Source organism: Adiantum capillus-veneris, chromosome 22 (genome assembly GCF_014529385.1).
Source record: "Adiantum capillus-veneris isolate H3 chromosome 22, ASM1452938v2, whole genome shotgun sequence".
NCBI lineage: Eukaryota > Viridiplantae > Streptophyta > Polypodiopsida > Polypodiales > Pteridaceae > Adiantum > Adiantum capillus-veneris.
In genome coordinates this window covers 52,286,719-52,358,807 of record NC_140952.1, presented here as the reverse complement: position 1 = coordinate 52,358,807, position 72,089 = coordinate 52,286,719, and the positions used below count along the sequence as shown (strand labels likewise).

At 41.1% G+C, this 72,089-nt stretch overlaps 1 protein-coding gene and 1 pseudogene across 1 annotated transcript; one reads left to right on the top strand and one right to left on the bottom strand.

The window, feature by feature from the left end:
• Positions 1–22,577: 22,577 nt before the first annotated feature.
• On the top strand, positions 22,578–46,161 carry LOC147429356 (uncharacterized). Its single transcript, XM_086495503.1, has 8 exons — positions 22,578–23,205; positions 42,470–42,525; positions 42,622–42,683; positions 43,603–43,662; positions 44,708–44,773; positions 44,995–45,113; positions 45,224–45,339; positions 45,419–46,161. Exons 1-8 carry the CDS (start codon positions 22,697–22,699, stop codon positions 45,574–45,576), a joined length of 1,146 nt encoding a protein of 381 aa, XP_086351629.1. The 5' UTR covers positions 22,578–22,696; the 3' UTR covers positions 45,577–46,161.
• On the bottom strand, positions 23,243–24,792 carry LOC147429357 (uncharacterized; annotated as a pseudogene).
• Positions 46,162–72,089: the final 25,928 nt, after the last annotated feature.

Genomic DNA, 72,089 nt, shown 5'->3' with positions numbered 1-72,089 from the left:
TGGACTTGGATTGGGTTAATTGTTTTGATACACGAGTGTCTACAAGTGGTTTTTGGGTAGTTCATGTATCTCATGGTTGAGGAAGAAGAAACCTAATGTGGCCACTTCTAGTTGTGAGGCTCACTATAGAGCAATCTTCATAGCTACGATTGAGTGTGTATAGCTCAAACGCCTTATGGTTGATTTGGGTGTTGGACATGAAACTACCAGCACATCTAATTAATAGTCAGAGTGCATTGACAGTTGCGACGAACCCAGTTTTTCATGCTCGCACAGAGCACATTGAGGTGCATTACCACTATGTCAAGGAGAGGCTCTCAACAAGAGAGATCAACTTGGCTTATGTGCCAACACAAGACAACCTTGCAAACCTTTTCACAAAGGCATTGTCTCATGAGAAGCTCGAAGATTTCCACAAAGCTTTGGGCTTACTCCCCTTTGTGGACTGATCATGTCCTCAAGGCATGGCACTTTCCTATACTCTATGTGCCAGCTCTCATTCATCGCATCACTCCCAAGGGGGATTTGTTACCATATGCATATGGTAGTGATATGTGTAAAACACTTAGGACTGTCGAGGCATTTTTTCCCTCACTAGGAGGTTTTTTCTGTTGTGCATTGTATATACGCGCATCACTCTAGGGCTATCTATCTTTCAAAGCACACTAAGTAATATACTCTCTGTTGTGTGCCTTGAGCTTCCTTCATCTTCTCCAAAAGCTGTATGTGTTTTCCACAACCCAATTCCAACAACAGGTAGCTATATACTTTGTTTCTTCAATTATGCCGTAGTTCTCTGATTATATTACTTCTTTCCACTTTGGATCAACCATGGCCTCTTTGACTCAGGCTGGCTTCTTTATGGATCCCACAATTTTAGTCATTAGAGCCATGTTGATGATGTATTCAAAGGCTCATTTTTGTTTCTCTATTATCTTTGACGTTTCTAAACCATTTCCTTCTTCTCGTGATAGTTGTGAACATGAGGATTTCGATCATCAAAGAGCTATTGAGCTCACTGTGGTGGTGTCTTCTCCTGTGATACTACAGGTTGGTTGGTTGTGTTTGAGTCGTCATCATCAGAACTCCTTCTCAATTTTTACCTGTATTTGATTTGGCATAAGTTGGGTTATTTCTTCAATTGATGAGAAGGTGGACAAACCTGTTTTCTCCATCAAAATATGGTCCTTCTTCAAATACCACATTGCAAATAGTCAGTATCTCCTTGCCTCTAGATCATAGAGTCTATATGCCTTAGACTCTTCACTATATCCTAAAAATTATATAGTTCTTGCTTTTGGATTTTAACTTTTTTCTTTTGGAATCAAGAACACACACACACACATAGAAAACAAAAATACCTAAAAGTTCTGAAATTCAAAGCCAAAGGTTTCTTACCGAAATACGCTTCTTGAGGTGTTTTTCCTTTGAAACCCTTTGTGTAGCTTTGATTGGGGATATAAACTGTTGTATTTACTGATTTGACCCAAAAGAAGTCTGACATATCTTTAACTTTGAACATGCATTGTGCCATGTTTGATTGCAATGTTCCACAAATTCATTGTATTGTGGTGTGTAAACAGTAGTAAGGTGATGCTTGATGCATGCTCATTGCAATAGTTGTTGAATTCATTTGAAATGAATTCTCCTAGTCTACCTGTTCAAAGTTTCTTGACCTTCTTTCTTGTATCAACTTCTATAAGCTTGTGCCACACTTTAAGCTTTCCAAAAGCTTCAGACTTCTCACAAATGAAATACACCCACATATTTCTACTAGTGTCATTGACCAATGGAAAAAATATAAAGATTCACCCAAATAAGAAATAGACATTTTATCATAGAGATTTGCATGTACCAACTCTAGAGGAGATTATGCTCGATTATTAGTCTCTTGTGAAAATTTCTTCCTTTTTTACTTGCCCATCATGCAAGCCTCGCATACTTCATTCATATCTGATATTTGAGGCATGTGTGCAACCATCCCAGATGTCTACATATCCTTTAGCATGACAATAATTAGGGGACCAAATCTCTCATCCCATAACTGAGTTGTACCTTTTTTTTGTTATTACCATAGGTGCAAAAATCTCATAAATATTATTACACCTTACTCCCTTTCCCACTATATTGCCTTGAGAATCCAAGATTTTTGCTCTAGTTTTCTTGAAATGAACTTCAAGACCACAATCAATGATTGCAACAATCAAGAGCATATTTTTCTTGATTTGTGGCACGTACAACACATCCGAGAGTTGCTTAGTTTCACTTGTAGTTGCTGCTAAAAAGAAAATTGTTTGAGAGCCTACTGTCAAACATTTTGCATTATTGCCAACAATTACATTGATAGGTTCTTATTGAGGCTTCGAGGAACTATACCAATCTTTCTTACTGGTCATGTGTTAGGATGCTCCACTATCTAGAATCCAAGAACCATCTACAAACGGAGTTTGTGCTAATGATCATATCTCTTCTATGGTAGCCCAGAGTTCAAGCTCTACCTTAGCATTGTTGACGGATTCTCTTTCCTTCCAAGAAGCTTTCGTGGTGTCTTTCTTCTCATCGTATTTCTTCTTTTTGTAGTCTTTAATAGCATGACCTTTCTTGACATATTAATAAAAGATACCTATAAATTTCTTCTCCTTGGGCTTCATCTTAGAGGAATTTGATGTGGTCCCCTTGTCTTTCATGCTAGCTGCAAAAGCAACATCACCCCCACCATCCTCAGAGTTGTGGCTCCTCTTCAAGCAACTTTGCACTAAGGGGAGTTAGACAAACCTAACTATTGAGTGTCATAACAAGACCATCATGCCTGGCTAGAAGTATGCTAATACAACAACTTGCTAAATCTTTCGGAGAAATAGCCACATCAACAACAACGAATTGATCTTGGAGATTCTTAATTTACAAGATAAAGGCCTCCACCTTCTTTATGTCAACGAGCTTCTAAGTAGCTAGCTAATTTTCAAGATTTTGAATTCTGATGTGATTGTGTGGCTCATGTTGGCAAGCCAATGTGCTCCAAGATTCATGTGTTTTAGTGATATGTTGAATTAAATTGATAACAAAATCACATACACACATGATAATGGTGCTCAACACATATGCATTCATTCTCTTCCATACACGTAGAAGAGTAGCATTTAGAGGAATTAGAAGACTTAGATTTTTGGATTAGTTGTTTCCAAGAGGCTTTGGTCATCACCGATTTGGCCGAACACTATATCTCGTAATTCATACAAATCTAAAATTGCAAAAAGTTTGAATTTCTAGAGATTGTAGTTGGTACCATCAAGCTTGTCTTTTGTGAATGCTAGTGGATAAATGTGTAGTGGAGTAGCACTGACAGCAACATTTGAAGACGACCACATAATAAGGAATTGATTTTACAAGGTAAGACAATTAGTTCTTTGTACAATCATAGCTACAAGCACTTAAAGCTCTAATACCATGTAAGAAATTTAGAACAAATAGGATCTTCTAGCAAGCAGTAGAGAGAGATACGATGCAAAATAGATTAGTGGAAAATCAAAATTTATATTAGCACTATTACAAAGTGATGGCATTATCCACCCATGTACTCTCAAAATACAGTTTAGATGGCAATATAAAGAACTACATCTAGTAAGCAAAAATACAAGGGGCTAGCTATCCTTCAACATAGGATGCCATAATTCATGGAGATTTCTTCCTTATATAGTGCTATGAGTTGGTGGTAGATAGGTGTGTGTGTGATATTGACTATTCCCATCCACCATCCATGCCCACAAGCCACTGATCACTGGCCATAATACTAATGTCATGTATATATGGTCTAATACCACAAGGAATATTCCTTCAAATTTTTCTCATGGCTACTCACGACGCCTTGAACCTCAAGGTGGGGCTCCCGAATCAGCTCAGTACCGTCCACTATCGAATAAAGACGTCATCAATTGGTTTTGCATTTTGAACTCCAAAGCTTTCTAGTACCTTCTTGATTTAATCCTCTTGAGAAAGTGTTAATGTCTTATTCAACCTAAACCATACAAGCTCTTTCTCAACCTGCATACCGTTTTCTCCTTACCCTTTTCTTCATACCAATTTGGTTGACGCATGTAACTCTCCTCCTCCAAGTTTCCATGAGGGAATGTTGCGTTTACATCCATTTACTCAAAATTCAAGTCTTGAGCAACCAGAAGGCCTAAAACAAGTCTAATGGAATTCATTTTTACAACGAGAGAAAATATTTCATTAAAATCAACATTTTTATTTTGAGAAAATCCCTTTACCATAAGCCTAAACTTGTATCTCTTTTTCCTGCTTTCTTTTTTTTACGACCAGTTATTCATAGTGTCCATTTACCATTAGGCAAATCAACAAATTCCTAGGTTTGAGCTTGATGCAATGAGTCCATCTTTGCTTGCATGCTCTTCGTCCACTCCTCTTAGGATTTATGTTACATGGCTTTTCCATATAACTCTTGCTCTCTAGAATGTGCAGCCAAGAGATGGTTGAAGGAAGAAATAAATCTCTTTGAAGGTCAACCAACTAAATTTGGAGGTGTACTAACTCTTGTAGATCTTTGAGGTATAGGGTGAGGTTCCTCATCTTGTTGGCATTGTTGCAAGCTATCTCACCACTTGCACTCATTGAGTCTTCATTGTCCTCAAGTGCCAAGTACTCATCACTTGCATTCTTTGTTTCTTTCCTTTCCAAATAATCTTTGTACATATTATGTTTGCTGAAAATAACATCTCTACTCCTAAAGATTTTACCATCTTCAAAATCCCATAGGCGATACCCAAAATCCATGTCTCCATAACCAATGAGAAAATGTTTCTTGGACTTTGCATCTACATGAGACTTTAGACTTCTATCTATGTGCATGAAGGCCTCACATCCAAATACTTTGAGAAATACATAGTTCACCTTTGTACTTGTCCATGCCTCTTCTAGAATTCCTCCATCGTCGGATGTAAGGCATTTTAGATTAATACCTGCTTTATTGTCCACAAAGGCTTTCCACCTTTGAAATATAGAAAATACATTGAATTTATTTTTCATCGGATAAACCCATGCCTTCCTAGTTGCATCATCTATAAATGTCACATAATACAATACGCAACCAATGGATGGTGTAGTAGCAAGGCCCCATACATCAAAATAAAAAATTTGATCTTTATGATTTTCCTTTCATTTCCTACTTTAAGAAGTTTTACCCTCCTTTGCTTACCAAAAACACACTCCTCACAGATCTCCAAGTCTACTTCCTTCAAAACTAGTAGAAGTTTCTTTGATTGAAGGATTTGCATTCCTTTGGCACTCATGTGTCCAAGCTGATAGTGCCATACTACATTATTAACTTCTATAGATGTTGCATAATGGAAGATTGTATGCTAATCATACACAAGTAGAGTGTACCCACCTTGTCTCCCTTTACAACCATCAAAGATCCTTTTGAGACCTTCCATCATTTGTTTCCGAAATCAGTGCTAGCATTCATCATCAAATTGACTTGTAGAAATTAAGTTTCTATGAAGAGAGGGAACATGCTAACATCTTTAATCTTCTGTTCATTTTCATTTTTAGTTTTAACAAAAACTACACCTTTGCCAACAATTGCACAAGCTTCATCATCTCCCAACTATACATACCCAAAATTATTGGAAATACTTCTTATGGAATGTTTCATGGAATGACATCCCAGAGCCTACAATTAGACACATTTTCCAACAAAAAATTAGAGCATGTTGCTCTACTTTACCTACCACATTGGCCTCCAATGTTGCCTTGCTTTGTTGAGACTCTGACTCTTTCTTGGGCTAACAATCCTTTTTAATGTGGCCCTTCTTTTTGCAATTCCAGAACTCTAGAGCTCACTTTTTTCATGACTTGCTATACCTTGAGCAATCACAAAACCTTTCTTTCTTGAATCTCTCCTTTGGTCTTCCTCTTCTTTCTATTGACAATGCAACACTTGATTTTTCTCTTATGCTCTTCCTTCGCATTTCCTCACTTAAGACAATGTCAACAACATCATCAAAATTGAGAGTATTTGTACTAGAAATTAAATTACTTTTACGACAATTATAAGATTGTCTCAACTATTTGTTGGTAAATGGGATATTATTAGAAGAGCTTGCACTACATCATCAAAGTTGACTTTCATCAATCAAAGCTGACTTATGTTGGTGTTGAAGTCATTCAAATGTTTTTGCAACCAAACCATTTCTTGCCATTTTTAAGTACTCGCTTCGTGAAAAAGACATTGTTTGATACAAATGGTTTCTCATAAAGGTCATCAAGGGAACTTATCAGATCCTCCATGGTCTTTGTCCTCGAAACATTGAATGCCATCAATGACGCCAAGAAAAGCTAGATTTTTTCCAACAACTTTTGATCAAGAACGTTTGAAGCTTCGTCTGCCATTGTTGCGAGCTTCTCTGCAAGACTTTCCAATGGAAAAAGAGATCTTTGCTAGAGATAATCTTCGATCTACATTTTCCAATGTTGGTAGTTCTTGCCATTGAATTTCTCAATCTTGAACTTGCCACTTTCTACCATCACTTCCACTCAATTTAAGGAGTAACTTTTTAAACATGTATTAGTTATTAGTAAACCTCGCTCTAATACCAATTGTTAAGATTGATGAGTTACAAAGTAACGACTAGAGTGGTGTACTCAATGAAGAGCGATAAAACATACATGAGAGAGAGAGAGAGAGAGAGAGAGAGAGAGAGAGAGAGAGAGAGCACAAGATATACATGGTGCACTCAAGTGCGGGCTATGTCCATGGGAAAGCAACTACTCAATGGATTTTGTCATAAAATCTAATATCTAACCAACCCAAATCATTTTCTCATATTAAACTGATAATTTGATGTGGGAGAATAAATGGGAACAAGGGTTAGAATATAGACATGTGCTTATGGATCTATCTCAACACGAGGCCAAGGTTAAAAGGGGTCCAAATGAGAGATGGTATGTTAAAGAGAAATGCTACCGAATGGAGCTTAAAGACCGTAGGGTTAGCTTCATTGAAAACCTCCAAAAGTTAGTGTTCAAAAGTTGACCTTAGGGGTCCAAATGAGAGATGGTATGTTAAAGAGAAATGCTACCGAATGGAACTTAAAGACCGTAGGGTTAGCTTCATTAAAAACCTCCAAAAGTTAGTGTTCAAAAGTTGACCTTAGGCGACCTTGAGGTGGTAATCTTACCCAAGCATGAAGTGCTTGTTGGCTTACTAAGTGTTAGTGGGAAACTTACCCAAAAGCTTGAGGTGTTCTCACATGCTTAAATGAATAACGTTCTTGAAATATTCAATTCAAAGATAACTCTCAAAAGGCATCAATGTTTCCATGCTTGATTGACTAAGTCCTTGAAGTATTCAATTCAACCAAACGACTTAATAAGCATAAAAGACACATGTTCAAATGATCCTCCACATGTGGCTCTCATGTTGTGCTTGAATGCTATTGGATAGGTTTTAAAGAGCTCCAATGAGAATCTAGATACATAAAAATAAATAATTAAATCTTTCTCTCAAAGAGGAAAAAGAGGACACATGTCCAAATTAAATAATAAAATAATACGAGAGAGTGAGCAAGAGAGAGAGAGAGGTGTGGTTGGTACCAAGCATGAGAGGGGGGGTATACTCTCCCACACACACACACACACACACACACACACACACACACACACACACACACACACATTCTCTCATTGTGTGGAGTGCAAAGTGCAAGAGCTCCATCTCCTTCTCCAAGCTTGTTGAGAAGTGGAGAGCCTACACCAACACTCATGGCTATGGAATGCAAATCCAACCAAGAGCCATGCCTCAATGCTTAAGCTTGCCATCTTCTTCATCTTCATTACTATGCTATCATGCTATGCTAAGCAATAAGAGTGATGATAAGTGAGGAACTATATCTTTCTCCTATGGATGATTCTTCTTCCTCTTCCCTACCCTCATTCCCTGCTAGCTCTCTCCACCTTCGAAGGTGTTTGAGGCCTTGGGACTGAGGCTTGGGATAGTTAATGCTTTTTGCAAAAGTTTATGTTAAGCTCGTGATGCATGAAGCTTTCCATCTTCATAGCATCACCAAGGTCACAAGGAACACAAAGATTGTATTGTAACAAGTCTCTCTTGATGGGAGAATCTATAATACAAACTCCTTTTGGAGGGGGGATCGGCTCCAAGTAAATCCGGTCCTCAACTATTGTCATGTTCTCTAGTACTCTCTCTCTCTTGCAAAGGTATTGTTCATGCCAAATTAATTAAGTACTATGTTCATGTTGCTACCATCGATTAAGCTCACCAGCTATATTCTCAAAGTAATCTCACAAAATTGCTCACTCTAATTCTCTTAATTCCGGTATTCTCAAAGTTCATAGGCCATTTTCATTACATTGGTATCAGAGAATTTGGTTTCTCTTTTCTTAATTAAGAAGAGAGATCTTTAAGTAGCCTATTAATGGTTGATTTTGTTAATTATATTAGTGTAAGTGGGTCTGAGATCTATTATCAGTTTTGTTGAGCTCACTATGTGGGATATGGTGCACACCTCAGGAGCTTTGGTCTTAATAATGGGGTCTTTTTAGACTTGCCTACGGCTTTACCATTATTGAACCATAAGAAGTCCAAAAGGAGCTATCCCTCGGCAATTCTGCTATGTTAGACCCAGCCCACTACTCTCTATAATTAACCAATTCGAGCCGTGGGTGTAGATACTTAAGTGCTTATTTTCAAAGGCTAAGAGGAGTAGCAACTAAGGTTTTGAGTTGCCAAAGAATACGCTAAGTAAACACATAAGTATAATTAGCATGGCTGACAATAACCAAGAGAGTAAACATTGGTAACTTTGATTTTGCACATAGAGGTGCTAATGATGATGCCCCCATGTTTATCAATTATCTTGTTACTAGGTTGCATCAAGCTATGGGAAACCCTACTTTGCAAGGTGAAGTTACTCAACAACTTCGTACTTAATGGATTTTCCTTCCTCTCCAAGAAGAGAGAGAGAGCTTAGGAGGCCTCTTGATGAGACCCCCAAAACAAGACTCTCTCCCGTACAAGAGGAGGAATCCAAAGAATAAGAAAGTAATGAATCCCTAAGTTCCTCTGAAGATGTGGCTCCACGAAGACGGCGGTTTAGACAATCGCCAACTCCTCCCATGAGGAAACGGTCAACACATAATCCTTCTCCTCGTCACTCCAAAAGGGAAGAGAGGAAACACAGGAAGAAAAGGTCAAGAAAGAGGTCACCCTCTTCTCCTTCTTCTTCCCCTTCCTCCTCTCCCGACAAAATGTATGGCTATTCTCCTAGAGAATACAAGAGGGGAGGACATCGCAAATCATACCTGCATGGCGAAGATCATAAAAGCTCAAGAAGTTCAAAGAAGGAGGAAAGAGTATCTCTTTTCTCACCTATGATGCCACCTTTTGTGCCACCGACAAAGTATTTTCCTTCATCCAACAATTTAATATGGCCTTTGGAGACGAGGGCTTCACTGAGTCCTCCAAGCTACACCATGTAGCTATGCACTTCCAGAAATTGGCTCGTCAATGGCGGGCTAGCCTTCATGGCAACGGTGAAGCCCCAAAGACATGGAAAACTCTACGAGCTCCATCATGAAGCAATTCCTTGCAAGCGATGCAAAGGACAAGTACTTACCGAATGGTGCAGTTTGAAGCTTCTCTCACATGAGTCTATTCACAAATATGTGGACAAGTTTTGGGATTTACATCTCAAGGCTACTGTCTTCCAAAAGATAGACTTGCCGAGAAAAATCAACAATTTTGTGCGGGATTACCTGAAGAAATAGCCGAGTATGTCCGGCCTGGTTCTATCACCGAAGTAATCCACCACACCATGGTTGCTTCCCACATCAATTTCCAACAAGGGGCTAGACGGAATGTCAAACCCATGGAAAACAAAGACAAAAATGATGCAAAGGGGAAAACCAATGCCCAAAATTATTCCCAAGGTACTTCCTACAACAACAACAATAGGTCCATGGAGAAGGGATTTTACGAAGGTAAAAACAAACTCTCTCATGAAGAGCTTGAAGCTTTTCGCAAGGACCATAAGTGTTTTAAGTGTGGGGAGCAAGGAATGGCTATCGTTCTTGCCCCAAGAAAATTTCTCGCAATGAGACTCCTAGGTCTTCCACCATTGAAGCTCCAAAACACGATGCTCATTGCAAAGGATCATCTCTCTCCTTTGCTTGGGGAAAGGTAAGGGAGCATGATGCCTTCATCTTGTTTGACCCTGGCTCTACTCACAAGTTCATATCAATGGAGTTGGCCACCAAGTTGGGCATTCAAGCTTTGGAGATGGGAGATATTGTAACGGTTGACACAGCTTTCAAGGGACAGCAAGCCTCCATTACTCCCTTGATTGTGAAGTTGAGGCGTCCAAAGCTATGTCGACAAAGAAGACTTTATCATCTCTCCTCTCCAACATGAGGATGCTATCCTAGGGGCGCCATGGTTTGATCGCATGGTTGCCAACATGAAGTTCCTTAAAAGGAGAATCCACTTCACCTACAAGGGAAAGAACATGTATATAGATGCTAATGAGTCTGGTTGTACTATATCTTTGTAAATTCACCAGCTTTTGATAAGTCAATGAAAAGCTCGATTTTTGCGTACATGATTTTTGTCAAAGAATCCACTAATGACGCTAATGGTTTATCAAATGAAAATGGTAGGAATTAAGAAGAGTTAGGCTTGTCTACTTTCTAAATGGATTCCAAGATGTTTCATTGATGGTATCCCTATGGACTTACCTCCAAAACGAGGGGATGATGACCATCAAATTGAGCTCCTACCAGGAAGCTCGCCGCCTAACAAACCTCCTCATCGACTTTCCCAAGCTCAACAAGAGGAGATCATGAGGCAAGTACAAGAATTGGTATACAAAGGGATAAGGTGAGGCCTAGCTCCTCTCCCTTTTGTTCTCTAGTCCTTTTAGTGAAAAAGAAAGATGGTACATACCGTATGTGTGTGGACTATCGAGCACTAAACCATATCACTATCAAAAACAGATTTCCTGTGCCTTGGATAAAAGATCTGTTTGATAAGCTACAACGCTCTACCTACTTTAGTAGGATTGACCTTAAAAGTGGCTATCATCAAATAAGGATAGTGGATGAAGATATCCTAAAGACCGCGTTTTATACAACGTTTGGTCTTTTTGAATATCTAGTCATGCCTTTTGGCTTGACCAATGCATCAGCCACATTCAATTGTTCGATGAAGAAAATATTTAGACCCTACCGCAAGTTCTTTGGAGTGTTCTTTGATGTCAGCATCATCTACTCCAAGTCCTTGGAGGAACACAAGCAACATCTCCAAGTGATTTTTCAAGCATTGAGGGAGAACAAGCTTTTTCTCAACCAAAAGAAAAGCGAAAGAGATTCAATACTTAGGTAATATTATCTCTCAAGATGGTATCCACATGGATCCATCGAAGTTAGAGGTAATAAAAGCATGGCCTAATCCAAGGAATCTACATGAGCTAAGAAGCTTTATTGGTATGTGTCATACTATAGACGCTTCATAGCAAAATTTTCTCAAATAGCAGGACATTACATGACTTAACAAAGAAGAACGTTAAGTATTCATGGACTGCTAAGGAGCAAAACAAGCTCGAAGCTTACCTCTCAACCATTCCTCATGCTTCTGGATCTCTCAAAGCCATTTGAGGTCCAATGTGATGCGTGTGGTGATTGCCTTGGAGCAGTCTTACTTCAAGAAGGGCATGCCATAGCATATGAGAGCCGCAGACTCAATACGGATGAATAGGTATTGGGCATTTATGAGAAAGAGCTTTTAGCTATTTCACATGCCCTAGACACATGGAAGCACTATTTATTGGGGACTCCATTCATTTTACGAACAGACCACCAAAGTCTCAAGTACTTCATGACGCAAACCAAGCTTTCCGACAAACAAATGAGGTGGGCAAATTTTCTTTCGCAATTTTATCTTCATATTGCTCACATTGCTGGTAAGCACAATCAAGTGGCCGATGCACTTTCACAATGACCAAAAGTCAATGCGGTGTCTATAGCAACTCACAACGATCTATCTTCCATGATAGATGAGTATGCTATTGACCTTGACTTCAAAGATGTAATGTCAGCCCTTGCTTTGGGAAAGAAAGAGGAACCATTTACCTTGCATGATGGTTATCTTCTCCATGGAAATAGGCTATGTGTTACCCACTCCCTTCGTGAGAAAGTCATGTATGAAACCCATGCCCCTCCCTATGTGGGGCATAGAGGCATTCAACCTACTCTTTGAGGAGTAGAGACATACTTCTATTGGCCTACCATGAAAGTGGACATACAAGAGTATGTTTCAAAATGTGTAGTATGACAAAAGAATAAGTATGATAGAGGGAAGAAACCTAGATTACTCCAGCCATTGCCAATCCCTAATTCACCATGGGAGAGTATATCCATGGATTTTATCTTTGGATTACCCAAGTCTATCCATGGGAATACGGGGATATGGACAATAGTCGACAGGTTTAGCAAGCAAGCACACTCTATTCCTATCAAAAAGACTATTAAGGCACACCAAATGGGAACTATCTTCATATCTCAGATTTTCAAACACCATGGATTACCAACATCCATCATGTCAGATAGAGATCCTAGAATGACCAGTGATTTTTGGAAAGGTCTCTTTGAAAATCTAGGTACAAGATTGAATTTCTCTTCGGCCTACCACCCACAAACGGATCGATGGCTTACGATACTCGATCTACTAAAGACTTATGTGACAGAAGTAGATCAAGGATCACAATGGGAGAAGTAGTTACCCCTTGTAGAGTATGCGTACAATAATATTGTCCATACTACTACAGGAAAAGCACCTTTTGAGATCATAGAGGAAAGACCTAAAAGTCCCTTGCTACTTAAAGTACATAGGAAGATCTTGCTGCTGATGAGTATAACCGTGACCTACAAGAATCTTTTCAAAAGGTTAAGGAGGCTATATCCATCTCCCAACAAAGGCAAAAAGCTGCTACTGACAAGCATAGAAGGGCCTTAACGTTCAAATAAAATGATTGGGTCTTACTTAAGTTTTTCAAGGCTCGATTGAGGCAAACAACGAGCAAAAATCCTATGGGCCATCAAAAGTATTATGCTAAATTAGCAAAAAGATACTATGGTTTTTTTCAAATCTTGAAGCCAATCAATGACATGGCTTATCAACTCGAGTTGCCCAACCATTGGCTCATACACAATGCTTTTCATGTGAGCCTACTTAAGCCCTACAAAGGAGAGCCACCAATAGAACCAATTATTGAAGACCCTCTAGAAATTGAAAACCAAGAAGAGGTGCTACAACCCGTAGCTATCCTTCGCCATGAAGACAAAGTACTACGGCATGGTAAGATTATCCAACGGTATCTTATTAAGTTCAAAAATTATCCATTTGAAGATGCTAGATGGATGCAAGGAATACAGCTTAAGGATAGTATAAACCTTGTCAATGCTTACAATGTTGCACTAGAGTAAGCAAATGTAAATGCTCTCTAAATAAACAATATTTTTGTCTTACAAGGCTAATCCTCTTTTGGGCACAAAATTAAATAGTATGCATGCTTCATGTTTATGATGACGACGTCACTCAAACACCAAGTAGAATTTGTCACTCTACTTTGGGAGTATGATATGGACTAAAGAGCAGACATGCTTGCGGCAGCTATGTCTCCCAAGCACCAAATGGACTAGTCAGCCATTCTAAAAAGATGTCATAGGGTGAAAAGGGATCCTCTACCCGCTAAGAAATGTAGACTAATGACTAAGACTTTATCTCTTCTACCTCATAGTCGAGGACGACTATGAATTCAAGAGAGAGGTAATGTCATAAAATCTAATATCTAACCAACCCAAATAATCTTCTCATATTAAACTGATCATTTAATGTGGGAGAATAAATGGGAACAAGGGTTAGAATATAGACATGTGCTTATGGATCTATCTCAACACGGGGCCAAGGTTAAAAGGGGTCCAAATGAGAGATGGTATGTTAAAGAGCAATGCTACCGAATGGAGCTTAAAGACCATAGGGATTACTTCATTAAAGACCTCCAAAAGTTAGTGTTCAAAAGTACTTTGACCTTAGGCAAGCTAGGGCTGACCTTTAGGTGGGAATTCTACCCAAGTATGAGGTGCTTGTTGGCTTGCTAAGTGTTAGTGGGAACCTTACCCAAAAGCTTGAGGTGTTCTCACATGCTTAAATGAATAAGGTTCTTGAAGTATTCAATTCAAAGATAACTATCAAGAGGCATCAATGTTTCCATGCTTGATTGACTAAATCCTTGAAGTATTCAATTCAACCAAATGACTTTTTAAGCATAAAAGACACATGTTCAAATGATCCTTCACATGTGGCCCTCATGATGTGCTTGAATGCTATTGGATAGGTTTTAAAGGGCTCCAATGAAAATCTAGATACATAAAAATAAGTAATTAAGTTCTTTCTCCCAAAGATGAAAAAGAGGACACATGTCCAAATGAAATAATAAAATAATACGAGAGAGAGAGAGATATGTGGACCAAGCATGAGAGGGAGGGTATACTCTCCCACACACACAGACACACACATTCTCTCATTGTGTGGAGTGCAAAGTGCAAGAGCTCCATCTCCTTCTCCAAGCTTGTTGAGAAGTGGAGAGCCTACACCAACACTCTTGGCTATGGAATGCAAATCCAACCAAGAGCCATGCCTCAATGCTTAAGCTTGCCATCTTCTTCAACTTCATTACTATGCTATCATGCTATGCTAAGCAAGAAGAGAGATGATAAGTGAGGAACTATTTCTTTCTCCTATGGATGATTCTTCTTCCTCTTCCCTACCCTCATTCCCTCCTAGCTCTCTCCACCTTCGAAGGTGTTTGAGGCCTTGGGACTGAGGCTTGGGATAGTTAATGCTTTTTGAAAAGGTTTATGTTAAGCTCGTGATGCATGAAGCTTTCCATCTTCATAGCATCACCAAGGTCACAAGGAACACAAAGATTGTATTGTAACAAATCTCTCTTGATGGGAGAATCTATAATACAAACACCGGCTCCAAATAAATCCGGTCCTCAACTATTGTCATGTTCTCTAATACTCTCTCTCTTGCAAAAGTATTGTTCATGCCAAGTTAATTAAGTACTATGTTCATGTTTCTACCATCAATTAAGTTCACCCTCTATGTTCTCAAAGTAATTCTCACAAAAATGCTCACTTTAATTCTCTTAATTCCGCTATTCTCAAAGTTCATAGGCCATTTCCATTACAGGTTTTATACTTCAAACTTGAGAGAGAGAGAGAGAGAGAGAGAGAGAGAGAGAGAGAGCACAAGATATACGTGGTTCACCCAAGTGTGGGCTACATCCATGGGAAAGCAGCTACTCAATGGCTTGACAATTCAAACTTGAAGTATTTTACAAAGGATTTAGAATTCCTTAATGTTCATCCTACGTGATTATTCTCTACCTTCTAATTCTTGCACCAATCGTTGAATGCTACACAACACCAACCATCAGTCATTGACCATTAGTCACATATCTTCCAACCACTTTTTAATGATTTTTTGGCCATCATCCGGCCAATATGTTATGGCAAAAGGGAATATTGGTTTTTTGCAAGCGATTTTCCTAACACATAATGGATTCTTCTCATAATGGGGGCCTTAGAAACGTGCTTTTCTAGAATAGAAATTACAAGTGTAAATCATGCTCCATACTTAACAACAGCTAGGATATAGCTTCCAAGACTTATCTACATGTTTTCGAATAGAGACATATGATTCCATCTTCAAGTTTCGTCATTCTGTGAGGAATTTATCTTTGGTATCACTTGCAGGGAATTGCTTCGTAATAGCAATCTTCAAGGCCTTCCATGTCTTTGGAGCTTTACCTTGGGCACATAAGCTTGCCCATGATTGGCGGGTTGACTTTTGGAAATGCATGGAGATAGTTTGTAGTTTTGAAGGTATTCAGAAATCTTCATCTCCAAAACCTGTGTCAAATTGCTCAATAAAAGCCAACAATTTATTAGTTGCTCCAAAGGTTCCATCATAGGTAAGAAAAGTCATGGTCTTTTCTCTTTCTTTGAACTTTTTAAGCTTGTGTGACCTCTTCCATGTCGCATAGCTTCTTTGTTTACCTCTTCTGTTTACCTTCTTGGGTGGTGAGGCACTTTTCTCCTTATAGGAAGATGATGACGACACTTTCAAGTATTAAGAAATATATTGAAGGATATGTCTTGTTCTCAAGTATTGCTTATAGAAACTGTCATCATCATAGTATTAATTGTAGCTTAAATATCACAATGTCCTTTAGCAAAGAGAGAGAGGCCTAAGCACAATCTTCTCTCATCATTTACACAACAAAAAACCCTCGTGCAAGAAACTAGAAAATCCATCTTGGAGCATATATGGATCTTGTAACTCCCCTTTAGTCAAGGTGCATCATATATGTCACATATAGTAGTAGCATTTGCATCTACCATGCCCATGTAGACTGTTGACTAAAATAATTTGAGTCCTTGTGTGTAATAAGAGAGCATAATTTATGTAGCTTCCTAGCTATATGAATTTTATGTGTTTCCATACAAGTGAATTGAGCACCACATCCTTTGAGGCTCCTCCTTGAATACCGTCCATGCTTTTATGTGTTTCCATGCAAGTGAATTGGATGGCACTCATATCACATATGTGGATCTAGTGCAAGTGAATTGGATGGCACTCATATCACGTATGTGGATCTAGTTTCTTGATGCCATGTCATCAATATTGCTATTAATTTACACCCAAACATGCTCTGTATTCTTAGAATGATAGGGAAGTACCATTGTAGCTTTCCAAGTGATAGCTTATTCTTGTGTGTCCTCTCTATATCTTTTTGACTCACATTTGGGAGGCTTTTCTAAATGCTCATACTTCTTGTGGAAAAGGATACAATCTCTGGGACATGCACGGCATTTAGGGAAATACATTCCCATCGAGGTCAAAAGCTTCTTGGTATCTGGTTAACATCTGATTATCTAGCTATAGAATCTACACCTTGATTAGCCTATCAATATCACGCAAACAAACTTCAATAGAAACGATTGAAAATATAGCTCAATCATACTCTAATCAGTACCAATTTTTACTAAAGTAGTTCTCACCTCAACAATTCCAAGGTGCTAGCATCAAACCATCCATAACTAACTATAGGTTGAGCATTGCCACAGATGCATGTAGAACATATATCTTCACACCATTGTATAATGGTAGATGTGCATCTATTTGCATCATGTTTCCCTCATTGTTACCATCCTTTTTGTGCAATTGTTGACAAGAAGACCGGACATCAGAGGGTTTTACACGTGTCATCTCCACCTTGGTTCTCAGTGACTAGCTCCATGTCACAAAATACATCTAACATTTTTTCCATCTCAAGTTCTTTGACTGCCTTATAATGTGTGGGTGTTTGAGGTCCATCATTTGAAGTTTGTCTACTATTCTCCTTATTTTCTATGGATGGCTGGATGTTGGAGCAAGATCAAATTGTGGAGCCTTCCACTCTTAAACTTTTAACCTTCTCATATGTATTTAATCGAATTTTGCAATTTAAATCAAATGAGGACATCTACCTCGCTCTACGTTAAATAAAGTCAACAATTAATAAGATTCTCCTCTCCCCTTTGCACCCCAATTCCCCTTCCTCCTCCTTTTGCACCCTGCCCTCTTCGCATGTGTTGCCTCCCCTCTTGCCCCCCCCACCCCTCTCCACAACATCTTCAGCCAATAGTCATGAATATTGTCAGTTGCAGCAACCCCTAACTAAGAATCGCATCGTGAATACTCTCCATCGTAATACAAGATGCTGTGAATCCCAACAACCCTTGCCTAACAATCTCACCATGAATAGCAACACATGTCATCTCCTATCTACTTTTGGAAAAAAGCGCCAAGCCAGTTGATGACGAGACAAAAAATCAAAAGAAAGAGAGAATATATTCCAAGATTCCCCCACATTTTGATTTTTCAAGTCTTGAGGGGATATACTCACTTTTGTTTCAATTTATATGCACCCCTCATGTGGCAAGCTCCCACGCTTCCATGGTGGATAGATACAAATGGGTTGCAAAGTTTGGGGACTAGGAAATAGACATTCTCACGACCAAGGGTGCTTTTTATTAGAACTAGTAGTGCACGGGTACTGCTATAGTTAGTATAATGGTGTGTAAGAGATATCAACCTTGCTAAGAAACCACAATATTCATATAGATGCCTAGATCAAAGCAGGTGTTTCAAAAAAAGGGGAGAGATCACAAAAGAGATCATTACAACTACAAGGCACTTAGGTGAGGACTATACAACAAACACTGATCTTCCTTTTGGGGGGTTTTCCCCTTGCAAACATAGCCAACAACAAACCAAATATCAATGAGTAGTTTTAAATACATTTTTAATTGAAAATATGGAGTATTAGTCACATAAGTGCATGGGAGGTGGGCACAAATGACAAAGAGTTGGAGAGATAAAGGCTTTAATGTCGGCTACTTTTGGAAAATGAGCATCAACCACTATTATTAGCAGCAATGCAATGCTCTATTTTTGTTTTGGGTGACTGTTGTGAGCTAGTAGTCGATTTTCTTTAAACGTGACTTGCAGTGTTCCACATGGATGTGTTGTAACAATCCACATAGATGGTACAGTATGGGAGTGGTAGATTTTTGCCAGCCACGATGCATTGTAGCAGATGAAGGTGTTCAAATTCATGCATGCAAGAAGAGTGTGCAAAGAGGAGACGAGACAGATGTTTGATGGAGCTTCGAAGTGATATTAACCTCACTCGCTCCTTATTGTTCTATATTATCTAGTAGAATAAAGTGAGTAGTTGGCGGGTTAGTAGGATGATGGGTGCATGGCTAGGTTACAACCATGTTGGCCCTTTACCTCAATAGTAGAGGTGTAGATGAAGGGGACACAAACTAAAATCTCAATATAAGGGGACGTTTACTTCAACTAATTGCACCCGTAACAATGAGTGCATGTAGAGAAGATGAGGTCCATAAGCATGGCAAGATAGGGTCCTGCTAGCTCATAGGTACCCTTTGTAACTATGCTACATTGTAGTAGCATGTGCACACACGCATGTGGCAAAGTCCAGGAGAGAGCATGAAGATGAGTGAGTAGAGAGTGTGAGCACATCGACTCAGAGGGCCATTTCCCTACAACCCACAATGTCAAGATGGCAAGAACCCATACTATCACCATGTGCATGGGAGTCATAAATAAAGAGAGTGAACCAAGGTAAAAGGCTTGATTGGTCTAATCTATGTGCTTCCATTGGTACATAACAATTCCATGGAGTTAAAGGGAGCTAGTTCAATGCTATTTGAAGTTGGACTTTGCTTCCTTTACACAAAAGTAACGATGTATGTGCGATGGAATTGTATAGAGAGAGAGAGAGAGAGAGAGAGAGAGAGAGAGAGAGAGAGAGAGAGAGAGAGAGAGAGAGAGAGAGAGAGAGAGAGAGAGAGAGAGAGAGAGAGAGAGAGAGAGAGAGAGAGAGAGAGATCTTAGAATGCTACCAAGTGGGTACATTTCAGAGGTAAAACAGGCCAAATGGCTCCTATGCTTCTCAACAAGAGGTTATCGCTTAGAGGGCTTCGACATGATGGGGTTTGGATTCAAGGAAGAAACTTTTTTCTCCATTCCCATGCATGAGAAAACGTAGGACAAAGTTAAGATAACCTACTTAAGAGGAGTAACTTAGAGAGCACACTCTTAGTTTTCACTAAATGTGGTTTGAAAGTATTCTCAAGTATCCAAAGTTTTGCAATTGTGGGTAAACTTGTGAAACACACCATCTCCACCTATTTTGTAGGAATCCATCTTACTTGGGAGAAGGTGAGTTTCAAAGTCCATCATGAGAAAGCCTCGTTAGGCATGCTAAAACATCAAATCCTCCAACAAGATTGCTCACTTGTAGGCAAAACAACTCTAGCAGCAACAAACCTGCTAGAGCCTGTATCCACGGAAGGCGAATGTACATGTAACATTTAATGCACTAGTAACTTGTGTGTAGCGGAAAATGATAACATAGTGAGCATTTCATTAAAAAAAAAAGTTCCTAATGAGTATATAGAGAGTACTTGGTTGGAGAAAGCAACATAACAATTACACCTAGTTAGTTTGGCATCGACAATACTTGAAAAGAGAGAGAAATAGAGTAATTGACAACAATTGAGGACCTGATTTACATGGAGCCGGTCCCCCCTCCAAAAAGGCTTTGTATTATAGCTTCTCCCATCAAGGGAGACTTTTGTACAATACAATCTTTGTGTTACTTGATAAATCTCATTGGTGCAATGAAGATGGAAGCTTCATGCACCAAATTATGCTTGAATAACACACATAGTGGACCTAGCCTCAGTCCCAAGACCTCACACATATTCAAAGATGGTGAGAGCTAGCAGGGAATGAGGAAAGATGAAGAGGAAGAAGATGTATCTTACGAGAAAGAAGTATTCTCCTCACATAATCACTCTTATAGCATAGCTTAGCTTAGTAATTAGCATGGTAGAGGAGATGAGCATGCCATTGAAGCTTGGCTCTTGGTTGGATTTGCATTCCATAGCCAAGAGTTGTTGGTGTAGGCCTCTACTTCTCAATGCTTGGAGAAGGAGACGGAGTTCTTGCTCAACACATGAGTTGTGTGTGTGTAGCAAAATTAGTTAGCCTAAAAATGCCAACTCCCTCTCTTCTTGGTTGACCCCTCTTCCCATTTGCTCTTGCTGGCTTCCCATTGGCTCTTGTACAGCTTAGCCAATATCAATTAAGAAGCATAGTTGATAGTCTGGTGACAAGTGTCCCCTTTTTCCCTTTTGTCAGAGCTTTAGGTAATTAAAATAACCTATTTAAACTCTCATTGGACCTTTTAGTCTTCTGGCCAATCGGAATCAAGCAAGCCATTGGGCTGCTGGATGCTCATTGGACCCCTTGGTAGACTGTCCAATAGTCTTCTAGGGAGCTTAATTTCTATTGGTTCTTTTATCAAGCATTTTTAAATTGATTAGATTAATTTTACTCTAGCCTAATTCTCATTTGTCCACCTCTATGGCCATCCAATAGGATTTGAGGGGAGATTGGGGGCATCTGGGGTAGGAGCCTGCCATGTGTTCCTAGGGATGTGGAAAGACTTTTTAGTCTTCCCATAACCATCCAATTTTCCCCACTTTTAGCCATTGGACTTTTCTAATTAAATTTTGGAACTTTAGCCTATGGAAGTCTTAATGGAGCCGAACCTTAGGTCTTTTAAGCTCCATTGATGCACATCGCTCTTTTGCAGACTGTTCACCTTTGGATCCCTATTTTCCCTCCTTTGGATCCCTGTTGAGGCCGGTCTGGCAGCCTTACCAATATTCTAGCTTTTACTCCCCTGGTACCTCCCCATATTAAATGATCAGTTTAACATGAGAAAATCATTTGGGAGAATTAGATATTAGTTTTTATAACAGTACATCAACGCATTGCACAAAATTCCATGACTTTAAAACTTCTCTCTCTCTCTCTCTCTCTGGCTCTCGACTATGGAGTGAAGTGGCCCCGCTCTCTCTCTCTCTAGTGTTTGCCCGTGGACAAGCTATAGACACTCTCTCTCCTCTTTCTCTTTCTCTATTTGGTTGTGGTACAAAATACAATCTCTCCCTCTCTCTCTTCCTCCATTTGGTGCTTGCCATTTAGGACATGGGCTCTATGAAGCCGTGTTAATGCCCTAGATGACCCTGTATTAGCCTAGGCTATTGTGTAAGTACTTACTAGCAAACATTCGATCGCCTTTTAAGGGAGTAGCTATCGCCAATTCATTTTAACTGAAGATGTCTTTGAAACTGAATGGCAAAAAAGGGTAAAAACCTTAGTAGGAAAATACTTTGAGGAGAGTGAGATCTCGTGTGGAAGATGAATGGACTAAAGGATGTGGAAAGTCAAGTGTGTGGTGGAGATGAAATGTGAAAATTTGTTCAAGATGGAAAGTCAAAAAGTGTAGAGGAGATGAAATGAGGAGTTTCACTTGCCTCTGAAAGAGAAATCTTAGAGGGATTATTAAATTTTTGTTTTTTCTGTCACCCTCTCTGTCCCCCCTTCTCCCTTTTCAAATAGTCACATTCCTTAGGTGTTGGGTGTGATATTTAGTCTAAAGGTAAACCATTGTGTAGAGGTTAGTAATATAATCTATTAACATAATAGGGCGGAAGAGGGAGCCCTTACACATGTCGCAATCTGCGATCTGAAGGCTAAAGTCCAAAACTAAAAGAAACCCCTTTGCACGCGATAAAGAGGGAGAGAGGGGGAGAGAGAGAGGCCGCCGACCGTACTAGTATAGTCAAATGGAACTGTGATTTTAATCTTGCTGCCATGTTAGTGTCATAATCTATTAACATAATAGGGTGGAAGAGCTCCAGAGCCCTTTACACGTGTCGCAATCTGCGATCTTTGCTGATTGTTTATGGCTGAGATTATACTCAGTTTTAAAAAAAAATCTAGTATATTTTCCCAAATTCTCTCCACGTTCTACGTGTTGCGATCTGAAGGCTAAAGTCCCTTTGCACGCGATAAAGAGGGAGGCCGCCGGCCGTACTAGTATAGTCAAATGGAACTGTGATTTTAATCTTGCTGCCATGTTAGTGTCAAAGTGCAACTCCCTGGAAAATGGCGGGTTGCAATGCCGAGATTGTAGACGCTGGAGTCAAAAAGAAGAGACGAAGAAGCCATGCTTCAGAGTTGTGCTCAAGAAAATACCCGCACGGTTACCCTCAGCTACCACAAGATGAAGCAGAGTTCGCTCCCTCTTCCCCACTTCCCAAGCTGGACTCTTTTGCTTTCACTCTAACTCGCTACATCCCAACTCCTACAGAAGAAAGACCAGAACATCCAGAAATAGAACAAGAAGATAGAGGAGGATTTGAGGGCTCGGCTACAAAGAAGCCTCCAAAGTTTCCCTCGGAGTGTGACGAGCCTCGTGGAGGGAAGCTTTCAGATGTTCACGAAAGTTTAGTGCCATCTTTGAAGCCCAGGAATGCCATTGTTTTTTGTGGTGAAGATGCTGTGCCAGATTTTGGAGAAATCATTCCCGGTGCTTGTGATGCCCTTGTCGAAATTGCTCTCAAGTTGGTGGCAGAGTTGGATGGTCTGTCTTTCAAGGCCCCTGTGAGTTGTGTGTAAGCTACTTCAAAACCTGTAGTATCTTCTGGTTTCTACAGTTTTGCATAATACAGCAAAAAAAAAAGTTCCTCTTTTTCACAAAGTAAAAAAGGAGAAAGGAATGTTGTCGAAGCCATTATGCTACATACCTTTAATCTTCATCACTTCTTAGGACGTCACATATTTAAATGATCTTTCGGGTTTTTCCCATGGCCTTATGCGTTTATATTGTCTAATAAAAAATGAGCAAGGCTTTGAGTGTAGAGGTCACCTCTAATTCTTTTTGGTCACAGCAGTTTGAATTGCCTCATCATAGGAGTAGGGGACTGACAAGAAGGGAAAGAGAATGGAATATGTATGCGTGTGTATACTCACACACACATATATATACACACATGTGCATATATACATGTATACACACGTGTATACATGCGCATGTATACAAACTTTAGGCAAGCGCAAGGTATTTATTGTATTGCTAAAGATTCAAGATGTAATACGTAAGTGTACAGTGATCCTGTAGAGCTTATATAAGGAATTTATATAAGAGACTAGGCTCGATTTAAGATAACTCGACGCACCTTGAGATGATTTACAATGAAGTGAGGCCTCGTTTATATAGAGAGGCGAGGTGGCTTAAGGGGCAAGCTAATGCCTTGGCGGGAAATGTAGTGGGTATTACAAAGCAGGTGAGTGAAAAGGGTTGGTGGGTAGAGAATCTGTGACATATCCTATAGTTAGGCTTGTACTCGGAGCTTAGGGGTCATGGCCTAGTGTGGGAGTCCCCTCTTATTTATGATAAGGGTCAAGAGGGCTAGGTATCTTTTAAAATAAGGAGTTTACCATGCAAAGGGCGGCGCCGCCTCACGGGCCCACAAGTAGAGGAACGGTGGTAGATCCGAGTATGGGCGTGCGAGTGTTTTATCGGCTTCTCGCCATAGCCAGCTCGTAGAGCTCTAGCTTGTTACACTATTTTCGTCCTCAAAAACATCATTGGAAGGAATAATCTTAAAGTTAGGGAACCTTTTTCGGAGTGCTTACTCGCTCCCATGTTGAACTCTCTTGAGCACAATCTTTCCACTTAACTAAACACTCTTTATAAAATGTATTTTTACTTTATTTTTCTCTAGTGTTTAGTATTTTTTCCGGTTCATGTGGAAGAGATTGAGTATCTATGAGTTCCACTATCTGATCATTTTGAATAAGATTGTCAGATTGACCCAACTTTCTATTAAGCCTGCTAACGTGGAATATTGGATGTATGCCACTCGTCTGGGTAATTGGAGTTTGTAAGCAAGATCTCCAACTTTCAGTATTGTGTAAGTTCCACGATACCTTGGTGATAATTTTGGACATGGTCCTGTCTTCATGGTTTCAGACTTTTCAGGCACTTTCAAATGAACTTGCTCCCCTTCCTCAAAGATAAGAGGCCTTCTATGCAAATCAGTATATGTCTTTGCTCTATCTTGAGCCTTTTTAATACTGTGTTTAACAAGTTTAAGCATTTCATTCATGTCTTTTGAAAAGTCTTTAGCTGCGTGAACCTTTTCCTTTTGCAATCCTATTGCATAAGGAGCTTTAGGCTGAAACCCATACATTAACATGAATGGACTATATCCAGTGGAAGAGTGCTTGGCACTATATGCAAACTCTACTATAGGTAAGTACTCTTCCCAATTAGTTTGCGGTTTACTTACATATGCTTGTAGCATAACTTCTTGGATTTGGTTAACCCTTTCAATTTGACTATCTGTTTGAGGATGCTCAGCTCATCCTCAGCTATGCTCATACTTGGTTTAGTTTCCAGCCTTTTAAAGAAAGCTCTCCAAAAATGGCTATGAAACTTCCTATCTCTATCAGGCACATTGTCTATTGGTAACCTATAGTCGATAGAGATTTTCTACAAATAATCTAGTCAATTCAGGAGTTTTAACATCAGATTTGGTTGGAATAAACCTAGCCATTTTGGTTAATCTATTCACTATTACCTAGACAGAGTCGTGCCTCTTCTATGTTCTAGGTAACCCCACTATAAAATCCATGGAGATACTTCCCATTTCCCCGAAGGAATATCTAATGAATAGAGTAGTCCTTCCATCTTAAGCCTTTCAACCTTATTGATGTGGCATTTATTATGTTTAACCACATATTATAGGATGTCCTTATACATTCTAAACCAATAAAACTGCCTTTTAATAAAACTACGAGTCTTGTTTACACCTGGGTGTTCCGCACTTGGACTATCACGACACTCATAGAGTATTTGGCGCCTAAAGGGGGTCAAGTTGTCAGATTTGAATCGTTTTCAGGCTACCAGGACATCCTTTGAACCCTTGAGTTTGTACAACAATTTGACGTCACCTTCTTGGGAGTTGGTTCAGGGAACACTCCAAGGTGCGAAGGGCGGCATCTTACTTGAAAGAAATTGCACAGACATGGTGGTCCACTTTATGCAAAGAAACACTTGCTATGTGGGTAAAATTCAAGAGAATTTTCATGTCAACTTGGACATCAGACGAATATGAAAGAGGTGTTATCACAACTTGGCATCATTTGAGAATGATTAAGAAAGATATGTTGGATGACTACTGCCAGAGGTTTTAGGATACTTATTTGCCAGTGTCTTCGTTTCGGAAGATCTCTTTGAGAGACGAGATTGACCGGTTTTTCCTGTGGTTTGCCAAAAGAGATTCGAGAGCATTGTCTGTACTAGAAGTTTGACTCTATTCAGAGACTTATGGGACATGCTAAACAACGATTTGGGATGCATGTTGGCTCATTGACTTATCCTATGGACAGGACAATATCCACCTCATCAGGGCAAGAGTCTTCCAATAAAGAGAATGAATCGGAGGAGCCGGATGACAGATCATCACAGGACATAGGGCGTCTCCCACGTCCGCCAATATAGATCTGATCCTCTGTTGCAACCTCCTCTGTCAATGAGAGCATCCCCTGATCCTGGGCCTCCTGGATCTCCCAACTTTGTTGCTCGATCACTCAGTATACCTCTGCTAATGATGTGCCTTGTATCCCTTCTTTCTGGCTTGTTTCGTTTCTGCTCAATCTTTGGATGGAAGAACATGGTGATGTCTCTGGGTGTGTCTCTTGGTAGGGACATGTGCCTCTATCTAGCGTTATGAGGTACCAGAATTAGAGATGCCTTGGCCTCTATCTATTGGAGATTCAGCGATATCGAGCAGGATTACAGAGAGAGAGAGGCTCACACATCGGGAGCACACCCCAGATTGGTTTGTTGGTAGGGACATGGGCTGGTCGTCTCCGCTCAATCTCTGGATGGAAGCACATGGTGATATCTCTGGGTGCGTCTCCGAGTGTGAGCCTCTCTCTCTCAATAATCCTGCTCGATATCGCTGAATCTCCAGTAGATAGAGTCTCTCTCTCTCACTTTGCTACGGCGGGTGAGTCTTCACATAGGCTTTGTGGCTTTGAATGCGGTATACTAGTTGTTACAATTTCGAGTTCTCCCCTTACTTATGAGGGGAAGGAGAGGACAATGTTTCCATGTGGACGGATCTTGGTTAGAGACGAGGTACCTTGGTTGACGTATCATTGATTGTACTCTCCGCTTAGTCCTCAAGATCAGGGGCATGGTAGCAAGCCACACAGCCCTCCCCTTCGGCTATAGATGCTTACTGGCGCAGGTGTGGCCTGTTGTTACCAGTGTTTTTCTACAGACCTCGACATTGTGTATCTTTGGTTTTTCCAGAGAGCAGACTCATTAGTGGCGCTACTCATTGGGGGCATTTTGGTGTTGGTTACACATGAGCCTTACAGGTCCAAGGCTCTGGTAAGCTGCTGCTTTGGCGGGGAATTCCACTCGTTCACCATTATCAACTATCGTTGCTCCTTATCGTGGATTTTAATGGATGATCCATTGGGATCAGGCTCTCAGCAGATACACTCAGTTCCGTTTACTGTATAGTGTCTACATTAGAGGCATGTTGATTGGTACAGATAGGGGACGCCCATTTCTAGTAGCAGAGGCAGAAGTTCCAGCAACTTTCAATGCACCTTCTCAGCAAGACCGACAGAGAGCCCTATTGTTTTCAGCCAACAAGATCAGCTTGGCGTTTTTTGTAGCAGATCAGCCCCAGCGTTTTCCTGGCGTTTTCAGTTGCAGATCAGGCCTAGCGTTTTGGAGTTCCCCGACGCCAGATCAGCCAGGACCATTGACGTTCCAGTTTTCAGCCCTAGCCATTGCAGATTTAGTCCTTAGCCTCGCAGATCTCACCTACCCGCAACAGATCCTCGTCGTACCATCAAGTCAGCCAGCATTTACAGTTTCAGCCCGCTGTTTTCAGATTTCAGTATCTGCGTTTTCAGCGCATCATCGTCGAGTCGTCATCACCGCCATCCTCGCCGACACAGTGTCAGTATTCAGCAGAAAGTCAGCGTTTGCAGATTTCAGCATTTCAGCCCTAGCATTTTTCAGTTTTCAGCCCGCCCTCGTCATCGTCGACATCATCGGCAAGTCCATCGCATTTAGACCATTGTACCCGATTTGTGCAATCTATAGCATAGACCTCTCGCGCCATAGAGAGGGGTCCCTTGGAGGAGGGTTTGAGAACCATGTGGTGTCGTGTCACGTGACATATCCAACCCTATGTGTCCGTGGACAAGCTACAGCATGATCAGGGTTTAGTTAGTCCAGTCAAGTCTAGATTAGAAGTGATCTGGCACTTTTGTGAGTCTATTCGTAGACTGTGCATGCCCAGTCACTTAGTGTAGATGCATATCCTCTGGTTGCACACAACATGATCATCAGTATTCCCTTCAGAATCCATCAGATTCAGTCAGGGGAATTTTCCAGTGCATTTAGCCTATTTTCCCTATTTTTGACATTTTTCACTTATTAATTTAAGTGACTTCCCAACAAAAGTAGGTAGGGCAATTTGGGTTAGAAAATATATAAGCAAACCAAAGTTAGCACTAAATGGTAGAAGAGGCAACAGGAGCCAAGCTCAACAGGCAACTTCTTACAAGAACCTTGGTGGACTTTCCCCTCCAAGCAGCAGATTCCCTCACCTAGCGTTTTTGCATAGCATCCCTAGCCTGGCGTTTTTGCATCAGATCTGCATCGCCAACAGTACCCAGCACCTAGCGTTTTTGCAAGGACCACAACTGCTAGCGTTTTTGATCATCAGATCCCGTGGCGTTTTTGATTTCAGCAGCAAATTAAGACCGGCAATTTTCACCTAAAGTGTAGCATATTCAACCCGATAAAGACCTTAGTTTTCAGCCCTAAACCTGCAGATTTTCAGTGTCAAGGAACCACCGAAAAAGCCCACAAATCAGCATTTTTGGATCAATCGCAGATTTCAGCCCATAGCGTTTTTGGACAGCAGTAGAAAGCTTGCAGATTTCAGCCCTTAGGTCATTATCGCCATCCCCGTCGTCGTCATCGACATAGCCTGGACTTGCATCAATCACATGCATTCCCATTGTACTAGATTGTGTAATCATAAGTAGACCATTCTCGCCGACGAGAGTGGGGCCTTCGGAGGAGGGTTTTACAACATCTCTGGTGTCGTATCTCTCTTCTCTCTCTATCTCTTAGTCTCATACACTTGCACGCACAGTGTCCATTCACTTTGTTTGTGATCATAGCATTCTCTCGTTAAGAACGGAAGGCTCTCCCTTCCATAAGAACAAAAGGAACCTTGAGCACAGTTCGGAGCACTCATCTTGAGCAAAGCGCAAACATTCATTCCGCTGCACCCAACATTGGTATTAGAGCTTTGGCAGTGTTCTAGATCACTCAAGGAAAGAACCACAAGAATCACAAGAATTTTTTTTGCTTGTTGCGGTCGCACGAACCCAAGTTCGCTTGGGCGTGTCGATTCCTATTCGTGTTCTTGAAGAGTGACAGGAATCCCAAGAAAGAAGGGCTTGTCCAGCCTCCCCTTGTGTCTCTTTTCACTGATTGAGAGCGGACCGTGCACTTAGCGGCCGGCCAATCGACGTGAGGTGGGAAAAAGCAACCTTGGTGTGAGCGCAAGGCCGCCAAGGGTTGCGCCCGCAGAAAGGAGTAAAACTCGGGTGAAGAGAAGATCCTTCTCAAACACGGTTTGCAAGCGAAAGAAAACCTCAAGAACCACAAGAACCTCAAGAACTCAAGACCCGCAAGAACCCAAGTTCCTCGTGAATTTAAGAACCCAAGACCACAAGAACCCATGACTTCAGAATGGTCGTCACTCGAAGCGAAATGGATACTTCGCTTGGAGGTGATGAGCATGAGAGAGGCGAAGAAGAATTATCCCCACCAGGAGGTTTTTCCGACCCTCCCCCTTCCCCATCTACGACAAGGATTGCACTAACTCCTATGGAGGCTTTCGACAAGAGGATGATGGACATGAAGTTAGAAAGCGAAGAAAGAATCGCAGCCATAGAGCGTGAGTACCAAGAAAGAATGGCAGTCATAGCTCGTGCGAGCGAGCCAGCCCGCTTGGAAGCCAAAGTAAGAAAAGCAGAAATAGAACGCAGACACCAAGAAAGAATTGCAGCCGCCGTCAAAGGAATGAGCGACCAACACATGAAAGAGTTCTTGCAACTCGTTTCTCAAGCTCAGGCACAGATGCAAGAGATTCGGGAAAGGAGACTCTCTCAGTCTCTTCTTCTCCCAAGCATGACACAGGATTTGCATGATTCTGAGAAGCATGATGATTTTGAATGATGATGATAAGCATGATGATTTCAATGATATTGATAAGCATGATGATTTGCATGATCAAGATGTGATTTCTCACAAGCATGATGAGTTGCATGAAAGTGATGTGATTGTTCACAAGGATGATGTGTTAGTGGATGCTTTTTCTAGCGAAACTAACCTCGTTGTAGATTCGATCAATCACAAAGAAGGATCTATCTTGGCTCTCGAGCCTAGGTCCAAAGAACCCTCATAGGAAGTATTATGTGTTTGCATGATTGATACACACGCATTGTTCGAGTGTTTCATTCGTGATCGTTTCCTGTATTTTAGTCAACATCTTTATGAGATCCCTTTTATTAGGCATGACATATTGTATGTTGAGCACGTTTCTCTCATGGATGAGCACGAATGTATGCGGGTTGTTCATGAAAAGCTGAAAAGTATGCATTCAAGGAAGTCACATTTCATGTCCCTTCCTTGGCATGACACATTTGTAGAACAAGCACATGAAAGTATGAGCACCCAGCATGGGCATTTCCGTTGTGAATTGCCACAGTTGATTGCTCTAGATCATACGAGAAAGATTCGATCTCATTGTTTGCGTGTAGGTGGTGAACGGTTTAGCACTCTGTTTCTTTGTTCATCCACATTGCATGCACAGTCTTTGAGGAAGACAAGATTTTTTCCCTTCACTTTACATGGAATGGGTATGTTCATGGTTTTGTGTTGGAAATGGTTTTAGGAATTTTCAGCCATGGAGATTCTTGAAGAAGAAGGAAGCATGACTCTCCACGAAGTTGAAGCATCGAAGGAAACTCAGAACACTTTGTGTCGCTTTCGGCGCGGCCCAAAGAAGCAAGCGTTGCAGACCTTTATGAAGTTCAAGTACCGCACGACCCACACCTCAGAGTGGGCCGGCAAAGAGTCCCTTCCAGGATTCCGGATGCTATTGGCGATCTCCCTCGACGCCATACAGTTCGGTATCAGTAGCTCACTTTGAAAAGGAGGGGATGTCACGTGACACATCCAATGCTATGTGTCCGTGGACAAGCTACAGTATGATCAGGGTTTAGTCAGTCCAGTCAAGTCTAGATTAGAAGTGATCTGGCACTTTTGTGAGTCTATTCGTAGACCATGCATGCCCAGTCACTTAGTGTAGATGCATATCCTCTGGTTGCACACAACATGATCATCAGTATTCCCTTCAGAATCCATCAGATTCAGTCAGGGGAATTTTCCAGTGCAATTAGCCTATTTTCCCTATTTTTGACATTTTTCACTTATTAATTTAAGTGACTTCTCAACAAAAGTAGGTAGGGCAATTTGGGTTAGAAAATATATAAGCAAACCAAAGTTAGCACTAAATGGCAGAAGAGGCAACAGGAGCCAAGCTCAGCAGGCAACTTCTCACAAGAACCTTGGTGGACTTTGCCCTTTAAGCAGCAGATTCCCTCACCTAGCGTTTTTGCACAGCATCCCCAGCCTGGCGTTTTTGCATCAGATCTGCATCGCCAACAGTACCCAGCACCTAGCGTCTTTGCAAGGACCACAACTGCTAGTGTTTTTGATCATCAGATCCCCTGGCGTTTTTGGATTTCAGCAGCAGATTAAGATCGGCAATTTTCACCTAAAAGTGTAGCATATTCAGCCCGGTAAAGACCTCAGTTTTCAGCCCTAAACTTAGATTTTCAGCGTCAAGGAACCATCGAAAAAAGCCCACAAATCAACGTTTTTGGATCAATCACAGATTTCAGCCCATAGCATTTTTGGACAGCAGTAGAAAGCTTGCAGATTTCAGCCCTTAGGTCATTGTCGCCATCCCTGTCGTCATCATCGATATAGCTTAGACGTGCATCAATCACATGCATTCCCATTGTACCAGATTGTGTAATCATAAGTAGACCACTCTCGCCGACGAGAGTGGGGCCTTCGGAGGAGGGTTTTACAACGTCTTTGGTGTCGTATCTCTCTTCTCTCTCTATCTCTCAGTCTCATACACTTGCACGCACAGTGTCCATTCACTTTGTTTGTGATCATAGCATTCTCTCGTTATGTTCCATGGCTGAGCTGCAAATGAAGACATTGAAATGAGTTGCTACCCACAATAAGAACTGCCTTGCACAGGCCGCACAAGGAAGTATATCCTTCTTGGCCTCTCCTCCAGTACCTGGTCATATTGTAGATTCCATGTAGGGAGAAACATATCTTCTTCCAGATTCACTTTATGAATCAAAAGACCATTCATATCCAAAATAAGAGCGCGAGGATCATTCTGCACACTTTCTGGGACAACATGATAATCCTCCTCAGCTGATGCTGCTCGGATCGTTGCAATTTGGGAAAGCCCATGAACATGAGCTAGATGCATACATGTGTCAACTTTATGTGGTACATCCGCTTGAGGGCCATGTAGCGTCTCTACCTTTTAAACGGGTGATCTATCACGAGTTTTTTTGGCCTTGACTTGGGCTTCGTTTCTGACGGTGGGCATACTACTAGCATCAACATCAATTCCTTATGAATTAGTGCATACACAAGACTATCTACATAAGAGAGAGAAAATCACACACACAAGCTCCCTTTACACAAAGGGAATGAGGGACACATGTCAGCTCCCTAGCCCAGATGCCCACAAGGTGTATTCAAATCCTATTGGATGGCCTTGGAGGTGGACCAATGAGAATTAGGCTAGAGTAAATCTAGTTTAGTTAATTTAAAAACACTTAATAAAAGAACCAATGGGAATTAAGCTCTCTGGAAGACTATTGGACAGTCTCCCAAGGGGTCCAATGAGCATTCAACAGCCCCAATGGCTTGCCTGATTCCTATTGGCCAGGAGGCAAAGGGGTCCAATGAGAGTTTTGCATTTATTAATTACCTAAAGCTCTCACAAAAGGGGAAAGGGGGACACATGTCAGAAGGCTATCACTTATGCTGCTTAATTACCATTGGCTAAGCCCGGGGAGGTCCAATAGGATGCTAGCAAGAGCAAATAGCAAGAGGGGTCGACCAAGAGAGAGAGGGGGCTGATTTTTTAAAGGCAGTATCACCTACACACTCACACTAGCTCATGTGTGGAGTAAGAAGACTTTCTCTCCTTCTCAAGATTTAATGGAAAGCTTATCACCACCTACTCCAAGCTTGTGAGAAGGAAGGCCTACACCAACAACTCTCGGCTTTGTGATGCAAATCCAACCAAGAGCCAAGCTTCAATGCATGCTCATCTGCTCTACCATGCTAATTAATAAGCTAAGCTATGCTAATATGAGTGATTATGTGAGGAGATGTACGTCTTTTGCGTAAGAATACTCCTTCTTCCTCTCAATCTACTCTCATACCCCGCTAGCTCTCACCATCTTCGAAGGTGTGTGAGATCTTGGGTCTGAGACCGTGAGGGAATTGATGTTGTGTTTGATAAGTGTTTTGCTTAGTGCATGAAGTTTCCATCTTCATTGCACTAGCTAGCATTGAAGGAACACAAAGAATTGTATTGTAAAATGTCTCTCTTGATGGGAGAAACCATAATACAAAGCCTTTTGGAGGGGGGACCGGCTCCATGCAAATCCGGTCCTCAACTGTTGTCAATTGCTTAATTGCTCTCTCTTTTGAAGTATTGTTCATGCTATCTAACTAGGTGTTATGCTTTTTGGTTGCTCTCTCCACCCAAGCACTCTTGTTATTCTCATTAGGAAGCTATTCTAATGAAATGCTCACTATGTTCATGCTATTTTCCGCTACACACAAGTTACTAGACCATTAAATGTTACAAGCATTCACTTTTTTTGTGATCATTGCACTTTCTCTCTAAAGGAACGGAAGGCTCTCTCTTTCGTAAGTAAAAGGAACCCTTGAGCACAGTTCGGAGCACTCATCTTGAGCAATATCAACATTCACTTCCGCTGCACCTTACATTGGTATCAGAGCTGTCTTAGGACAAGCCTTCTTTAGGTGGTGCTATCTACCACAAGCACTTTATGTGAAGGGTCAACATTTTGTCATATTGTTTGTTTCAGGCAGTATGCATGATGTGATTGAACTCTCTCGTAGAGAGAGCCCGCTTGGAGGTTAGTTAGACAACTCCTCTCAAGCATAGTTACCCGGAACGGGACAGGGAACGGGAATGGGAGGGTGCAGAACGGGACGGGAACGAGAGGGAGGAGGGGGATCGAAATGGGAATGGGGCCGGAACGGTAGACCAAAGAAACTATATATATTATATGTATTATAGGCTCATATGTTGTTGTGCTAGAGCTCCATATCCAAGCTTAAAGCTTTAGCAAGGAGAGTAGCTCAGTAGAGATGTTGAGAGCTTAAGGAGGAGAAGAGACGAGCCTCCAAACAGCCCCAAACTAGCCCTCCAAATAGCCCCCAAACAGCCTCAAATCAGCCCTCCGAATAGCCCCAAACGTGTCCCCAAATAACCCGAAATCTACCCCCAAATAGCCTCAAACATGTCCCCAAATGGCTAGCTAGAAAAACGTTGACTTTTGGGTTGACCGTTCCGGATTGCTGTTTCGGGTGCCGTTCCGTCCTGTTCCCCCCGTTCCGAGTCACCGTTCCGGTTATACCTCGTTCCGAAACGGCGCTCTATTCCTGACTACGTTTCGGGAGCCGGACCCGTTCGGAACGTTGTTTCGGAACGTTTAGGGTCCGTTCCGTGTGTTCTCTGTTACTATGCTCTCGAGGTGTCGGGCTTCGCTCCCGGTATGGACTCTCTCATCACGCAAGAGTGCCTTGATGTGTTTTCATTGTTCAGCAAGGTTACTTCCGTAGAAAATTTGTCGTGTTTCCTCTCTCAGAATGTGATGATTTTGAGCATCAAATGGTTTCGTGAGCATAACCCTCTCATTGATTGGGCAGACAATACACTCACTATAAATACCAAAAGCGACTCTCCTATGATCATTCGTGGTGAGGAGGGTCTGCATTCTTTACCTCTCATTTCTCATGTGCAGGAAAAGCGTGAATCACGAAGAGGAGCACAAGCGGCATTTATCTATGCCTCTCCAATTACCCAGAGCATTAAGGCTCCAGATAGATATTCAGCCTTGTTTACCAAGTATGAGCACCTCTTTTTCCAGGATGATCTTCCACTCCGTCTCCCCCTCGAGCGACCGGAGGACCATCGCATCGAACTCACGGAAGGGGCACAACCAGTCAATAAGGCTCCCTACCGTTTGAACAAAACTTAAGAAGAAGAGTTAGAGCGGCAACTCACGGAGTTGGTGGCCAGAGGATTCATACGCCCTACTGTAAGTCCTTTTGTTGCTCCTATTTTATTTGTCCGCAAGAAGGATGGTTCGTCTCGTTTGTGTGTTGATTCAAGGCTTTGAACAAGATGACCGTCAAGAACAAGTTTCCGATGCCTCACATTGATTATATCTTCGATAGGCTCATTGGGGCAAAGGTTTTTAGTAAGGTCGATCTCAAAAGTGGATACCATCAGGTAAGGGTATTCAAAGGCGACATGTATAAGACCGCCTTTCGCACAGAGCGAGAGCAATGGAAGTATGTGGTTATGCCTTTTGGATTGACTGGTGCAGTGGATACATTTAACCGTCTCATGGTAGGCCGTTTTGACGATATGATTGGCTTATGTGTTTTTATCTTTCTTGATATTCTCATTTTTTCTGCATCGTGAGAACAACATGAGAAGGATGTAGAAAGGGTTTTAGCCCGTTTGGATGAGTGTCGGTTGTACATTGCAGCCAAGAAATGTGAGTTTTTTCTCACTCAAGTTACTTATTTGGGTTATATCATTTTTGCAGAAGGTGTCAAGCGTGATTCCGCGAAGGTAGAACAAGTTCGTAATTGGGATTTGCCCAAAAGTGCATATGATGTGCGTTCTTTTCTTGGTTTATGTCAAGCATATAGTTTGCACATAGAGAATTTTGCACGCATTGCCGCACCCATGACAGATGTTTTGAAAGGGGTAAAAACTCGCTGACAGCGCGTGGTTTTGCCCGAGGCAGCCATTGAGGCTTTCACAGCTCTCAAGGTTGCGGTGACAGAAGCGTCGTGTCTCATCCTTGCCTCTTGGGACGACCCCTTTGAGATATGGACGGATGCGAGCAATGTCGCCATAGGTGCTGTGCTTCAGCAGCATGGCCGTCCAGTTTCATTTCTCAATCGGAAGTTAAATAGTGTACAAAAGAATTATTCCGTTTATGACAAAGAACTTTTGTCTGTCATTCACTCTCTCAAGCATTGGAAGCATTTTTTGTATGGTAGAGAGTTTACAGTTTGCACAGGTCATCAAGCCCTCAAGTGGCTCCAATCTATGCCTAGTGCACATTGGAGTGATCGCCAAGCATGGTGGTCACAATTTTTTGAGCAATTTGGTGGTTTGATTGAGTATGTGCCTGGTAAAGCTAACCCTGTTGCAGATGCGTTAAGTCGCGAAGGACAAATACTGGCTCTTGAGTCAAGATCCACGGTTTCTATTCAGGGTGTCTCTTTCGACAGCATGAAGAACCAGTATGCAGATTCCGAGTTTGGTAAGCAATGGTTGCAGGCTCTTGCTTCCCAAGGGCCCAACAACTATCTTATTCGTGAAGGTTTGTTGTATTTTCGTTGTAAGGTGCAGCGGAAGTGAATGTTGAACTTTGCTCAAGAGGAGTGCTCCGAACTGTGCCCAAAGGTTCCTTTTACTTACGGAAGGGAGAGCCTTCCGTTCCTTTAGTGAGAGAGTGCAATGGACACAAACAAAGTGGTGAACACTGTGAATGAAGGTGCATGAGACTGAGAGATAGATAAAGAAGAATACGACACCATAATGTTGTCAAAACCCTTTTCCGAAGGCCCTACTCTCTATGGCGAGAGCGGTCTACCATTGATTGCACAAATCTCTACAATGCTTGGACTTTTCGACAATGTCGACGACGAGACGGGCTGAAATCTGAAAACGCTAATGGCTGAAATCTGCAAATCTTTATCTGCTGAATTCTGACTCTATCTTGGTGACGATGTCGATGGCGACGATGCGACGACGACGCGCTGAAAACGCAGATGCTGAAATCTAAGTTTTTCGGGCTGAAACTGCAAACTGTGGCTGATCTAACCGTGCGGCGAGAATCTATTGCGGGAAGGTGAGATCTGCGAGGTTTGGGACTTTCAGTGCGGAGTCTTGATGCTGAAAACTGAAAACGAAGGTGCTTTTGTTGGTTCCATCTTGGTGAATTTGTAAAATGCTGATTTGTCCTGCTGATCCAAAAACGCTAGGGCTGAATTTCGTGCTGCTGTAAAAACGCTATGGATCTGCTGCGTCTGCTAATGCCAGGCTGATCTGCAATGCAAATACGCCAGGGGCTGATCTTGTTGAAAAACGCTAGCTGTGTTTGATGGAGAAAACGCTAGGGGTCATGTGTTGCAAAAACGCTAGTTGTCTTGTTGGGGGTCTTGCTGAGAAGGTGCCTGTTGAACAAGTGTTCCTGCTGCCTCTTCTGCCAGAAAGTGCTAGCGCTAGGTTTCTTATGTACTTGCTTATCAAAATTGCCCTACCTAGTTCCCAACAAAAGTCACTTAAAAAGAATAAGTGAAAAATGGCTAAAATAGGGAAAATAGGTTTTCTGCACTGTAAAATGCTCTTGATGGAATCTGATGGTAATGCTGATGATCATGCTGTGTGCAACCAGAGGATATGCATCTGCTCTAAGTGTCTGGACATGCATGGTCTGCGAACAAACTCACAAAAGTGCCAGAACACTTCCTAATCTAGGCTAACTGAACTGAACCGAACCGAACCCATGTCATGAAGTAGCTTGTCCACATACACATAGGGTTAGATGTGCACGTGACGTTCGTCATTGTCTATGTGTGTTGCCCTCTCTCTGGACAGCCATATTGCATGATGCTCATGACTCTCTCACGGTTTGGGAAGGAACACCACTTTGGAAAAAATAGAAAGATTCTTTTATTGGCCTAAAATGCGAAAAGATGTTTTTCGTTATGTCACACAGTGCACTATTTGCCAAAAGGTAAAAGCTCCTCGGGGTAAGTAGCAAGGCCTCTTGCTACTGTTGCCTATTCCCGAAGGGCCTTTTCAAGACATTTCTATGGATTTTGTGACTAACCTTCCACCTAGTTGCATTCAAGGAACACTCAATGTTTGACAATTGTTGACCGTTTCAACAAATTTTGCATGTTGATTCCTTATAAGGTCACAGTCACCGCACAAGATGTAGCACGGTTGTTCATTAAGCATTGGTACCCCCTCTGTGGTTTGCGAAAGTCGATCGTTTCAGATAGGGATGTTAAGTTCACGTCCAATTTTTGGTGCGCTCTCTTTGACAAACTTGACACTAAGTTGAATTTTTCAGCGACTTTTCATCCACAGTCAGATGGTCATACCGAAATTTACAATTAGTTGGCTTTTGATGTTTTGAAGTCATGTGTGCATGATCATTAGTCTCATTGGGAGCTCTATCTACCATTGATCCAAGTAATTTTGAATGACTCTTATTCCTTTGCCATTGGTAGAACTCCGTATGAGGTAGCTTTTGGCCGTCTGTTCCAGTTTGACTCGCTCGGTGAGTCAAATGCATGATGCCAATGCTAAAAGTCAATGGTTGGATGAGATTTCTGAGAGTGTGAAGGTTTGGCTAAGCAAGACTCAGGAATGTTACTCACGATAGGCTAACAAGCATCGTCAGGATGTTTCTATCAAGGAAGGGGATTGGGTTTATTTGAGAATTATGAAGCAACGTTAAGCGAGTCGGAAAGAAGTGTCCTAAGTTGTCTTTCAGAATGTATGGTCCATTTCTTGTTGTTAAAAAGACCAATGAGATTTCTATGAAATTACAATTGTCTAACTCATAGTCAATGCACAACGTTTTCCATGTTTCTTGGTTGAAAGTGTTTCAGGGTACACCTCCAAAGAACATTTCCAAAGAAGACGAGCCCGAGATCATTGATAAAGCTAAAGTCATGGAGCCGGAGCAAGTGTTGCTGCATCGGTTTCGCCATGGCTCAAAGAAGCAAGTTTGACAGTACTTTTTGAAGTTCAAGGATCGAGGAATCAATGAGGTAGTGTGGGTCGATGATTTTTTTTTTTGAGATTATCCAGAGTTGCTGGCCGACTACAAGGAAGCCATGCAACTCGGTACCAGTACCTCCCTTTGAAAAGGAGGGGATGTCACGTGCACATCTAACCCTATGTGCATGTGGAGCTATCTCAGGTCTAGGGTTCAGGTAAACTTAGGAAGTGTTCTGACACCTTTGTGAGCCTGTACGCAGGTCGTGCATGCCCAGGCACTTAAGAGTAGTTGCATATTCTCTGATTGCACACCCAGTACCACCCAACATATGCATTGTCCAAGAAGAAGGTCCAAATCCCGGTCAATTTTGGGACAAAACATTTTATAGAAAATTAGGCATTTTTAATTATTTAATCGTTCATATAATGCTGAGCCGGGCCTAATCTCATTTTGGCTTTTGCATCTATATATTTTCCTACTGATGATTCCATTATTAAAATGGCTTCTGAAAATGAGAATGTCCAGGGTATGAAAAGAGTACTATGAGTATAGAAATAGGAGATTTCTTGAGCTCTTACCACTCCTGATTTGGGCTGTCTTTTAGCTGGCTTGCATTAGACTTTATGGTTTTGTTGGATTAGTCTACTTTAATTTGTAAACACATGTTGGGTTACCTTACCTTGGCCTCACTGAATAGTTCTGACTATTTTTTTGCTCGGTGGTTTATGATCATGTTGTATAACTATATTTCATCTTGAATTAAACCACTCATCTATATCTGGCAGACTTGGTAGTGGCTGCCTTGCTATAAATTGATCTAATCTTAACTAAACTAAACTATGATATTGAGCTGGTGCTAACCATTTCACTATATACTTGGACAATCCTATCTCTAAGAATTTTTTGGCTTAGTTGGTGTCCGACTTTCAAGAGACTTGTCGATTCAACATGGATGATCTCCACAACTCTTTTGCTTTTGTATAGGATCATTGGAATGATGCCTCATTCCTAAATTTATTGTACAAAATGAATCTAAGACTGAGTAATTTTTTGTACAACTCTCTGTCCAGTCATCTAAAGTCAGTTGTTTTTTGAATGTTATATTCATTTGTGTGTATATATTAATTTTAATACATCAACACACACTTGCATGCACACATCCACAAGAGGAGAAGTTTTAACATTATAGTAACCATCCCAAGGGGGCTCAACATTTGTAGCAGTAAGCACAATCTTTCCAACTCCTTGAACCGGATAAGAGACATTGTTGGCACGAGTGACTGAATTCCCACGAGGGACAGACTTGAGGAGGTGAACAAATCACGATGTGAGGTAATGTGCTTTGTAGCACCACTGTCAAATAACACATGTGAATCTGCAACAACTGTCATGCATGCATCATGGACATCAAGATTATAGGTACACGCTGCACTAAAAGCCCATTCTACATCAACATCAGCATCATAGTCTCCTTTCACAAAAGACTCAACAATAGCTGCATTTGTAGTGGAACCACTCTCTTTCTTCTTTGCCTCTTTGGCCTTCAACTTAGGACACTACTTGATCAAGTGATCATTAACTTTTATAATAATGGCAACGCATCTCCTTTTTGCCCTTATCACCAAAATTTCCAGACGAATTGTTGCCAGCAGACGCATTAGGGATAGGTGATTTTCCACTCGCAGAAGAACCATAAGAAGTGGTTGCATTGCTGTTAGCACCCTTTCTTTGAGAAGCAATAAAAGCCTGTTCAATTGCACGCTATCTAGTCCTGATTTTTTTTGGAAAGTGACTCTTGCGAGTGCATAATACATCAAACTCGACAACTTCAGGATTTCCTTGGGTCACAAGTCTCCTAGTACTAGCAAAAGTCTGGTAAGAATCTGCCAAGGCATCAAGAATGGTTTGTACAAGAGAACTGTTTGAAATGACTTCACTTGCAAAAATAATTCGCTCATTGGTATCCTTGACACCAGAAGGAAAAGGTCCATATTATCTTCCTCATGCATAATCTTCGATTCCAGCTTTTTACGTAGCAATGTAATTTTAGCCTCATTGCGGCTTGCATCAAGACCAGCCAAAATATCCCAAGCTTGTTTTGCAGATTTCGGTGAACGAATGCGAGGAGTAATGGTGCGCTTCACAGATAACGCAATCAACATATGAGTCTGCGCATCCTTTACATCCCAACAAGCTTGTTCTGCCGTAGGCAAAACAACTCTAACAGCAGCAATCCTTGCAGCAAGACCTGCCACATCCACAACATCGCCTACATCCTCAAAACCAGGACGTACATCAATGCCCTGCACAATATTCCACACACCCTTTGAAACAAGAACATGTCGCATCATGTAAGCCCACATAGGGTAATTGTCTCCATCCAATCTGTCCGCAGCAACAAACATCTTGAACGCATCTATGTTGTTGTCAGCCATGGTAAATGCTGCACCTAATGTGAAAACTGCCCGAAAAGAGGATAAACAAAGCGGGAACAACACGTCCTATATAGCACAAACCGTAGAAGACTGTAAGGGACCTGTTATGCAGAAAACGGCACTGACAGAAATTTTGCACAAAATGGCGAAATATCTGTGCAGTACTACCTGTAGTGGAAACGGAGACTGAAATGAGCCCGATTGAAATGAGCTCACTGAAATCGGAGAAAGTGAGCAGGCGTGTGTGGAGCTGTTGGCGACTAAGCCCGGGAGGACGCAATCTGCTCTGATACCAATTGTTGGAATTAGGGTTGCAGGAAAACACACAGCTTGGACAAGACAAAGGAAGCTCAAGGCACACAACAGAGTGTATTACTTAGTGTGCAATGGAAAGATAGATAGCCCTAGAGTGATGGGCGTATATACAATGCACGGGGGAAAAAACCTCCTAAAGAGGGAAAAAATGCCCCGGTGGTCCTAGTGTGTTCACACACATCACTACACATGTATATGGTAACATCATTGTCGTCGACATCATCGGAGAGTCCATCGCATTTAGACCATTGTACCAGATTTGTGCAATCTATAGCATACACCTCTCTCGCCATAAAGAGGGGGGCCCTTGGAGGAGTGTTTGAGAACCATCTGGTGTCGTATTCTTCTCTCTCTTTCTCTCAGTCTCAACACCTTCATTCACAGTAGCATTCACTTTGTTTGTGATCATCGCACTCTCTCTTCAAAGGAATGGAAGGCTCTCCCGTAAGTAAAAGGAACCCTTGAGCATAGTTTGGAGCACTCATCTTGAGCAATATCAACATTCACTTCCGTTGCACCTTACATTATCTCGTCCTTTTGATGTGAAGCTTTTAAAGTCGATTTTGTCTTATGTCTTATGTTGTTTGATTTTATTTTGGTGAGCACTTTTTTGAGCTGCACCTTCACGAGTTGTTTGCAAACTTTTCACTAGGCTTGCACTTACATGTTTCTTGAAGAGTATTCAACATGTGTCTATCGCATTGTTGCACTTACTAGTATTGATGGTAGCCTTGTAAAGAAGAACACGCTTGATGAAGTTTATTTGGTTTGTGACTGATTTAAAGTCCTTTCCCATGTTTTCTGCTTATGCTTTTGAAAGCAGGGCGCAGTAGATTGTGTTTTAACCTTTCTGAACAGTGAACCAAAGGTTTTGATGTCTCAGGTACAATCCCCTTGTTTATGCTCAAGATCTTCATCTACAATACATTCGAAAACATGGTAAGCTTTTGTTAACGTACATATTGATCATATGGTTGCCAAATTCTGTGGGGTGTAAAATTAACTGTATGAATGGAAAGTTTGGTCTTGGTACAGGTGGTCGCCGAGTTGAGACTTTGCTTGTTGGCATGAATCCTGGACCCTTTGGGATGGCACAGGTTTGAAAACAATTTCTTCCATTTCTTGTCTCTCACATACACTTGGCATGCAGACAACATGCACATTTACACAGACAGAAAATTGTTTTTGCTTCTTTTTACCTCTCCCAATGTGTTTTTTTTTTCACACACACATACCACAGAAAAACATGTGCTGCCCTCTCAAATCATTCTCTGCTTCTGTGTTTGAATGCTTATATCTTGTTGTGAGCATTTTGCTGCTCAGATGTTCTAGATTGTTGAAAAACCAACATTCGTAGTGTTTTTCTAGTTTTTGGTGGTCGACGCATCTTCAAATGAAGTCTTCCTGATCACATTCATTGTTAATTAGGTCTAAGCATGCTGTACATGAGTGCAAAATATGACTAGGATGAGAAGCTTGTTATTGCAATTTTGGTCCTTTATATTTGCTCATTAGGAAACACCTTTGTTTGTTTTTTTGACACAATAGAGGGCCCACAGGGGAGGTGCTTATCCCTTCCAAACATTAGTCATGTTACATAGTCGGGCAAGGGCCGCATACCATTGGGCAAGAGCCACGTGTAGGCATCAATGTGGCCACCTAATTGATGCACCACGTGCTGCGAACGACGGAGAGAACTCGTAGCAACCAGCTAGGAACCTCCTCCTCGGGTGACCCACCCCAGGAGGAGGATGCACTCGATTGAGTAAGGGCAAGAGCCCTAGCAACGTGAACACCAGGTGAGCACAAGGTGTCCCTCTAGAGTGTGACCCAACGGGGGATTTGAACCCACAACCTGTAGGTTGAGAGGCCGGAGCCTTACCGTTATATCAACTCTTTGGGGACCATTAGGAACACCTTATCAAGGTATTGAACACATGCTGGGTAAGTAAGTTTGTACTTTGTTTGCATCAAGTAGCAAAAGCAACTTACACTTTGATCTGCCTCTTTTTACAGACAGGTGTGCCGTTTGGAGATAGCAAATTTGTGAGGACATTCCACGGTTTATCTGGAGAGGTGACACCTTTGATATCTAAATGTTTGGGCAAGTTTGCAGTCCTTTTTTGTGCTAAGAAATGTTGTCCTTATAAACAGTGGTTAATATTTTAATTCTGCTTCATCTGATTTTGGAAGCTTTTCCTCGCCGTGAAATGTTTTGTCATCATATACAGTGGTTACTGTCATAGTTCCTGTTCAACTCATGTTGTGAAATAAGATCCTGATCAATGCCTCAAACGAAAACTTTCTAGCTTTGTTTAATGAGCATGAGAATGGGTGATAGTCATGGGCAAGGGGGAAATGAGATTGAATATAAAAATCCTGACAGATAGTTAAAGTTCAAAGGAGTTGTAGAGAAGTCCAAAGGAGTTATTTCTTCTCTATAGGACATGATGAGTTGGCAGAAACACAGATGAAACAGCTAAGGCAAGCAACAGAAAAGAAGAGTTTTGGACGACTCATTAATCATGTGTTTGGCAGGTCTGTTTGCTAAAAAATTGTATCACTACAAAGAACGGTAATTTTGGCACTGTTTTTGTTGGCTTTGTAAAAAAACCTTAGCAGAGGAGAGTTCGGCGGACATTTTATTACTTCCATTACTGATTGGACCTTCGACGAATAGTTTTTGCATGTTGAATTCTTTTTTTGTTTAGTTTGTCAATTGATGGGTCTTTTAATTTCACAGCCTAATTAGATGACTTGACTTTCCTTTCATTTTATTCTTTTAGAATGCTAGCGTGAACCTCACCTTGTTCTTTTAAGCTTCTTTAGTGTTTGGTTGTGGATAGTGCGTCTTGTCCTTGATGTGAATGACTTTCAAGTTGAGTTTTGTACCGAGCTTCATTCAAGTAAGCTTCTCTCATTTATTTGCCCATTTCTTTTGCTTAGGCTGTATCAAGTAGCTGTTGCTTTGTTTTCATGTTGAAGTTAGTCTACCTTCATTACCTTCTTTCGTTTATAGCCCCTTGTGTGCATTGGTTGTGTGTTTTGTTTTAGCCTCTCTTTTAATCTGCAAGTTCAGAGTTTCCTGAGCTTATGAAGGTACATATATTTGATAGCGCAGGTGAATCATCCCAAGGTTGTTCATCCAAAGCGGCCTGTGCTTGGGTTAGATTGTACACGATCGGAGGTAATATCTTTGTGCAGTTCTGTATTCTAAATTCAATGTTTGGAAACTTGTATGTGGATTGCAAAACTGACAGGAACTTAAAGATAGGATTTTTCAGCTTTCATAGGAAGATGTTGCACCCGCATGCATATACTTTCGTGTTTCTATTCTCAAGTTGTGCATTTTATACACGTAATCGAGCTATTGAATAACTTCCTCAAGCTTTTACATTGCTGTAACAGGTAAGCGGCCAGCGCTTGTGGGGTTGGGCACAAGACAGATTTGGGTCTGCCACTGCATTTTTCAAGCGTTTTTGGGTTTACAATTATTGCCCTCTTGTTTTCATGGAAGCTTCAGGCAAGTAAGCTCCAATCTCCTTTTTTCTGGATTGAATCTCATGCATGTATTTAATGTAGCTGTCAAATGAAAGTATGGGCGCTTTTTCTCAGACATTTTGGTTTGATGCTTCAGAAACCGCACTCCGGACAAGCTGAATCCCGCTGAGCGAGCAAAAATTGAACTAGCTTGCAATGAAGCTCTTATCAAAACAATTTCAATATTAAGACCAGCTTTTGTGGTCGGTGTTGGTGAGTGTTGATTAATTTACGAAATGTGAGTAAGCAAATCACGAGCACGATTTAGTGATAGTAAAGTGCATGTTTGCAGGTAAATATGCAGCAGTCAAGATTCAAGATTGCAACATAGCAGGAGTGAAGGTGGGTGATATCATGCATCCAAGTCCGGCCAATCCACAGGCAAACAAAGACTGGGGCAAGAAAGTTGAAGAACAGCTTTTGAAGCTTGGATTAGAACTAGGCAAGTAAGGTGTGCAGATATCTTCATTCACAGCAATGCCTTGAAGGGATTTCTGCTTTCTTGAGTGGAGGTGGCATTGTGTTGAGTTTATGTGATCTCATTTACACAAGATGCCAGGAGGCTTTGCTCTAGAATTCAGAGATTGGGGATGCTTAGACTCAGACAAACTCAATTATGCGAAGAGGACCAGAGAGCATTCCCTGGCTTAATTGGCTTGTGCCAAATGACATCTATGGTGTTGGGACTTTTCAAGAATGTGATGTGACAATAGGCGTTTTTGACCTTAACAAACAAAAAGACGAATCTACCACTTACGTTTTAGCCAACTCACAAACATCATAGGCGAGGTTTGTTAAGGCGGTAGATTACAACCATGTGCGCCTGAAGGCGTGCCGTCTTGGGGAGTTTCATAAACAAACGGTAGCTATGCGGCCACTTTCGATGAAGGTCCACCATTTGGTGGTGATCCAAATGCAGCGTAGCTTCACAATTCAATTTTGTTTATATCATTTGGAGGATCCAAGTAGGAATTCATTTTTATATATTGCATATTTCTGCTATTGAACTGTTCTACCACCTCAATGAAGGTTGAATTAGCTGTGCGTATGCTGTAAAACCTTAGTTGGCCATAACTTTGCCACTGTCATCCACATTGAAGTCATTGTTATTGAGAAACTACACAACGTCTATGCTATGCAACATAGGGTAACTATCCCCTTTCTTTCCTCTACATTGATGAGATCACTGTGGCAATATATGGCGTTGTTAGTGTGCCTAATTTTAGTATGATAATTGTCTCAAAGTCATTTCCTCTTGTCATCATGTGAATGGGGCGGATTTGGTTAGTGGTCATGTTGCAATGGCTGGCCTTGCACTCATTGGGACAGGATCTTGAACCAGCGCAATACTCAGTGTTTTGGGTATGGTTTGTTGAGTAGGTGGCCTTACATGTTCAAAGCTCATTGTCATAGCCATGGCATGCTTTACCCCGTGTTGGCTATGCGTGCTATTGGTTTGGTGACATTCTATCCGGAATATAGCTCGGTGGTTCCAGCTAGTTAATTTCCTTGCTTCATTTGGTGCTTGCAGGGAGGAGGGCTTTTCAAAGACCTTCAGACATCGTGGAGCTGTCTCTCAAAGATGGAAGAGCTTAAAGAATTTGCAAATTGGACCACCATGAAAGAAGAGGCTTGATCAACGTCTTAGACACTTCTACAATTTGTTCTATTTGTGATTCCAAAAGGAAAAGTTGATCATGTTCCTGTATGTATTGCCTCCAACCACCAAAGGTTTTTATCACTAAGTGAATGTTAGTGTAGGGAATGCCAGTTTGGTGGAGTGCAATCTTGCAAAAGCCAATGACTATCTAGCCCCAATCCACTTGGTTGTGTAGCCAGGCCTTTTGACAAATGTCAGGGAAACCACTTAACTCTTTGAGTATGTCTACAATTAACTTAGTGTGATTGCTACCAAAAAGGATGAATTGAAATGTCACATAGGAATTCAACCCTTTTTTCTTGTGCAAAACTCACAATTGTGAGTGGATGTATTAAAATGCCACCAAGAAAAATACAAATCAGCCTCGAGCTCATGCTGGGCCTTGAGGGACAAAAGATTACATTAGAGCTTAGTCAAAAGTGCCTAGTGGCGAATTGTTACAAAAAGCCCACTCCTTTACAGAGCGAAGCTCGATTGGATGGCGAGGATCGCCTTAGCTAATCCTCCGAGTTACACCTTTTACCTATCACATGTATTAACTCCTTACTTTCTTACACAATCTCTGAGAACCTAGCCACAGAGAGGTTGCTATTTAAGATTAGGCAATTCTTGGCCTTCCATATATCAATGAAGAAAAAATATCTGACAATTTGAGTACAAGCTAGGAGTGTAGAGCTTCGAAACTGTTTCCCCCCAAGGTATAAGCCCTTGAAAAACCCTATCTTCCATGTTCTTTGTTTCCATTTGCACATTTTGCATGCAAGGCCTCTAATAGCCTGGCATTCCATGAAAAGATCGACGAGGTCTTCAGAAGCCAATCTACACCTTGAGCATCTATCAGATTCGATACCACGTGCATGGATCTTGATGCATGTTGGCAAGGCCCCCCCCCCCCCGCCCCCCCCAAAGTATTTTCCATAGAAATATCTTCATAAACTGAGGGTACTGTGGATTCTAGATGTTCTTCGTGACCTCAATCCATCTAGCCTTCGTCCATTGTTTCTTCAACTGCTTATTCAAAGGTGCGAACCAATCAGCCTCATGTATTAATGCTTGGTAAATCCCCTTGGCATGAGGTTTGAAGAATTGACTATTCGTAGGCCATTTCCAAGCTTTCCACTCAAAAGTAGATTCACAGATCGGCATCAAAATATTGTCCAGGCCTTCTACAACTCTCTTAGCAAGAAGCTTCTCAATGCCATTGAGTTGAAACTGGGTTGCCACCTGGTCGGAGGATTTCCAACACTCGCTATTGCTATCTCAGAAGCTCTATTGCGCTTTTGCACTAGCTCTCCCGTGATGCCACCCAGTCTCTGAGTAGACCACCTCGCGGCTAATAGTTTGTCATGCACCTCGATCCCTTTCCACTAACCACCTTCATAGCAAAGTTCTGTCTTGTCTATCATATCCTTGGTCATGAATGCCCAAGATTGGTCTTGTTTTGCGATCGAGACCACAAATTTGGCGCATAGGGTCTCAACATGAACATCAAGGTTGAGAATTCCAAGGCCACCTTGGACCAAGGTTCGAGCGATACCTTCCCACTTTGCCCATTCCATGGTGACGAGGCTTTAGTATCGTTCCTCCATAAGAATCTTTTGACAGGTTTCAAAAAGTTCTTCCAGTTACAATTGGCCATTTTGAGCAATGGGCTAGTGAAGGCAATATAAGGAAGCATAAATGAGTTGATCACTCTGACCCGACTCTAAAAGGGAAGCAACACATACTCCAATCTTGTCATTTTTTTGGATCTGCTCTTGGACCCATTGAAATCTTGGATTTTTCTAGGCACCCTTGGGGGTAGACAGAGGAATTCATCATGTTTCAAGAATTGCAAGAGGAGCTATCTTCGAGCAAGAAGAAGAACATGAGCACATTTTATGGTGTCACGGGGGGAGAGATCCATACATATGGCTATTATTTGCCAAAAAATATAGTTTAAAGTGTGTTTGCATGGATGTAAATAATCAACCCTTTCCAAGGGGGAAGCCTTGTGCAATCAATTAAAGCAGTTTTCAATAGGAAGATGTGCTACCAACTCATAACACCTTTCTTTTGGAGGGAGAGACTTATTGAAGTGAGGTCCTTGAGAGAAACCTTTCATTCTACCTTTTTATTCACCATGAATCCTCCTTTGATGTAATTATCTTTGTCTTATTGTAATATAGAGTTGTGTTTTGCACTTACCATATTGTGAGTGGAGAAAAATAGAAAACATAAAAAAATCATAAAAAGGTGAAAAGATAGAAAGTTGTTTGGTCTCACGAAGAGACGATGAGGGGACAAAGTTGTGCTAATGAAAATGAAGCCAATGCATGGTACAATTCCTTGCCCCTAGCATATATGAGAAATTGTAAAGGTGTAAGAAAATTTGTGGTGCCAATAATGCGAGCTTAGACAAGTTTTTTTTTTCTTTGAGTATGTGCAATTTTTCAATCAAAGTTTGCGCATCGTTGGAGAGACGGGATACCTAGCGATAAGCTAATGGATGGCTTGTGTCCACCTCTTAGAGAGAAGGTAAAGGGGAGATTCACTATTATATGTGAGGTACTTGACTCGCCTTAAGGATAGGAAGACAAGGTATTATTTGAAACATTGAGAAATTATTTAGTGTTGGGAATTGTGGGCTTTGTCCTATGTTGCTGTGTATCTGATTTATCCTACTGGGATGCATAGGTGGCATAGAACCATGTGTTAGCATGTGGAAAAGGTACTCAAGGGTGTGGGTACCCATGGGGTCATCACTAGAGGGTGTGGACTCACCTAGAGTTAGTGAATGGACTCCTAAAGTGGCTTGAAAGGTCACCCACGAGTTTACAAGCTGGATGGGATGATTTGGAGCCCTTGTATGATGTCATCAGTGATGTCATATGAGATGCCTTAGCTAGCTCTATATAATGAGCCCTTTGTACACACTTTCAAGTGGAATCAATCAATCTAGTTTTGCGTCTATGTTGTACTCTATCTCTATTGTTTGATTAGCATCATCATTATCATGTTCACACCATGCATGGTTCTCTTATCCATCCTCCTTAAACTCTACAAGTGGTATTAGAGCCATTAGGGTGATTAATAATTCTTAATCATCGTTAAGGTCCATTGGTATTTTTTCCAACTACTTGCATCTTGTTAACTTTGGTCATTCTCGTTATTATTATTGAGCTATGGGTCGGGCTTGTTGGCTCCACACATGTATTCATGGGTGATCGTCGATGAGACAGGTGCACGCCACATTTAGTAGAGAGAGAGAGAGGTTGGGACGACTCACATAAGGGCTCATAACCCTAACTCTTATCTCATTTTTGAATGTATGGTTTGCTTGCTCTCTTTCGTTTAGCTATGCGTTTAACTTGCGACGCAACTATTTATTGTCCTTTTTATAGTTTTTTTAATTTAAATTTTATGTTGCTTTTTGCAGATTTGTTGTTTGACTGAGGAAAGGTTAGGGTTAGGGTTAGATCTGTTATGTTTGCATCAGAGTTTTGTGCTTTCTATAATTTTTTGTGTTTTACAGTAATCTTTGTAATTTTTTGCAATGTCTGTATTTCCAGCAACTCTGTTAATTTTTCAAAAATTTTAATTTTGGGAAAAATAAAAAAGGAAGAGGAAAAAAAGAAAAAGAAAAACAAAAATAAAAAAGCAATCCGAAAACAAAAATAAAATAAAAAAACCGCGCATTAAAAGAAGGGTCGTGATCATTCCCTAAGCCCTAAGCCCAAGCCCAAGCCCAAGCGTAAGCCAGGCCTCAGTCCTCAGTCTTATGATATAATATAGACTCAATATTATATATATAGTCTACTCCCCCAAGAGGAATGAGGGCATGTGGGATTTAGGCTCCATCCTTTCCTTCCACTAGCTTCCTTGGATTTTTCCCTTTTCTCCTACACACCCAACTAGAATTCGACCATTTTGGGGGTCATGAGAGATTTTGGTAGCTTGTGTGCTGTAAAGCACGCCAAATCCCTCTGAAAGATACGCTCATTTTGAGCTATCACAGGACCTATTCCATCTCATGCACAGAAAAAGGGGTTAAAAAAAAAGAAATTACAAACCAAACAAAACCAAGTAAAAAGATCAAAATCTCTAGTGACGAGACCTCTCAGAGTACTCGTCACTCAATACTTTTGGGATACACGCCTCACATATATTTGCGCTCTGGACGAGTGATAGAGTCTGATCCATTAGAGAGTGCCTCAAATTGCACGGGAACCCATTATCCACCCACATTAGGTTTCGGACCTTTGGCTGGAACCAAAGGTAGTGCAACTCAAGACCCTCATATTGCATCTAGTGACTCTTCCTGTGACTACGACATCATGGAGGGATATCCTACACAAAACCCTGAAATGTCAAGTCAAGACATGCATGCCTTTGCCCCACGGCACGGGTCTAGCGTGTTTAGCCGCTTAAAAAGATACATTTAATCGAGCCACCCGTTCGGAGCCCACAACTAGTAAAGTGAACGAGGGCAATGGGGAGGTAGATTCGCCTTTCACTTCTTATGCAGACCGTGTACTCCCAAAGGGTGCCCATGTTGACATCCTACCTACTCCGCTCATTAAAGACCCTACCGAGTCATCACCCCCCGAGGTTCTAGTACCCGATGGTAGGAGTCTTTCCGAAGTGCAAGAGATCGAACAATATATGCAAGAAACAATAGAGAGGGAAATTGAGAACCTACGAATGCTAGAACAAAGCCGAGCCATGAAAGCAAAGGCCCCTATGACAACAACCATGCCAGCCGAGCAACTGAGTGCTCCCAAGATAGCAGTCATGGAGGGTCAGGCAATGGGGAGCCATAATGCTTCCACTTCAAGGGGAACCTCCAACATGCCAAGCTTAGAGGGGATATTTCTCAAAATTGGGAGTATGACTTACAAACTGATACGTTGACCAATCTGTACACATGCTGCACATACCCTGTGGGGTGGTTAGAGGTGGTACAATCCATGTTTGGGGCCACAAGTTTAGAGGAGCAACAACGGATGATCTGTGATGTCATCCATGGTGCCATCCAATTAGGGAGGCAAGACTAGGGAATTAACATTCTTTCAACGGATCCTATGAGATTGTTGGATACGGGAAAGGCCAAACGACCAACCCTATCACAAATGGAGACTCCCTCAGCGAGTCCCATTGATCCTTCATATGTTGTTTTGCCTGGAGTCTCGATACCCTCTGAACCCACAAGCAATAATTTCACATTCCCAAATTTAGCTCATCTTTCCCTCGAAGAATCTACGGCTACTATATCTGTCCACTAAAAAGTGCACCTTGGACCTCATTCATGAGTAAAGAACCGCTACATAGTAGCACAATTCCCACAACAATACCTACAAGTGTACATCAATCATATGTACCTATGGATCCCCATACCCATGTAGCTCCCACACCCCCGATTGTTTCGACAGCCTACACTCCACAACCACCTATCCGAGTACTCATTCTAGTGGGACCATACCAACTAGTATCAACATGTCATATCCTATGTCTGCTATGCCTAGGGCCACACATATGAACTTTGGGCCACCACATGGCACAACATCATACCAAGCTTGGGACCCAATGATCACCCGTATGCCTAGCCTGATGCCAACCCCCATTCCACATGCAGTCCCAACAGCACCTGTCCCCACTACACCTACTCACTTAGGTGACTTGACAACATTTACTCAAGCTATCGGTCGATCTATTGCTGAAAATATGCGTAACACGCCTGATAGAGAGCCTAGAAGTAAGATAGTATAAGTGGCCAAGCTCACACAAAAATATAGTGGGACACTGGGATGCTAGAAAGCATATCGAAGTATTTGAAAAAACATGCAATTCCCTAGGAGAACACAATAAACTACATAAGAGCAATGCTTTAAGCCTGACTTTGAGTGGGAAGGCAGGGGATTGGTATAGGACCCTACGGATGGAAGAGAAAACAATTTACCCTACTTTTAGGAGACTGTTCTTGAAAGATTACATACGAGAGGGAGTGCTTTGGGGTGTAGCATCTCAACTCCAGAAAGCCCAAAGAGAGGAAGGGGAGTCCGTGAGAGACTTTATTAGTTGCTTGAAGCATTTGAATTCTTGTTGTGAACTAAATGAGTGCTTCAATAATAACCAAGTGCTCAATAGATTCATTAGGGGATCACGACATGATGATATCTACAATGGCCTAGTCATTAGAGGTATCACCACTTGGGAAGCAGTCGCCACCAATGCAATCCAATTGGAGGACAATCTAATGATTCAAGGAGAAAGAGTGTCTGTTGAGCCTAAATCTACTAGCTCGCAAGCATCTGGGCATGAGCCAACGACCAGAAAGCCTATTGTTAAAGAGCCAAAGATATGTGAGATGACTTTAGCAGATCTCACCAAGGCCATTCAAGAAAGTCTTAGAGATAATCGTACCTCACAAAACAATCATATGTATCCAAGAAGGGAACAACAATGGTGCTCAGTTTTCTTTGCTCCACATAGCACTAGTAAATGCCCTACATTTAGAGTAAAATTCAATGGGAATTGCAATGCATGTGGTAGGTATGGTCACCAAGCTAAGGATCGTATAATGTTCAAACGTGTGATGGCGAATAGACTACCCTTGGCCTAGACAGATTCACCTCGGGTTCCTACATAGATGCCTGCCCCACTTGTTGAACAACTATTGCAACACATGGTTCCTAGAGCCCAAAATGTTGCTCAAGCTACATCGCTACCACCTCCAGTGCTAGGACAGTGTCCCCCGCATCCAAGAGTCACCCCTGTGAATCATGTGGGTTGCGAGCCATTTGGTGCTTGTTTGGAAGGCTGTGAGAGGAAGCTATAGACCCTAATATTCCTGATGGGATGGATGCATTTGAAGAGTGTCTACAATACTTCGTGGAGGACTACTGGGGACAAGTCAAACCTGTTTATCAAGTAGCTGCTCTTGCAACAAGAGGCTAGAATATCAATCTCACTGCTAAGAGACCACCTCTTCAATGCTATGAGTGTGGAGGTCTGCATTGTGTAGCTGAGTGTCCTATTAGACTACAAATGAATGCGACACTAGTGCATACCAATCAAAGGAGCACATCTACAATGCCGATACTCATGTGTAATCAATGTGGCACAGATCATTTGATTGCCCAATGTCCTAATAATCCGAATGCACCAAGGATCACGCCATTGAACTTAATTGAGATTACTGAGGCGCTATCACAAAGTACACCGGTGGTATCAGTATGTGTACTCACACGATCGATGCTCCAAAACCAAAATTACATTCTTGGAGAAAGAGACATGACCTCAATCAACCAATCCAAGAAGAAGAAGAAAACACGAAGGAAGAGATCACAAAAGGTAACGAAGTCAAACCCCAGTTCAAAGACTAACATAGGGACTGAAGACAACCCCGTGAACGATGCTGAAAATGATTCTGATTTAGGTGAGACCATGAAGAATAAAACTACCATTTGAAAAGAAAAAAACAAGGAGGATCATGATTAGCCACAATGGACACAACCCATGGAACATAGGAAGAAGATCGGAACTTACTCAAACCCTATAGAGGAGATTGAGCGAGTCAAGCAATTAAGGAGTTTGGTAGATGAGACCCAAAGGGAGCTAGAACCAACACCTATGAAGATCCAAATTACAGACACAATGTTTCCTACACAAAATCGACCTCACAAAGACCATAGACCACTAGCCATACCTAATGTCATCCAAGAAGAAAGTGACTTTAAGTCATTGGGAAGTGGGCGTACTCCCTTCTTGTTGGAGAGAATGTTTACAGAGGGATTACCTGCCCCTATTCAAGAAATAAAGATCCCATCTTTCCCATGTCAAGGGACTGAAGGTCAAAAAGTTCCGTTAAATATTGTCAAATTGATGGATTTCATGGCTTCAGAAGTTAGAACCACCAACATGTCTAAACTATGTGGAGACCCCGAAATATTCCTAGCTCGTTGAGCTTTCCTCAATGGAGAACTGAAGGTCGGGTTACCACAATTTGCACCGATAGATAGGTATGGAGACCCCGAGATATTCCTAGCTCGTCGAGATTTCCTCACTAGAGAACTGAAGGTCGGGTTATCAAAATTTGCACCGATAGATAGGTATAATGAAGTGCTAGTAGAGGACAAAACCTTAGATCCACAACCCAACCTGGATGAGAACTTTGTTGTTGAAATACCCGTTAACAAGTTGGGACAGTACTTTGAAGGCAATGAATCCAATGTGACCCTACCAATCACTACCAAAGGAATAACAATGAAGGGAATTCTTGATGGGGGCGCTGGAATTAGCATTGTAACTAAAAATTATTGGGAATCTATGGGGAGAACTTACCTTGGGACTACAAACATAGTGGTAAAGATGGCCAATGGGACCATCGTTAAACCTATTGGGATGCTACAAGATTTCAAGATAAAGGTTCTTAGACACAAGGTAAGGCACACCTTCATTGTTATGGTTTTTTCCAAGCACACTATGTCATCTAAGATGATATTAGGAAATCCTTTTATGAGAGGAGAAAAAATGGTGCATGAGTGGTCTAAAAACCATGTCCACTTACAGTTCCAAGACTCTATCATTCTAGTTGATCTTGTGACTGGTCGAGCACATCCTCTAGAAAACAGATTTATAATTGACCATCGATCTGACACCACAATTCATTCGGCCCCATTGCATTATTGTTACACATGTAACAAGGACACTGATGTTGGAGAAGATTCTCCTTATATGGATGTTCTACTTGGAATGGCTGAGTCTGACAATGTGGACTGGGTCCACCTAGCGGCAACCATAGACACTTGGGGAAATAGAGGGACAACTTGGGTAACACCTAAGGGGGACGAAGTGCCACAACTCGTAATTTTAAATATGATAGGAGCAATGCATATAGCTTCTGATGACCTACCAAATGAAGGCTTGATTGACATTGGAACCAGTAGCGTCTTAAAAGACTATAGCCCACACGATTTGGATTCGGAATCATCAATTAAAATTGACTCTAAGGACAAAGAATCTGAGTTACATCTTGGTGCAAATGTGGGGACAAACCATTCAAGGCCCAGTGGTACCCTAAATGACAATCTATCCTGGAGAGGAGAAGACACAAGTAGCGATTCATCTAGCGACTCTGCACAAGAGATTATCCATATTAAAAAATTAGACAAGCGGAGTAAGCAATATAAGAGGCAACAATATCAAAAAATGGCTCAATTATATGGGGGCATATGATGCTCATCGAAAGTTGGTACATAATTGGGGTGAATACCTTCAAAGCGTCATGTGGTGCAGCCCACAACCCATTGACATTGCACAGTTAGAGGCCTTAGAGAATCCAAAGTTGAGCCGTATTGTAAGGAGACGCCAAAACCAAGAGATAGCTCAACATCTAAGGAAAGTGGAAGCAAAATTACAGTCCACAATACAACAAGATCCCTTGGACTTACACCCTGCACCTGATCATTTCAAATCCTACACCGCGGATGAGCGTAAGGTTGTGTATACAAAGGCCCAAAGAACACCTATTGATGTAAGTAATGGAATCTATGATGGTCCCCGGCGATAGTTAAAGAAATAGAGTTAGCAGACCCAGGTGAGGACCAAACCTTTTTTCTTTTGCCCAAGACAGAGACTGAGGAATATGTACTTAAGGAGCTCGTCAAGGGATTCAAGGATATATTTTCTTGGACATACCATGACACGAAGGGCGTTCCAACTTTTGTAGTGCAACATACAATTCCAATGATTAGCACTGCTAAACCAGTCCAATGAATCCTAAGTATGCAAATATTATTTAGGAATAACTCAAAAACTTATCAAATGTGGATTCATACACCCTATTGAGCACTCAAAATGAGTGTCTCCAATAGTTATTGTGCCGAATGGGAAACTCAGAGTGTGCATGGATCTCAAGAAGGTTAATGCTGCCACTAGAAGGGACCATTACCCTTGCAATGTTTGGAACACGTGCTTGAGAGAGTCGCAGGAAAGGAAGTTTATAACTTTTTGGATGGATACTCTGGTTATGATCAAATCATGATTGTGCTAGAGGACCAAGCTAAAACCGCTTTTATAACTAAATTCGGAGTGTTCACTTTCGTGTTAGATTTTGGCTTAACTAATGCCTCTCCTACATTTCAAAGATCAATCAACACTGCTTTTAGGGAATACTTAAGAGAGTTTTGCGAAGCTTTTTTAGATGACCTTTGTGTTTATTCTTTGTGGAAAGAACATCTATCATGTTTATGAAAAGTGGTTGAAAGGTGCAGATTGTATCGCATCTCATTGAACCTTTGTGTTTATTCTTTGTGGAAAGAATATCTATCATGTTTGTGAAAAGTGGTTGAAAGGTGCAGATTGTATCGCATCTCATTGAACCCTTTCAATGCCAATTTTGGGTTAAGCATGGAGTCATTTTAGGGCATATTGTGTCCAAGAATGGGATTTCCACAGATGAAAGAAAAATTAAACCCATTGCTAATTTACCACCACCTACAAACTATAAGGGAGTCCAAAGATTCATGGGGCATGTTGGTTATTATCAACGGTTTATTTTAAACTTTGTTGAGATAGCTCGTCCATTGTACAAGCTTCTTATCGAGTTTCACTGGACCGAGGAGTGTGACCATTCCTATGAATTATTAAAAAGGGCCCTAACAAGTGCTCTAATCCTGTGAGTGCCTGATTGGAACGTAATTTTCCATGTGCATATTGATGCATCAAACTTTGCTATTGGGTGTGTTTTAGCTCAACCATAAGAACATAAATTGGACTACTCCATTAGCTTTGCAAGTCGCCAACTGAATGATGCTGAGAGGAACTACACCACTACATAGCGAGAAGGTTAAGCTATGATTTATGTAGTAAAGAAATTTCACTATTACCTTCTTGCCAACAAGTTTGTTGTTTATGTGGATCATTAAGAGTTGTTGTATCTAGTATACAAACCATGGTCCACGGGAAGAATAATACGATGGTTATTAATTCTTGAGTTTGATTTTACCATCGTGGTGAGACCCGCCGGTAAAAGGCATGTCATGACTGATCATTTGTCTCATATACCCAATGGTGAAGGCCCCACTGGAATTGATGATGAATTGCCCCATACTTCCCTATTCCTAGTTGAGACCATGCCTGAATGGAGCGAGAAGATTGTAAACTTTTTAGTTAACGGTTGTCCACCCAAGGAGCTTTGTAAGGATATAGCTTGAAAGACACTAAAGAAATGTGAATCTTATTCTCTAATTGCAGGAACTCTCTACAAGCTAGGGAAGGACGATATTCTTAGACAATGTGCTCGTGAGGATGAGTGTTTTTACATACTACAAGAAGCACACATAGCATAGTCGGAGGAAAATTTTCAGGAAAACTAACTTCTAAGAAGGTGTTGCAATTAGGCAATTGGTGGCCCACCTTATTCAAGGATGCATCACTTTTTGCAACGGGATGTGATGAATGCCAACATTACAAGACCACACAACGGAAGGGTAGGATGCCCTTACATCCTATTAAAGTGACCCAACCATTTGAAAAATGGGGTTTAGACTTTGTAGGCCCAATTAGTTTGGCAGCCCATAACACCCAATCCTGATACATTAGGAAAAGTTTGGACTAAAAAATGGGCCTTGTAAGAATTGTTGATGTGGCATAGCTTTCAAAAAGTGGGGATCGGTAAATTTTTTGCAAATAAGATCCAAACTTGTCGGAGATTGGATATTTAGAATCTACTCTTCAAATTCCATCTATTGATATATAGCATGCATGTATCGGACATTGCCTTCATGTAGATCTAGAAAAAGGTGATTTTAGATTACCGTAACGGTAACAAAACCTGGCTGATTGAAAAAAAATGGCATAAATTTCATAGAAGTCATCCAAACTTTTCGGACCTTGGCTCTTTAGAATCCATTTTTCAAGAACTTTCCAATGATAGGTCATATCATGGGGTTCTAAGCAATATTGAGAGGGGGACCCAACTACCGGGTTGCTTTCTTTTGTACAACTTTGATGATGTGGCACTCTTAAAAGGCCCAAAAATGAGTTCAAAATTTTCCTAATGTATTATTGTTGCAACTGACTATGTGACAAAGTGGGCAGAAGCTAAGAGGACACACAAAGTTGATGCAAGGTCAACCGCCAAGTTTGTCTTTGAGAACATTATTACGCGATTTGGTTGTCCTTTTGAAATTGTGAGCGATAATGGCACTCATTTATAAATGAAGTGATAAAGGAACTCACAACAAGCTTCAAGATATCCCACCATAAGTCAACACCTTATTATCCACAAGCAAATGGCCAAGATGAGAGTACTAATAAGACTTTAATTTTCTATCTTGACCAAGACGGTAGAGGCTCATTGCACAAATTGGGATTTGAAGCTAGCATTAGCTCTATGGGCTTATCGTATCGCATATAAAGTGGCTATTAATTATACACCATTCAAGATGGTATATGGACAAGAAGCAGTTATACCCTAGGAGTTTGTCATTTATAGTCTTCGAGTAGCTTCACATGAAGGTTTGAATGGTAACCCTTTAGTTGAGCGTTTATATATCCTTGAGCGGTTAGATGAAGAGAGGCAATTGGATGTGAAAAATGCACTTGTGAAGAAGGATAGGCGAAAGAAATGGTTTGATCGTCATTTAAACAACAAGGATATCAAGGTTGGGGATAAAGTTCTTATGATAGAGTGCGTAACGAGAAGAAAAAGTTAAAATATGCGAGAAAAGAACCATATAGAGTATGCAAAATCACCCCACCACTCTTGATGGAGTGGAAACCATTGGATTACTCAATGGGAGTAAATTTAAAAGATATTATGATCCTTTAGGCCAAGAGGAGTTACGTGCCATTCATCAGAAGAAGACAGCCAAGGCACAAGTAGAATTGAAAAAGATACAAGCTCAAGCCGAGGCGTATTAGGTGCCAACGAGAGGCCAAAATGGGAGCTATACATGCATTTCAAGTTGAATCAGAGGAGAATTTGGTAGATTTTGACCCACCTCTACGATACCCCATTGAGCTAAATAGCACCTATGTGAAAGTGCTATATAACGCTTTATTCGACATATGAGCTAAACATAACCTGTTATCCTATGGAGTGTGGTGTCAGTTAGGAAAGACGTCTTTATCCGAGAGTACCATCCAAGTCAAGGATGTTAACAAGAATAAAACTACTGTCCTTGGAATCTTGCACTCTTGTCAGTTATGACAGCAGGGCCGTGGCTCAAAGCTTTATGGTCATGCTTGTGGGTACTATGGAGGGAAACATAAACCTGGGATAGTGGATGTCTGAAACAACCAAGCGTACAATTGATTGGGGAATTAGGAGTATCACAACACAGAAATAAACTCTCAGTCCTACCACTAAAGCGATAGTCCCTGAGTTATCACTGCCCGAGGAAACACAAAATAGAACATTGAATATCCAAGAGGTTGAAACATCTGTCCCTATAGCACAACCCTCTAGAGTTTCAACTTTTGTGGCTGAAACAAAGAATAAGGCACCCAAGACTTAGCATGATTTGTCAAGGGCAACATAGAAATGGGTTTCTAAAGCTTTGTTAACAACCACTTTTGATGCTCAATCTGGTTCAAAATAGAAGCCTTGTAAGAGATGCCCCACTTGCCCCAAGAAATGTAAAGAAATGTTCTGCTGGATTCCTAAGTGACTATTAGAAGCCCAAGGCTACTATGATAGGAATGATCAAATCTGGTTGCCTAAACATACCTTGTGTTCTCTCCTGTCACCTATTAAAGATCCATATAGGCCAAATCTTGTAACTCCAAAACGATTTGAAGATCGCGGAAAGAAAAAATCACGGAATGCTACACACCCATTCCAGAGCTAGTTTGGGTATCAAAGAAAGAATGATTTGTTCCACCTAGCTCAGAAATTGGGAAGTCAAATGAAGCTTCCACCTCTTCATGTAGTTCATATACGGAAATACAAGCTTCAACACAACCTCCACCTACCATTGTAAATATCCATACAAACAAGAAAGAATTTGCACCTCCCGTTGTAAGTTCACCACCTACAACAACATTGCAAGTAAGATAATGGGAGAGTACCTTACCACCCTTGCAACTTGATGAAGTGCATAGGGTGGTGGAAAACTATTGGTCAAAGACTTCACCCGTTACAACATGGAATGATTGGTTTCAAAAGCTGACGACAACCTTCCAAAAAGTATGATCTTTTTTAGGAAGGGTGGGGGGGGGGGGATGTTGGTGACATCCTTCGTATGCTTCTCCCTAAACCTTCCTCCTTGACCTCTTAACCTCCTAATCTTAGGGAATGTATATATATATCCCTATACTAAAACCAAAAAAAGAGTAAAAGAGCAAGAGCTACCAACAAACAAGGAGCTTGCAACAACCAACAAAATCTGGTCCAGAACCAAAAACTCTTAATGACACTTCATGCACAATGACACAACCCTTATGATATTTGTAAATTGACCAAAATATATCTGTATGTACATATATGGCTAGTATGCTAGAGTCATCCACTCCTACCTTGGGTGATAGGTACCCTCTTTACTTTTCTCAAGTGTTTCACATGGTTTACCTTGTGCTTACTTCTGAATGGGATTTGGTAGATACACTAGCGGGTGAGAAAAATTTTGCGAAATTAGAATGGTTGATACGTCTCTTGACCACGACCGATCGCTATTCAGTAGAGAACGTCGCTCCAATTGCACAAGCTTATCCTTTTGAGCAAGATAAATATCCACGCCTAGTGGTCTTTTTAGTGAACCTTTGTGCATTTGATGATGAGGAAGATTTACATGATTTCATGGATGGGACACATGGTTTCACTGAGATTGACTTTATTTATCTTGATGATGATGAGGATAGAGGTTTAGACTTAGGACTGCCAGTCCATCTATACAATATCCTATTTCCTTGGCCCTATAGGGAGGTGCAGATAGATAAGTTAGGGCTCTATATATTGTTTTTATTTTGTTCAATAAGGGTTGCTACCTCTTCCCACTGATGTGCTCCTAGAGGTATTTTCGAGTGTGTACAAGAACCCATTATAGTAGTTGGGCTTTTGAATATCAAGCAATCTTTTTCCATCCCACTGAGCACGATGGCCATTACAAACAGGTGCTTCTTGTCCATTATCATTGCTTATTATCTTTTTTAGCATCCATGTTGTTTGCTTTAATTGTGATTGGTACCAAAATGTTCAACACATTTGCTTAGTATTAGACATTAGACTCAATAATTTTATGTCATAGTACCTTGTCTAGGTTTATTAATCAGAAGTCTGGCTAAGCTAGTTTGACCAAGGTAGGGTGTTGGAGATCTTCTCTTAACACCATAGAAGATGCCTTCCTAATTCTCAATGGTTAACTTAGGCTCTTAATCCGATATTATGAAGCATGGCGTGCAATGTGTCAGTGCTAGGCTAGTGGGCTTAATTCCTCCTGACCTTTAACTTAAGTATTGTAATGGGAGTCTGCATATTGTGATGAGCCTGGAAAGGGTAAGAATATCAAAATGACCCCCCAAAGTTACAAAATAGAAATGCAATGAAAGAAAAATCTCTCTGTCTCTCTCTCTCTCTCAAATATTTTCCCATGGCAAATACACCTCGATCCCACATCATCGTCACCATAGCTTTTGCTCCTTTTTTGTCTCCCATGACCCTCTATTGACCTTGGCCTCTCTCTCTATTTATCTCTCTTCTCTCTTGATCCTCTTGATCCTTTGTTGACCTTGGCCTTGGCCTCAGCCTCACTCTCTTCTCTCTCTCTCTCTATCTCTCTATCTCTCTCTTCCCCCCACCCCGTCCGCCTATTTTAGCTCTCTCTCTCTCTCTCTCTCTCTCTCTCTCTCTCTCTCTTCCTATCCCACATGCCCTCAAATTTTTCTGTCTCTTGATCCTTTATCTCTCTCTCTCTCTCTCTCTCTCTCTCTCTCTCTCACACACACACACACACACACACACACACACACACACACACACACACACACACACACACACACACACACACACACACACACACACAAGGAGAAGTATACAACTAAATCAATTTACATCAAGATTAGTGCTAACAAAAAGAGAGATTAAAAGATTTATAAACCAAGATAATCCAAAATATCTTTGCCAAAGGTCCAATTCCTACCCAATACATATCAACTTTGCAAGCTACACTACATGGTGGAGAATGTGTCACAAAATTATACAATCATGGGCTTTACTCTAAGTTTGAATATGTGCGTTCACAGCTAAGAGCATTGTGGACATGTACTTTGCTTAGCACGGGTTGATGTATGAGCATGTTTTCACCTTGGCTCAATCCAAGAACTCTCAAGAATATGAAGTACAAGTGCTTGCAAGCCAAATTAGATTTTTTCTTTGCCTCCCTTTCAGTAAAATCAGGGCATGTGTAGAAAGGCCTTGTTGCTATCGTAATCCTGATGCTCGATCGCCTACACCCTCTCTCTCTCTCTCTCTCTCTCTCTCTCTCTCTCTCTCTCTCTCTCTCACGCTCATAGATATACATAGGAATAAGATAAGGCAAGAGCAAACTTCATACATTCAAAATGAATCAAAAGACTAGTTGTATAACCTTATCTATGGGTTGGGTCCATCCCTTTCACAGAAGAGCGGCCACATTAAGAAAATTGGCACTAAACGATTTTGGTGTCTAGTCTAGTGCGCCTCTCATCGGTGATCACCAGCCCTAGACTATAGACCTGTAGCGGGTGCTCTCTTTACAAGACCAATACCTTCATTTGACGGAGGGATTGTTTGGCCGTTACAGTCCGCAGCAGCTTGCGACCTACAGTCTTTCTCCGTAGTCCACACCATGGGGGAGTCAGGGAGGGACTCCTTACCTCCAAAGCCTCGCATCAACGGCACCTCAGCCTACGACCCCCAATCTACGGCCCCTTCTTATCATCCTACTCTCCTTCCATTGTCGCAGGTTCCCAGTCTCATGGCATCACAGGGTCCTACGCCACTCCATTCCACTCCTGCTTTTCCATAACACCATCGACAAAATTCTTCTAACGGCACACGTCAACGCTCATCTCAAGGCAGCGAGCGCCGGAGAGAGACGAAGCGGAGGTGGATCTTGTGGCTTTGCTTTTTGGTAGGGGCAGGGGAACATAGTCCCCTATTTCAGAGCGTACGGCCCCTGACGCAGAGGATGAGGATACCGATGCACTCGTGCTAGACATGCATGGGTGCTGCTACTACAGGGTAAAATACGGTGGGGAGGTGGACTTCGATATAGCACAGGGCAGGGCATTTCGATGCCATCTTCAAGTTCTTATACATTCAACGTATAAGAACGGTTTTGTAAAGTTTAGAGACCAACTGCCCAACCATGCATGCTACATTGAGGACGCGCTGCATGATAGATTTCCAAATGCCCTCGATCAACATTTTTCACAACAATGGTTGGAGGGCCACATAAAGACATTTTTAAAAAACAAGTAGTCCAGTGTATGGCGCGCATCAGCCAACCAGGTTAGAGATCGAGACAGGAGCTATCACGGTGGCAACATGGCAGACGCGGAGTGGGAGTGGCCAATGCAAGAAAAGAGCGATCAGGCTGCGAGCGACGGGCTCATCCTATAGACAACAACGTGAAGCTCGCGCCAGGCAAACACCCATGCACTATGGCTCAAGAGGCAAGCCAGTCTGGAAGGACAAATATGTAAGATTGATTAAATTATAACGCAAATCGATGATTATAAAGATTGTAGCTGATGATTTGTTATTGTTATTGTTGATGATTTGCTAACTTAGGAAAATATCACTCTTACTCGACCAACCAGAGAGATGGTCAAGTATCGGGAGCGCCATACAGAATTTGATACTTGGCGATGGTTGTTCAAGAACAACCACATCTCTCACAAGCAATTTGACGCAGCGGTTGGATCACTACAAGCGGTCAGTTTAAACAAGTTATTTTGTATCAATTGTTTTGAGCTGTTGACTATTGTTTAATTTGGTTTGGGTTTATGTAGAGTCAAGGTGATCAAACATATGTGCCTCTAGACAACGATGAGAACGAGGAGGATTAGATAGAAAAATATTTTTCCAAACTTTTGTAAAGTCCCAATGTGGCACAATGTATATACAACTATTTACATTTTATTTGTAACTTTTTTAAATAGTTCATCTTCTGCACATTAAATTGTCAAGGTAAAGTAAATTCAATGTCAATTCTTTGATTTTTTTGTATACCCTTTCAAAAAACAATTAATGTTTCATTGTTTTATGCAGGTAAAAAATTAAAGGTGCAAATTTGGGCCACCCGATTTTGGGTGGCCCAAATGAGCACCTTTATTTTTGAATGGCCGTTTAGCAGTAATAAGCGCGCTAATATCAACGACAACAGACGCAATAATTTTAGCAGGTATATTACCGCTGCTATTACCGTGCTTATTGCTTCCAAACCACTACCGCATTTTGAGTTGCGATTATTACCGTGCATGCAATTTTCTCTCTCCATTTTCCTTTGTTTTTCCGCGGCAATGTTAGTGATTATCATACTACTCCTCTTATAGTGGAGGGACAAGCCATGAAAGTCAAAAAGAAAAACTAATCCTGCTAGCATTGGGAGAAATGAGGGCTTTAGCTATATTAGAGGGATACATATCGCATCCTCGTTTGTAGGGTAACATCTCTCAATCAGCAGGGAGCATGTCATCTGCCTCCATCCCTAAAAAAACACTTTCTTTACTCTGCACAGTTGAGGTGCAACCTATTTCGTTCCATCCTACCACTACCCCCCTTGGTACTTGCGCGACTTATCTCTCATGAGATATAGGGAGAGAGAGGGAGAGAGAGAGAGGGGGGGGGAGAGAGAGGTAGGGAGAGAGAAAGAGATTCTTGATTGGAGTTACTTCCTACAAGGAAGATATTTAAATACCAGGCTAGAAGTATGCTCCATGTACCATTGAACTGTTCATGCAAGATAGCCATGCCAAGCATAGGAAAAGGTATTAAAAACTTATGCTTTTGTTGCAAAATTTTGCATGAGGATTATTGCTTATGTTTTATATATATATGAGCTTTCTAATTGTCCCACGATGCACGTGGATATACATAGTGTTTCTATATTCTCCTGCACGCGTCGTGCGACAAAATATTGAGAGATAGAGGAAGTTTGTTTTTTTTTCCCAAGGTGCACGTCGACGTGTTTACAAACCTTCAGTTGTCTTGTGCGTGCTGTAGAGCATAGTAGAGGGAGAGAAAGAGGTAGAGAGTGACTTAAAAGCTACAAACACACACACACACACACACACACACACACACACACACACACACACACACACACACACACACACACACACACACACACACACACACACACGCACACACACAGATTATGTTTTTGTCAAGACTAAGATCTCTCAAAAGGAAGAGGAAAAGAAAATATCCAGAGAGTGTGTTTGGCCAACAAGGAGCACAAGAGAGACCACCTCAGTTGTTGAGAGGTTACTTAAAGAGAAATTTGGACCAATGCTACCACAAAATGCAGACAAAGTTATCCTCGTCAACAAATTTCTTGCGAGAGAATGTTTTGGATACTGTATGGGGTACATAGGTGGTTGTACGGCTAATTATTACACATACACAACAATGGCACTCTCTTTAGGGAAACAAAACCCAAATGAACTTTTGGATTATGGAAAAAATTTAATGCTCTGATACAAGGGTGATGTGGCAAAAGTATCCCTAAACAATCATCAAGGTGAGAGACTTGTGACTTGTGCATGATCTGTTAAATCTAGGGGAGGAGAGAGAGCATGAGAGGGATTATCCACATCTTTGATGACGAGAGATTGGAGATGAGCATGAACTTGCTTTGGGAATTGAAATGTCAGAGCAACTCCTTGGCTATGGAAAGAGCCTGGTTTTAAGATACAAAAAACCAATTTAGAGAGACACATACCAGAAAACACTTGAGTTTTAAAGTTGATGGTTTACATAGCTTTGGGTACAATTGTCATCAATACAACATCCCCTTTTGAACCAGTGATGATTTTCAAATATCATATTCTCTCTCCACCTCTTTGTCCCTCAGTGGCCTTGGATTCTCTATTTGTTACGCTGAATCACTTTTAAGAGTTGTGATGTCTTTGATTCCTCTAGTAATTTCTTATGATGCAAACGCTATTGGATCTTCTGTACAGTTATTGAAAGAGTTCCTTCAAACTATTTGCCTTGTTTTGTGTGCCACCATGTTGTGTGTGTCGAAAGTATGCATTGTGTGCGATGTAGTGCGACCTCTCCAATCCTTGTAGCTAGAGGCATTTATGTCTCTAGCTCTGTACTTGATTCTTCTTTAGTTGAGGTGGAGGAGCCTCCCTCCTCAAGGCCTTACCATATAATGAGTAATTTTTTTGTCTGTCTAGGCAGCTTGGGGGCCCGTCGCTTAATAATTATGTGACTATCACGTGAGTGTAGCAGAAGGGGTTATTAAATTTCATTTTTCCTCACATTTTCACAACAGAAGGGTATTGTAAAATGGAGTTGGGAAAAATTTTAATAGATTGAATAGAAAAAGGGTGTATTTTATTAGTCAAAAATTCATAGATAAGGAGTTTTAAAAATAGTTCTTGAAGGCACGTGATATACACATTTTATACATAGTGACCCCTCCCCCCTCCCCTCGGAGCCAGGCACTATAAAATTCTTTCTTGAATAAGTGCAAACAGTCTTTTAAGATGCATTTTCCCTTGTCAGACCATGTGCATTGTTTGCATAATTGGAATAGTGTGTCGATGGGCTTTAATACATCTGCTTTGCATTTCAAGAAGCTGCTTCATGATCTTTAACAACTAGATGTACTTTCTTCCACAATTGGTACTCAATTGAACTATTGTGTGTAGTTTTGTAGTACTTCCCTAATTTAGTGAGCTTTGCGTGGTACATTATTTGCAGTTTCGACAAAACCTACGAGCTTTAACACCCCCAATAGACGGATTGTTAGGGACATCCTTCTCTTTGGTGGATAGCTTTGTATCTATCTAGATTTGAACATTTCCTCCATAAAGACCCATGTTAGATAGCACACATTGCAATGTATCCAAAGCAACCTACCTCTCTACCTTATTCTTAATCTTCCATGCAAAACATATATAAAGATACACAAGCTTTTCAATGATAAACATAAAGCATGTAACGTGCATATGTGCACATTCACAAGAGGTATGTTGAACACCGGATGGAAGTGTTCATCCAACAAGTGCCTATTTGGTGGGTGCTTCCAACACTTGATGTCTAGTACTTTGGAACTTTCCATCAATACAGGCATGGAAACTTTTCCATTGCACCTTTGCTACAGTTGAAGAGGCATTTCAAATTCTCCTACAAGGTGTCATTCCACTTTAATTTCACCCGTCCATCCACACTCAGTTTTTGGCTTTCATTCATCTGCTCCTGAATTAGTGATGGCAATGCGGTGCAGTGAAACACCGAATACAATGTGTCATGATCCTCTTTCTTAACCTGCACATACACATGAAGTTAGGACTCATATATAGAGAAAAAAAACTATAGAAATCCAATCACAAATACCTGAAATGCACCTAACCACCACACGTTTGTTTCAAATTGAGCACTAAAATATTTACTGTTGTGCGCTTCATATTCCTCATTGCTCTATTCATGAGTGTTATTGTGAACCTTTCTAGCTTGCAGTGCTTTAACACCTCACACTCATCCATTATAATAGGAAGATTGCCATTGGAGACCACCATAGATGAGCTTTTTGAAAGAGAGAGAGAGAGAGAGAGAGAGAGAGAGAGAGAGAGAGAGAGAGAGAGAGAGAGAGAGAGAGAGAGAGAGAGAGAGAGAGAGAGAGAGAGAGAGAGAGAGAGAGAGAGAGAGAGATAGATTGGTATTGTTGCAACCTAGGAGGGAAAGGACATCTTCATATGAGAACCTATGTAAGGAGGGACTCAAAAAATTGAGGGATGGAGGGAGATCTGTACTCTTGGATACTTTTCCTTCCATAAGAATTGCCATCTTCATTGATGCACCTAACTCTGATTGCTGGTAAGAACTGGTCAAAAGAGCAATTTCAGAGAATTATGACATTGGCTTGTGGGACATAGCAAGTGGACAAAGAACAGAGACAGAGAGAGGTAGGACGAGAGAGGGAAATGTAGGCTTCTTCGAGTGGGAATGTTTTCTTCCCTGCATACAAACCTACGAGGATGATAACTTGACGTTATGTACCTTTATTCAAAATTATGGGGAATGCTCAAAAGCAATTATGAGGGCGGGTCATGGGTTTCCTCTTAATGTGGAGGTAAAGAACCCTTTTTCTTGTTACTATGGTCAGTTCGGAGATCCACTTTTCTATTTTCTAGAGAGAGGGTATAACAAAAATTCATTTTCTTACAAGGACCTCCAAAAGACCGCAAAAATATTCTAATGTTCATAGCCAACTATTTCTTAGTTCTCTTGCATGGCTCTCAAGATGGATGGTGAGGCAAACACTATCTAAGAAAATACCATGTCCAATGCTAAGACAAAGAACCATGTAGCCATTGAAGCTAAAAGGGGGGTAGAACATGACTTGGGTTAATTTTTGACCATTTCCCTTGCCCTGCAAATTTCAAAGATCTTGTACATTTTGTTCAATTAAGCATATTTTTGGAGGGAAAATCATTTTTTACTCTCATAAAGGAAGCAAAGTACTAAAAAATGGGTAAAATACCCCTAAAAAATCAACCTTGCACATCACAATTTATTACCCTAGGTGCATGCATAAATAGGAAAATAATTTTCCCTTTTTGCAACAAGGACTACATGTTTCAGTGTAGGAATGAGAGCCTTTGAGAGGTGTCTTAGTATACAATTTGGCAATTTTCAATATCATCAAAACCTCTAAGATGGCTTTTGAGAGGTGTCTTGGTCTAAGATGAGAGCTTATGAGCGGTATCTTAGTATAAGATCTTATGAGAAGCAATGTCATTAAAGACTTCATCAATGATTGTTTAGCCTAGCTCGAGGATTATCTATAATATTCTCATAACCCTCAAGGCCTAAATAGAGGTATATGTGGAGATAAAGAGAGATATAGATAGAGGTTAATCAAGCAAGAGAGGTAGATGGAGTGGAGTGTAGGTAGAGGGAAACTTTCCCTAGAGATAGTCTACATAAAAGTCGCTTCTTTGAATTACTTGGTAGATTTACCAGTAGTTATTATCTTCTGTATGATTGTACAATCATCCAAAACCCAGTGCATGCACATATAAATAGGCCCATTACTTCTATTTTGGTGGTATGTTTGTATATCTCAGTCTATCAAACTCGGTCTAGCAGTAGATTCAAAATCGTGTATCATCTTGTAACCGAGTACTAAGTGCAATATCCAGTAGGAAGAGAATGGGGTCGACCCTTGGTATTTGAAGGAAGTCAAACCTTTAGTATTAACAAAGTAATCAAAGGATAGCTTTTGAATTCAAACATGCAGAACGGCTACGTTATTTGAATTCAAATTTTCCCCCCAAAATGGAATTTAAAATCTAGCGGGTAAAACCATATCATGTAGTCTATCTATGGAAAGAGCTCAATGTGTAGATTGCAGATCTATGATCTCACTCACATTTGAGATCATATGTGGGAGTTATGGAAGGTCAAAATTAATAAAAATGTCCACCTCCTTTTTTTGGGGGAAAGTGGATCCTTTGACCACTCTTACACATCTCTTACACACCCACCATTCTTGCACACATGGTATATACCTATTCGTCAAAATGTTAATTACCTCCATAAGCTCATGGCAAATAAAGAGGCCCTCCTAGATGCCATCCTCTTCCTAATGATTTTTGATTCCTGATTTGTACTTCTGAACCAGTCATAAATCTGAATATTTGATTTCAGTTGTCTCGATTCACGTCATCTAAATTTAATCTTTCAGCTCAATTTGGTTATCCATCTAATTTTCCTATATGTTCTTCAAAAGTCTAACTATGTTCATCTCATCTGATTTGATATCTGGCATCTAACTGTAGAATTCTAACCCTAGAATAGATGTCAAGTGATCAGCTCATTCCATTTTGGTAATCACGATGGTGCGCTAAACCTCTTGACACAAACTTGTTTCCTACTTAGAGTTCAAAGTCAATCAACTATTCACAATGTCCCCACGTTGTCTAGCATGAGGAAGGAGAGCTACTACAATGTTTGTTGAAGATCAAGGCCATATCAACACATTAGATGAGGAATTGAAGGGACTCTCTAAAGGAGAACCATGCTCTAAGAATGAATAAACTGATGCCAATCCAAGGCAAAGAGGGGGTGAGAAGTATCAAGCCTCTCAACACTCATTACATTCGAGACGGTGACATTCAAAGAGAGCTAAGAGACGCTCCCATTCACATGGATCTCAGCATTTATATGGGAAAGGCAAAGCAAAAACTCATATTGATATAGTAAGGGAACGAGGCTGGCACAATTACAGAGACTAATCATAACTACAATGAAAGATGGAAAGCAGACGCAAACCATCATAGTAAGCACACACATCAGGATGAAAAAACAACTCACAAGGATAAATCTAGATGTTGAGGAAAGGAATCAGTTCATCATAGATTCAAATACGGTGAACAATCCAGTGATCTAAAAATTGTGTTTCCCACTTTCAAAAGACAGTAGAAACGCATTTGTTCATATGCTGGCCTTTGAGCAATATGTTGATTTGAAGGACACCAATGAAGATGATTGGGCAGAGTATTTTCCACAAACTTTGAAGGATGTATTAATAAAATGGTACTACCATTATCCAACACAAGCTTAGAACTTATACTAAGTGGAAAAAGGCTTTCTTGCTAGAGTATATTGAAAACCGCGGGGATGAGGATATCCTTTGCGAACTGGAGAATGTAAGGTTCCACCTTTCTAGAAGTAGGAAAATGAACCCTAAGCTTTATTTAAGAGAATTGGACATCCAAACTAGTAAAACCTTAACGAGAACATAGTTGAAATTTTTATTTTTGGATTCTTAAGCATACACTTACTTCAACTAGAATTTTTCTGAATCAAATTTGGATAAAAAGTGACCCCCGAAAGTTTTCATAGTCACTTTAATTATATAAAATAATTGGAAACCTTTATAATTATTGAATCACATGGGCTTTTCACATGGGTTGGTAGATATTTTAAGCACATGGGCTAGATATTTCCAGTTAAATCATTGAAGTGAACAAAAGTTAGTAGATTTGAAAATCAAGTTCGGCAGGTGCTAGGGAGGATATTTTGGACCTGGTAAGGACTAAGATAGCAGCAAGGGGATGCTAGGGAAAGCTGGTGGACTGCCTTGGAGATCTTGGA

Bases quoted from the DNA above. Each gene is read 5' to 3' on its own strand.
- LOC147429356 (XM_086495503.1), top strand. From the start codon at position 22,697: ATGGCGGGTTGCAATGCCGAGATTGTAGACGCTGGAGTCAAAAAGAAG. The intron at 23,206-42,469 runs GTAAGCTACTTC...TTGATGTCTCAG, and splicing joins AAGGCCCCTGTGAGTTGTGT to GTACAATCCCCTTGTTTATG. The intron at 43,663-44,707 runs GTGACACCTTTG...TTGATAGCGCAG, and splicing joins TCCACGGTTTATCTGGAGAG to GTGAATCATCCCAAGGTTGT.